Below are 72089 nucleotides of genomic sequence, written 5' to 3' on the forward strand. Positions count from 1 at the left end.
ATCAAACCACTTTGGAAAGAGGGAAAAACAGTCATTGACAGCTTGATACTTTCAATAGCCTCTCAGAAAATGATTTCCTCAATGTTATCATTGCAAAAAAAACATTAGGATCACATTCAGATTTGGAACTTCCAAAAATCTTTTGCATGATCTGTGAAGGAGTGGTAGATAGAGGCTTACTCAACAAGCCTTCAGAACTAGACGTACTAACATTTAGAATGGTGAGTTCCTAATTGTGATTTTCATGCAAATCGTAATTTGGAAATCGCTTTTCCAAATGTATGGAAGCTTTAACTTAAAGTTAGCGATTCCTAGTGGTTTACATTCCGCATGACTATTAATGAGGTAGGTCATAGCTTGTAAACCATTGGGAATTATAGCCATCATGGGGATGGTGGCCTGCTGGGTTCGAGATGTGAATCAAAAGAAAAAAGTTAAACATTTAAAATTAAATTTGTAAGCGTAGGCAGTGGTCAATGCACCACTGCCTGCTTTAAAAAGTATTTGTTTATACATTCTCAAAGGGGAATGGGTCCCATGGGGACTGCTTCCCATTTGCAAATGATTACTACTACCTTTTGGAAGTGAATAAAAAATGAATGTTTTGTGACCGTAATTCAGTCGGAATTTGAAAGAAACGGCCAAAGCACGCCCCTTCCATATACTGGTTTGCAAGCCCAAACTGTGATTCTATAGATTTCTGAGGTTGCAAATGGGCTGATTCTGACAAGTTGCGAACTGGGCTGTTCGCATCCTCAAAATTTCTTCTTACATCTTGCCCTGTGTTCATTACTACGTGAGTTGAAAACCTTCTACATTAGACCAATACAGTAAAAGAAAAAGCTAAACCCATCTGACCCAGCAAACTACAGATCAATATGTAATGGCCCATTCCTATGAAAAATATTTGAATGAGCAGTGTTTACTCTACTTTGAAAGCTTATTGAGGAAAAATACAACCATGGAGTTTCAGACCAGGCAGAGGCACAGAGTCAGCCATCATATTAATTTGAGGTGACCTAAAACTCACTTTGGATAATAGAGTGGCCACCCTGTTGATTCTTGATCTACCAGTGATTTTCACACTATCTGCCACCACATGCTACTACAAAGATTTGGTCATCTTGAAATACATGAAAATTCTCAAAAATAGATTGCCTCTTACCTTAAACAAAGCAGAGTATACCTACCACCTTTAACATCAGCTCCTACCACTGAGGCTGGTATGTTATTGGGATTTCTCCCTGAAGCACAGTCCAAAAAAGGCTTCTTTAGACCCTCTGTTACCAAAGACTTAGGGCCTGATTTAGATTTCAGTGGATGGGTTACTCTTTCACATAAGTGACGGATATCCGTTCGCCGGCATATAAACCCATTTTATCCTATGGGATTTATATTTCAGTGGGCGGAATATCCGTCACCATTGTGATGGAGTAACCCATCTGCTGAAACCTAAATCAGGCCCTTAGTCAGTGTACCAACATGGTGTGGAGAACCCAGTAGACAGCAACTCATGTGTCTTTCCCCCCGCAGTCCACTATGAAACATAGGAGTAAAGAATGTGCATATTGGGTAACAATCAGTCCCGTGAGACTTACAGGATTAGTTAATGTGGCCTCCAAAACCTCTTTCAGACACACTCAGGAATTCACACTAGTAATGTATTTTTATGTTTTACTAAAACCAAAAACCTACCTTGGTGAAACACTATGAACAGTAGTTAAAAATGAAAATGCTATTGGCAATATTAAAAATATATATGTTGTAACATTATAATGGTATTTAAGGCTTTTCTGCATTGGTTTCCCCAACCTCTAGCTTCCCTTAGACTAAAAAAAAATAATCTTAGCACCATAAAGGGACCTTTTGGCCATTTTTCAGATGACCTTTCAGAACAACTAAAGCAGTGTTCCATAAGGAAACTGTTTTTGTTTCTGTCTCTGTGCCACAGCCGCAGTATTGTCCTCCGACAGGCAGAAAAACCTTTTGAAGTACTTGATGTGCCTTTTTCACAACCTTCAGAAAAAAAAGTTGTTTCCAGCCACAGCTCTCATCTTGTGCAAACCTCAAACTGCACTCCAGGGATCGAAGTTCTCCTCTAGCCAACAATGCAGGTTATATTCTATGTCTGAGCATTGTTGAATGTTTTAAAATAAAATTCATCATCAAAGCTCCTTCCACCTTTCACCTATGTAAATTCTGTGGCACATTGTTTATTTTTTTAAAAGAATAACTGAAAAAAGGAAGATATCAAATTCTATTTAACCTTATTTTCTATTTTTAAAACATTAACTAGAAAAACAATATGTCTAGAAAATCAAGAACAAAGTGAAACAATATATTTGAGCAAGCCAAATGATTACACTCCACTGAAAGAAATGCTTTAATGGCATTTGTATTTGAAAACGTAAACTTGAAAATATGAATATGCATAATACCAAAGGGGAATTCATAAATGAAAAATATGTGAAAATTATATCATCCTTCAGGCGCCTTAAGGATACATCATGTCTCCTCTAATATTCAGCATCTACCTAACCCCCTTACAAGACTAATTACATCAACCTCACCTGTTGCAGCTATGGAGATGACACACAAATCCTTCTAAAAATGTCGGCCCAAAAGACCTCCACGATTCAAACTTGACAACTGCCTTCATATCATAATGGCCTAGATGATGAGTAATTATCTATAGCTCAACACTGCAGACAGAGATCATGACCTGTGGTGATGTCAGAACCAAAGGCATAACTATGGATTCAGCCATATCTTTGATACCACATGTCTGCAAGGTGACAAAGAGCACCTTCTAACACAATTAAAACAGTCTTGCATCTTTCTTTATCTTGGATACCAATAAAAGCTTGATTACGCAAATAGCATATACCTTGGCTCCCCCAGTTTCATCATAAGCAAACTAAAACTCATCCTAAGTGCTGCTGCAAGACTACTTCACACAAGGAAAAGCTTGACTCCAGTCCTACAATCATGCCACTGGCTACTTATAGCTAGAAGAGCAATATTCCAAGCACAACACATTGTCCAAAGAGCATGTCAAGGAAAATGGCTTCTTCATCTGCAAGTAAAATTCAAGCAATACAAACAAAATGGAACAATACACTCCAAGCTTGTAATAAAGATTATCATACCACCTTTCTATAAGGAATTCCTTGGAGGCACCACATTCTTGGTACAAGCCACGAAACTCTGGAGCTCACAACCAGTGAACATTTGATGCATTCAATAACATATACACTTCAGAAGAGACTTGGAATCATGTCTATTGCCAAAGAAAATGATATAATCCCACAGTCCTGGAATAGAGCTCAGAATAATAATTTCACATTCAGGTACAGTCTACTTTCTACAGATATGGAACAGCATAACATGCCCTCTAATTTCTATGTTCAGATATCTTGAGAAGGCTGAGCTATGTCTAGCCTCGGTAATGCATGGTAATGTCAACTCCAATAGTAATATCATAAAACTCAGTCATCAAGAAGGCGATTACTGCTCTCACAGGCTGATATTAATTCCCTAATGCTGCTCAACACACTCACACTCACTTAAGATAAAACTGCTGTGGGCCATGTCCGTCTCCCAGTACTCAGCCAGTCCACAGAAATAAGCCACCCATCACTGAAACAACAGGCATCCAATAACTCAAGAGGTCTGCTAGAAGCTGCTGGCCAATGGAGGACTTTAATTTAGTCCACCACAGTAGGTACCAACAGATATATATACTATGAGTGCTTCTTGACATCTCACAATGATAATCAGATATGCGGTGAGAACAATAAAATCCACCCGGCAGACATTTTTTAACTCCAACCTATGCTAGCTCAGGACAATAAACTTTAAACAGAATTTCGCAGAATAAACAGCCCAGTGCAGTAACTAGCTAAGTGGACTCTGATCATAAAACCTCCATAGAGGAACCTTCACAGCTGCTCAGAACTGGCAGCTTACTGAAAACCATAAACTGCACCTCTATCTTTCACACTTTTTCATTATTCACAATGCTAAGTTCCAGGTGCTGTAACATGAGCACTACACCTCAGTGGTCCTCACTGATGGTATGAAAACACTTCCTACATAGGACCAAAACAAAGACAAACATCCTTCAAACCACACTCTCTAAATGGTGTCACTTCATTGCCCCACATAAGGGTAGTAAGCACTTATTCAAATGTTACATTGTAATTAAGGCTACCTGTTTTCCGTTTTGACTGATTTTTACAGATAAATACAGACAGAAAACAAAGTGTTTCCTGTCAAAATGGAAAAATACAGAAAATGTTGTCTTCTTTTCAGTGACTTTCCATACTGTTTTCATCAGTTCCAAGCCAACGACTGGGCAGATAGATGGCATGGAGAGTTAAAAACAGGAATGGATTTCCTTACATAGCAACATATGTCAACATGTATTTGTAGTATAACGCTAATATTTACCTGCGGGTGTATTGTTATGTTAAATTTGGCTGCATAATTTGCTAAAACACAACATGCATCAAAGTATTAGCTCACGTTTATTAGATAAACACGTGGAAATATACAATTTTAAACCTGAATTTATTCACAGAAGACAAAATAAATATGGATAAATACTGATAAGATGGCCAAAAAATAAATATGGATAAATACAGACAGAAATATGAAAAAAAATAATTCCCTTAAAACCAGGAGCCCTAATTATAATAGAATGAAAAATTCAGAAGACAATGTCCTGGAATTGAAAACTCGTTTTCTTGGTATTGAGTTCTAGATGGCACATAGGCCCTCATTATGAACCTGGCACTCCGAAGGCTGCCAGAGCTGCTGCGTCGCTCTCACCGCCAATGGGTCGGCGGTGAACCACACCAAATTACGAGTTTGGCACCAAAACGCTGATACTCCACCCATCTGCTTTTCCGTGGTCCGCCTGGGTGGAAGTCAGCACCGTCAGCACAGCAGCTAGCTGCATTACGACGCAGGAGATTGCCAGCACCGCCAGACAAAGCTAACAGTCTTGCATCCTGGTGACAGGAATAAGCATTCCTGTCACCAGGATATACTTGGACACACGTCTACATACCTGCACGCATGCATTCACACACTTCTACAAACACCCCCCCACTCACCCAGGCAAACGCAACATACACACCCATTCACACTGACATACATACAGAAATGTAGCTGACAAGCGCACATTCACTTCCCCCTTTCACACCTTCCAGTGCATACATACATTCACTGCCCCCTCCCCCAGTGCATACATACATTCACTCCCTCCTCTCTTCAGCGCATACATACATTTGCTCCTCCCTCCCCGTCTCCCCAGCGCATACAAATATTCACCACCCCTCCCCCTGCACAGCATACATCCACTCTCCCCATCCACTGACACACATGCACCCACTTTCCCCATTCACTCACACTAACATGCACCCCCGTCCACTCACCCAAACACTCACCCCCCTCTGCCATCCACTTACATACACATGCACACGCATACACACACTCACCCCTTCCATCTGCCAGATTGCGCTCACTCACTCAATCGCTCACAGCTGCACACACGCACTCACACACTTACCCCCTTGCCATCCACAAACAATCGCACACTCACCAGTCCAATCCACTTACACACACGCACCTCCTACCCCAATCCACAGACACTCACATAACCCCTCACCCCGTCCACAATCACTCACACATGCAGACACGCACCCACAAACGCTCCCCTCCTCCCTCATTCACGACATTCACACATGCACTCACACAATCACATACACACACACTCCTCCCCTGTCAGATGATCCACTTACCTCATCCGACGAGGAGGTTGTCCGGGATGGGACAGGTCTCTGCGCTTCTGCCGCCAGCAGCGCCCCACCATCAGGACACAGCCACACCGTATTACAGGTTGTAATACGGTGTGCGGTCTCTTTTTGGTGTAGCGGTGCCGGCGGTGGAAGCGCCTCTTCACCGCCAACCGCCAGCACGATTGGTGTCTGAATTCCACCCAATTTCGGGTGGAATTCCGAAATCAGTCGTAATAGGGTGGCCGAAGTCATAATGAGGACCTTACTCTGAGCATCATGCGCAGCAGAGAGATCCTCTGTCAGTGGTTATCACCTCTTTTCAGGGCCAGAGTGAGTAAAAGGTACTGGACAACAGGAAACAGTGACTTGCGGAAATCGTGAGGAGCGAGAAACAAGAGCCCCAGCTCCACTGTGCCTAAAAAAGACCTTGTAGACTTTTGATTTCTGAAATAAAAGCATTCCTAATACTCCTCTTCCACCTGTGCAATCCCTTCTACAATTATCCTGCACCCAGAATGAAAGACCAAGTCAACAACTATGAAGGCCTTCTAGCATCAACCGTCACATAGACAACAGTCTATAGCACCTAATCCTAAATTCGTTTTTTCTGCCTCTTTTCTTTGCAGCCTAGCTGAGAAGTCTTAAGCATGTACGGCTTGCATATGTTTTCTAGAATTCTATCTAGATGTCACCCAAGCCACTTCTGTCAGAACTCTTTAAATGAACATGGATTTACTTCAGCTGTACTCTTCCACACTAACAGGGCCAGTTTCACAAAGATAAACTTAGACCTGAAATCCAAGGGCCTGATTCAGAAAGGTCAACTTAGACCAAAATTCTAAGTTAAATTTATACGTTTGGTCTAAGTTTAGACAAAAATTGAAAGTTTATGATTTCCAGGTATCAACAAATATTAGACCTGACAGCCTTAGGGTGGTCACCCCCAACTTTCTGCCTGCCTCCCTCCACTTTTTTACACTGTTTTTGCTGGTTTTAGGACTTTCTAACCAGTGCTAAAGTGCACATGCTCTCTCCCTTAAAACATGGTGACCTTGGCTCAAACCCATTTGGCATATTTAATTTACTTATAAGTCCCTAGTAAAGTGCACTATATGTGCCCAGGGCATGTTAATTAAATGCTACTAGTGGGCATGCAGCATTGGTTGTGCATTCCACATAAGTAGCCCCCTAACCATGTCTCAGGCCTGCCGTTGCAAGGCCTGTGTGTGCAGCTTCGTTGCCATTTCAACTTGGCATTTGAAAGTACTTGTCAAGCCTTAATCTTCCCTTTTTCTACTTATAAGTCACCCCTAAGGTAGGCCCTAGGTAACCCAGAAGGCAAGGTGCTATCTAAATAAAAGGCAGGACATATATCTGTGTGTTTTATATGTCTTAGTAGTGGAAAACTCCTAAATTTGTTTTCCACTGCTGTGAGGCCTGTGTAATAAATAAGCTCAATTTCAGACTCCAAGGAATATGAAGTACGTCCTTTTATTTGAACATCTCATCCACCATCCAGCAAGTCCAACAGCTCCCTTTACTCTGATCTTCATCTCCATGGCAGCATTCCACATTCTACTGTTATGTCATGGATGACCTCAGCCCAAAGAAAGCTAGTGAGCATTCCAATCAGGCTGAACTCATCCAAAGCCTATACCACAGCCTGCTCCTTTCATAGGCTAACCTTAAGGCTACCCTCATAAACTGTTTAAGTAGTAGATTCTTATTTGAAAGGGGTAAACAGGTCATATTTAGTATGGCCAGAATGGTAATACAAAATCCTACTTATTGGTGAGGTTGGATTTTATATTACTGTTTTAGAAAGGCTACTTGTAGAAAGTGAGGATTTCTTTGCACTTCAATCCTTCTGTGCCTTACAGCCTGTCTTCAATCCACATCTGGTTGGGCTGGTTGACAGCTCCCTTGTGCATTTCACTGAGACAACCACATACACAGGATGCTCAGTCACACCTGCACACATCTGCATAATGAATGGGTCTTCCTGGGCTGGAAGGGTGGAGGGCCTGACACTTACATTCTAAATGACAGTGGCCTGCCCACACACAAAGGACTGCCAATCTCCCTACTGGGACCCTGGCTGACAGGGTTGTACTGAAAGGGGACCTTGTGCACTTCAAAACCACTCTTTGAAGTCTCCCCTACTTCAAAGGCACTTGTGGGTATATAAACTTGGTCCCTGACCCTACCAATTCAGACACTTATTGAGACAGACACTCTGCACCAGAACCTGCAACCTGCCAAGTGAAGCTGCCTGGCTGCCCAAAGGACTCACCTGGACTGCTTTGCTGTAAAGGACTACTGCCTTGCTGTTGCCCTGCTGTCTTGCTGGCCTCTGGCTCTGCTAAGAAGTGCTCTCCAATGGCTTGGATTGAGCTTGCCTCCTGTTCCTTAAGTCTAAGGGCCAAAAAGACTTCATCTCTGAGAAGAAACTCCTTGTGCGGCAAACATCGACGCACAACCTGTCCAGTGGGTAGAAAATCACTGCATCGCCAAATCGGAACAACGCAGCCCAGCTCCCTGAGTGGAGATCGACGCAGAAACAACGTGATGACTGGAACTTTGACGTACAGCCCCCAGATCGACGCATTGCTGAGCCGGAGCAATGCAGCATGACTTCCTGTGAGAGGGTTCGATGCGGCGCCAGCTGTGCAGCAGAAACTCGTCCGCATTGCCCACCAGGTCGACACAACAAGTGTGACTTCGCCTCGCACACCCAGGATTTCCATGGATCGTCCCTGGGCATCAAAACACCCCGCATCGCAAAGAGGGTTCAAGCCTGCACGCAGGAATTCGATGCAAAGCCTTTGCCACATGAAAAGAACCGATGCATCGTCTGTGTGCGCCCGAAAATCCGACGTACACCTACCTTTTTCCACGAATCTCCTCCTCTGCGGTCTTCATTCGTTTAATTGTGATGCAAACCAGGTACTTTGTGCTTGCAAGAGACAATTGCTGATTTTAAAAACTAAAGACTCTTCTTATCATTACTAAAGTGATATTTCAACTTGTTATTATCAAACCTTGATCGTTTTTTACCCTAATTTAATCAGATAAATATCTTATATTTTTCTAAACCTGTGTGGTGTCTTTTTGTGGTGTTCTTACTGTGTTATTGCATGATTTATTGCACAAATACTTTAGACATTGCCTTCTAAGTTAAGCCAGACTGCTCAGTGCCAAGCTACCAGAGGGTGGGCACAGGATAATTTGAATTGTGTGTGACTTACCCTGACTAGGATTGTGGTCCCTACTTAGACAAGGGTGTATACCTCTGCCAACTAGAGACCACATTTCTAACAACAAAGGTAAGTTATGAGTAGTATCTTTACATCCGTACTCGGGGTGGTTCATCTGAACTCTGGGCGGATTATCCACACTCGGGGTGGATCTTCCACACTCAGGCCAGATCATCTGCACTCAGGCCGGTTCATCCGCACTCGGTGCAGATGAGGGAAAAATGAAAAATGATATGCTTCTGTAAGTGACTACCATGCCTACCCCACTCCAGCTGAAACTCATCAGCCCACACCCAATCCCAGCCTTGCTGCACACATAAAAGCAAAGCTGACACAAACACTTTCAGACCTTTCAACATGTTGTTGAATGTGTTTGTTGGTTTGCGACTTGCTATGTGACAGGATTATTTGAGGGGAAGGAGGAGGAGGAGAGTACAGAGGATCTTCAGACAAAAGATAAACCTCTTTGGGATGTCCAGCCAAGATGTCATGTCCAGATACAGTTTTCCGTCTGGTATCATCTTAGAGATGTTTTGTGAGTGGGAGCAGGAGCTTGACTGTGTGACCTGCCACACCCACGACATCCCAGCCTACTTCAAGATCCTGGCAGCTCTCTATTTCTTTGCTACGGGGTCAAACCATAAGGTCACCAGTGACCAAGTGGGCATCTCCCAGGCAAATCAGTCCAGATGCCTGCATCAGGTACTGAGCTGCATCAATAGGGGAGCCCTTTACCACATACGAATGCCCCATACACTGTTCAGAAGGCAAAGGGTAGCAAGGAATTTTCACCTAATTTCCTGCTTCTCACGAGTGCTGGATGCAATTGATTGCACTCTTGTGGCTCTACAGCCACCTCGCCACAATGCACACATCTTCTGCAACAGATACCGCTGGCACTCCATCAACATGCAGGGTGTCTGTAATGCCAGTGGTAGCTTCATTGATGTGCATGTAGTATTCCCAGGCAGTACCCATGACAGCTATGTTTTCCCCAGGTCACCTCTTGCCCGGCAGATGGCAGTGGGAGATTTTGGCAACATGTGGCTACTGGGTAAGTACCAAGGACCACACAAGTATGATATGTATCATTGTGTTTGTACATGTGCAGAACCATTAGGCAACACTGATCCTCATGCCACGTTCTTGCCCCCAACAGACACAGTATGTACCCTTTCAAATAGCATGTACTGTACAGATGCATGAGGGGCATTTACAAATATCACTCCATTTCCTTCCTCCGGTGATGCTGCATATGCACTCCCCCCTCATCTCCTCACACCATACAGATGTGCAACAACTGTACCTCAGCAGAGGTATAATAGGGCACACAAACTACACAGGCTATCATTGAGCACAGTTTTGGGCTCCTGAATTCAAGATTCAGATGTCTTGACCAAACGGGGGTTGCTGTTGTACTTCCCTCAAGTTGTGTGCAAGATTATAGTAGCCTGCTGTGTTTTGCACAACTTGGCTTTAAATCATGGCATACACCTGCTCCCTCAGCTAGGTCTGAATCCGGGCTACTGGGCCATTGTACAAAACAGAGGGCTCGGTATGCAGGTATGTGATCTGCTGGTTGACACATTTTTTACCTGAGCAACATGTTGTGTCATTGCCTTCACGTGATTTGCAGTTTGTTGTCAATAATGATTGGTGGACTTTTAACACTATGCCAACCTCAGACTACTTTGTGAGACATACATGGTGTCTGCATACAACAGCTACTCCCAAGAGTCAAATGATTGGCGGTGTAGTACGTTATGTGCACATGTCATGGACTAGTGTGGACAATGGCCTTCAATGGCTCTGGGAATCAAATGCCGGCATGTGAAAGACCTCCCTGGACAGTATCACAGAAGGATCTGCTTCACAAAGGGTCTCGCCCTTTGGGGTGTAGGTGCCACATCAGAGGGTGAGTACCTGTAACCAAGGTGGAATTCCTGCTAGGAGATTTCACAATGAAGTGATTGTATCCCACATGCAGCGATTGAGGGGGCACTGCCACCAGTGCATAGGTCGTGGACATGTCCAGACTGGCCAGGGGGGTATTGGACTTTTGTCACAGAGGCTGGAGGGGAGGGGGCAGGTCTCACTACTGTGTGTGGGTTCAGAACTAGCATGCCAATATGTGCCACCAGTTTCAAATCAGCAATCCTGCATGATCCACACACTTGCATTTACTGTTTCTCTGTTGAGGCTTGTGTGACAACCTTGGCAGTGTTGCTATGGCTTCCCAGTCTTACCCTGTACCTTGGGGTACTTGGCAATATGGCCCTCATTATGACATTGGCGGTAAATCCCCCTTACCGCCGCGGTGACGGCCGCCAACATACCGCTGTAGTGCCGAATATCCGTTTGCCATATTATGACACGCACACACCAGTCCTACAGACTACAGCCACATACACAAATCTGCCAGCCCAAAGGTCAGTGCTAAAGTGGCGGTCCCAACACCCATACTGTTACGCCAACAGAACAATGCCCATCACATTATGACCTATGAATCACCACTGTGGACATCCAATGGCAGTAAACCATTGGTGGTACATACCGCCGTGCTCAGAATGGACACCCACATACAAAACAACACCACATTAGGCAATACTAAAAACACATACCTGACACTCATACACACACCACACCCACCCACAGTACTATAAAACACACACCCATAACCCTTCATAAACAACAATTACTGCCAGGACATTGACACGAACAGCGCAGAGACAACTAGACACACACCCACCACATACACCCATACATCCCTCACGCACCCCACATCACACACCCCACCACACTACTCAATACACTCTCACAAACACACACAACATAACACCAATGTCCCCACAAAGGAACCCCCGTTTCACGATGAGGAGTTAAGGGTCATGGTGGAAGAAATTGTCAGGGTAGAACCACTGCTGTTTGGAGCAGCAGATATTCATTGCCAGGAAGATGGAGCTATAGCGGAGAATCATGGACAGGGTGAGTGCCGTTGAGCAGCATCCAAGAACAAGGGACGACATCAGGAAGAGGTGGAAAGACCTACAGTGGATGTAGGTACATTCTGTGGCAGCAAGGCACTCACTCGCCATACAGAGAACTGGCGGTGGACCTCCACCTCCTCCCTCACAGCTCACAGCATGGGAGGAGCAAGTCTTGGCACTACTGCATCCTGAGGGACTCGCTGGAGTAGCCGGAAGACTGGACACTGGTAAGCCAACATTTACAACTTATCACCCCCCATACCTGCATGCCATCACACCCCCTCATCTTCACTCCCATCACTCCACCCCACACATTGCACCAACACAGATGACGAACCCCAATGCCAAGCCCTGCATGCCATACCAATGCATGGACATCCCTCCCAGCCCTGCATGGACAACCATCACCAAAGCATGCACAGCACAGTGGAACTAATAATCACACAATACACCACAATATACAAACCAAGGTGGCAGGGCAACTGCAACGATAGAGGGGAAGCCAGAGATGTAGAATATGCCACAGGCATGAAGCATAATACATCACTTACATCCCCACAGGTGCCCCAGCCAATTTCAGCAGAGAGGAGGTGCCACAACTATCCAGTGCCCCAACAGAAGATGCCCCCAGTGATGACAGTAATTCTGGACTTCTGGATCTGGGCCAACAACCTGACCCATCAGGGACCACTGGACAGTCGGTCACCCAAGCCCACTCACAGTCCACCACAGAGTCTCCCCAATCAGTATCCAACACCACAGCACCCCCCAAGCGTACCCACACCTCTGTCCCCTGGACACGTCAATCAGCAGTGTGCCCACCTATACCGGGACCCCAGTCCACACCTCATACCGAAGACAGAGTCCTGGGATCAGTGGCAGTGGGCACACCGTTCAGGGGACAGAGGCACAGGCCAACAGTGACACAGGGAGGATCGCTGTGCACCAGGGGGAGGACAGGCCCAGGGAACCGACTCTACAGGATGCACTCACTGAGATCCTGAGAGCCTACCAACATTCCCAGGACACGATGGGCCAGATCCTTGACAACATGCAGGAGAACAGGCGGCTGCAGGAGGAACAGTATGAGGGGATCAGGGAGGACTTGCAGGCCATTAACACCACCTTGATCTCCATAGCAGGGGTGCTGGCAGACATGGCCAACATCATGAGGGAAGCAATAGCACACCAGCGGGCCCCTACCACTAGCCAGTCCATTGACCAGCCCTCCACTTCCACTGCACCTAGTGGGCAGGAGTCCCCACAGGCCGCCAGCACCCCTACCCCTGCAGAAGGTGAGCCACCCCACAACCCTCTGTTACCAGACTGAAGCCGGAGACACTTGCCAAGACCACTGCCACGAAATGAGACTCTCCTGATTGCCCCCCCTTGTGTCCCACCCTGTCACCTTGTCCACTTTGAACTGCCTTTGCTCCCCATCCTATGGCCCCTTGGACACTGGACCAGTGCTACAAACAGACTGTTACAATACCCTGGACTTTTCTCCATCATCACCCCATTCCATTGCACTTTTCCCTCAATTTCCTAGCACTACAATAAACACCCTTGAAAACAACTTCACTACTACTGTAGTATTTTCTGTGTTGAAAATGTGCATTTATGGAAACAGTAACATCTAGTGCAAATGATCTGAACACCGTGAGGGCATACAAATAATGACCTGTAGCTGTCTGTAGTCATCACATCAGGACACAGTTCTCTTCTCACCAACATCTGTAAAATTACAAGCCAGAGGTGACAGTAAGTTGAGATGCAATGGAAGTTAATGCCATCATGCTACAGTCACACAGAAAACAGCAATAGTCAGAGGAATGGTCAGTTGCACTGTCTCACCTGTGTGTCATTGGAAGTATTGACGGGTAACTGATGTTCAGTTGCCTTCATCCTCATCCTCTTCCTCCTCATCCTCACTGTCCTCAGGGTCCAATGCTGCCACGGGGGCCTCTCCAGTCTCCTCCTCCTGAAGAAAGGGTACATGTCGTCTGAGGGCCGGGTTGTGCAACATGCAGTATGCCACTACTATCTGGCAGACCTTCCCAGGTGAGTAGCACAGGGATCCACCTGTCAGATGGAGGCATATGAACCTGGCCTTCAGGAGCCCGGAGGTTCTCTCGATAATCCTGCTGGTTCGCCCATGTGCTTCATTACAACGTTCCTCAGCCCATTGTCCTGGCATTCCTCACAGGGGCCAGCAGCCACAATAGGTTTGGGTAGCCAGAGTCACCTGCAGTATTAAGGGACAACATTTACCCTCACACAATGATTTGGGGATGACACCTGAAGGCATACACTAACATACAGTGGGTGGGGACCACGGCTCACCTATTAGCCACACCCTGTGTCTCTGTAGATGGGCCATCCCATTTGGGATGCTGCTATTCCTCAGAACAAAGTCATCATGCACCAACCCAGAATACTTAGCATTGAATTTGCACATTCAGTGAGTGGTAACTCTTCCGATTCCTGAAAACATGTTCATTCTGGCGGGGGGGAACTGATGCAATATGTGTCCCGTCAATGGCCCCAACAATATAGGGCATACATTCCATTGCATAGACTCCAGCCTTCACAGTGGCCAGATCTTCCACCTGGGGGAAAGCTATGTAGCTGCACATGTGTTTCACCAGGGCAGACAAAACTCTTGCCAACACAATTGAGAACATTGGCTGTGTCATTCCTGCTGACAAGCCCACTGTCACTTGGAAAGAACAAGTTGCCAGGAAATGGAGTACTGATAGCACTTGCACAAGAGGGGGGATCCCAGTCGGATGACAGATAGCAGATATCAGATCAGGCTCCAATTGGGCACACAGCTCTGTGATTGTGGCCCTGTCCAGTCTATAGGTGAGTATAATGTGCCTGTCCTCCAGTGTCGCTAAGTCCACAAAGGGTCTGTACACGGAGGTATGTCTTCTCCCACTATTTATCCACAGTGGTAGGTATCTAAGGGACACAAGAGTGAGTAGGCTGTCACAATTTGAACAATGGAACCCCAACCTCAGTGTACATAGTGCATTTATGTGATGGGACAGTGGGAACGGTGAGGTATGTACTAATCTAGGCTGTGACGTAGTTAAAGTTGATATGACCGCTATCCGCCACCATGAAATGGTGACCACCTGTCCTGTATGTACGGACAGGTAGAAGTGAGATAACTCTGCCGACGTTGGGCATCGTGGCGGAAGGCAGTCTTGCACCGCTGTGCAATTCCTCATTGGATAATATGGGACTCTTTGGAGTACAGTGGCCAATGGGGATCTGTGCCAGTGGTGACGGTGTACACCACTGCGGACGTGACCGCCAATTTCTATCTGATTCTTCACTTGTTTCCTGACTTTCAACAGAACACCTACACCTACCATGGCCCGTGTGACCGGGGAAAGGGCCCCTGCCTTCCCTTCGGAGGAGTTGGAGCGTTTGGTGGATGGGGTCCTCCTACCCCAGTATGGACTACTGTATGGGCCTCCAGACCAACAGGTGAGCACACCTTGGGCACGATGCATGTGTGAAGGATGCATGGAGAGATGTGTGGAAGCCTTGTGTCATTGGGGGGAATGTCTTGTTGTGGTGTACATGTTGTGCACCAGCAGATGTGTGTGCCAATGGTGACGGAAACTGGTATGGTGGGCCGTATGTATGACAGGCTGGATTGTATGTGTGATGGTGTCTTCCTGTCTGTATTACCTCTACAGGTAAGCGCCCATCAAAAGAAGGCATTATGGCGTGCCATCGTCAAGGACGTGCGGACCCTGGGGGTCTGTGGCAGGTGGAACACCAACTGTTGGAAACGGTGGGAGGACCTGAGACTCTGGGCATGGAAGACCGCGGACGCCCATCTGGGGATGGCCTCCCAACGAGGAAGGGGTGCCCGTCAGAATCTGACCCCCCTGATGGCATGCACACTGGCGGTGGCCTACCCAGAGCTAGATATGCGCTTGAGGGAATCACAGCAGCCACAAGGGTGTAAGTACTGTATAGTGGGCATTACTACAATAATTGGCAGGTGACATGGGATCTGGGTGGTGGATGTGACTTAGTGGATGCCCCTAAGGCCAGGCCAAAGATTGCAGTGTGATTCAGCTCAAGTGTAATGGGTGTCTGGCAAATGCAGGTAACCTAGCTTGTTAGCATTCCATGTCAGTCAGGGCTGTGTGGGTACCAGGAAGGGTGCAGGTGGCGGTGTGTGGCTCTCATTTTGCCGTGGCATCTAGTCAGATCACTGGCAGTGCAATGCATGGTGCTCAAGCCTGATCCGTGTGTGTGACGATGCTGTGTATGCCAACTGTGGTGTTGGTGCAGTAATTGACCCAGTGTTTCCTTTTTCTCTCTCCCATCTTTTTTCTTCTGTCATCCTGTCCATTAGCATCATCTGGCAGAGGAGCAGTGGAACCGGCGACAGAGGGAGCTGCATCCCATATAACCCAGGAGGCAGAGTCCACTGACACTGAGGGAGCTAGTGAGACGGAGGACGAGGGGAGCACCACGGCGGAGACAGGAGGTGACAACACAGACTCAGATACCTCCTCTGATGGAAGCTCCCTGGTGGTGGTGGACACCTCTGTGACCACCCCGGCTGCAGGTACAGCCACCACCCCCGTACCAGCACCGCCCTCCCAGTAGCCCCTCAGCGAGTTGCTCGTGCCCGCTCACCTAGGAGGGTGGGCATCTCCTTCGCCCCAGGCACCTCAGGCTCTGCCCCAGTGAGCTCTGCTGCCCTGAATGAGGAGACTATTGACCTTCTGAGATCCATCCCTGTAGGGCAATAAACCATTGTGAATGCCATCCAGGGGCTGGCATCCCAGATGCAGCAATGCAATGCATTCCTGGAGGGCATTCACAGTGGATTGGCGACCCAACAGAGATCGATTCAGGCTCTGGCCTCCTCTCTGATGGCAGCCATTGTCCCTGTTCCTACCGTCCCCCCCCAACTACCACTTCCCAGTCCCAGTCTCCTGACCCCCAACCCATCCCATGCACACATACAGACGAGCATGCACACAAGACAACACACAAGAGTGGCACACTTAAACACAGGCACCACCCTTTATCCCACAAGGACTCACACAAACACCAGACAGTTGCAGACACAACCACATCCACTGCCTCCCCCCCTCCTCCTTCTCCACCTTCCTCACAATCTCGTCCACACTCACACCTGCATGCACAGCATCAACATCCACCACCAGCATCATCACACCAAGCAGCACACACACCTCACTAGCAGACACCTCCACAACTTCCATGCACATGTTCCATGTGTCCTCTCCCAACCTGTCTGTCCCCCCTCTTAAAGGACACAAACACAAGCACTCACACACCCAACAGTCATCCACCTCACATCAGCACACTGCCCATGCACCTGCATCCAAGTTCAGCAGACATACACCTCCTACAACCACTCCCTCAACCTACACTTCCATCCCTCCTCCCTCATCCTCACCTCCAGCAGAGGCTGCCCAGGAGGCATCTCCACCTGCAACCATAGTTCAGCCCTCACCTCCCGCAGAGGCTGCCCAGGAGGCCCCTCCACCTGCCACCACAGTGCAGCCCTCACCTCCAGCGGAGGCTGTCAGGGTGACACCACCACCACCAGTGGTCACGGACCCCTCACCGCCAGCTGAGGAAATGCATCCCTCACCTCCAGCAGAGGCTGTCCAGGAGGCACCTCCACCTGCCAAGACAGTGCAGCCCTCACCTCCAGCAGAGGCTGCCCAGGAGGCACCTTCACCTGCTGACACTGTGCAGCCCTCTCCTCCAGATGACACAGTGCAACCATCACCACCAGCGGAAGCCATGTAGGCCAACCTCAAGGAACTGTTGTACAAGGGGCCCCCTCCAGGAGCACACCTGAGAGATTGTGACTTTGCACTCCCCAGCACAGAGTAATGGGCATGGAGCCCCCTCCAGAAGCATTGGGGAAGTTACCCACTCCAGAGACTGTGGCCTTGCACTCCCTAGCACAGAGTAATGGGCAGGGAGCCCCCTCCAGAACCAGTGGGAAAGCAACCCACTTCAGAGACTGTGGCCTTGCACTCCCCAGCACAGAGTAATGGGCATGGAGCCCCCTCCAGAGCCAGTGGGCATGTTCCCATATTCAGCTGAGGTTCTCCCCACCCCCACCCTCCTGAGGTGCCTACCCACGTGCAAATTGATGCCTCTGAAGAGTTCTATCCGGATGAAGTTAGGATTTGAGTTGGGCCTTGGACTGTGGCCATGTGGGCCCTTAGTACATTGGACTGGGCATTGGCCCTTCGTGTACATTTGTACATATCTGTTTCTCATACAATTGGTTTATTTGGTAGCTGTTTATATCAATACAGTCTGCATTCTTGTTGTCCTTCCATTGTTCTGCCATGTATCGTGCCATTGTTTTTCATCTGCGGTTGGTTGTGTGTATGGTGTGTGTCTGGTGTGTGTTGTGCGTGTGTGTGTCACTCTTATTTTCCTCCCTCCCTCCCTTGTGTGCTAGGTGGCCCACCGTAGTCGTCTTCGTTGGCATTGGTGTTCCTGGTGGAGCATGACGTAGATGAGCACTGTGAAGACTTTCAGTTCCGGTTCCATGGCGGTGTTGTTCTTCCATGTGCCTGCAATGGTGAGTATTTGCTCTTCTGTGCAATGTGTCTGCCAGGCTTTTGATGACGTTGGTACCACCCCGGAAATTGTGGTGGATTGAAGGGTCAAAATATGGTGGGTGGTACTTTGTCTTCCACCTGGCTGTAGTTGGGTACCGCTGTGGTGAGTGTTGTTAACGCCCTGGCGGTTGGTGTGGTACATTCGCTGTCAATGGGAGTTTTCTCCACCATGGTAATAATTTGACGGTAATTACCGCCAGTCTGTTGGCAGTATTACTGCAACTTTATCACTCACCGCCTTGGTCATAATGAGGGCTTATGTGTCCAGGGATTTACATCACTGACTGTGCCTGGTTTGGTGATACAGTACAGTTTTCTTAGATGTAAGCAGATATGTTGACCATATGTAAATCAAAAAGAGGCAAACTGTGCTGGGAAGTGCTGTAGTGTAGAATGTATCTACAAAACCTTCTCTTTCTCCCTTAGTATTCCTGCCCATCCTACTCATTCTCATATGTCACACTTGTCTTTTTTTTAAAATTCCGTTCTGATTTCAGATTCTATGGCCGAGAAGCCGATCCTATGCTCCGCTCTCAGAGCATGCATTCCGGGTGTGAATAATCCACCCTCAGGGCGTAGAATCCAGAGCCAGGCCGGAACCAAATGATATTCAACAGGAAATGACACAGAGAAAATACAAGGCAGGCAGTCCATGACAGGAAGTTGCAGGCAGCCATTTTCTTGTCATTCTGAGTCATCCTCTGCTACCGACAGGGTCCTCTGCCATCCTGCTGCTCTGATCACACTAACTGCCCCCAGCATGGCTGAGGGAGTTGAGGAGAGGGCACCACCCTTCAGTGAAAGGGAATTGGTCATTTTAGCTGGGGGTTCTGGACAATTACCCTCATCTCTATGGGGCCCAGAGGAGCAGCTGAGCAATGCAGCATGTGCCAAAATCTAGGAGGAGACTGCGCAGCTCTACAGTGCAGTGGGCGTCTACCACCGGTGTGCAAGGACATGCCGCAATCGCTGGGAGGACCTGAAATGTTGTGCCCAATGGAGTGCCCAAGAATTATTTGGACAATCCTCTTAGCCCCATGTGCACAGGCCCCACCTCATGCCGCTGTACAGGAGGGTCCTGAGGACAGCCTGGCCGACCCTCCATGCTCAGCTGGATGATTTGGACCAGCAAAGATCTGATAAGTGCATTGCCTGCATACTGTGTCTGGTAGCATGGTGTGAGTGGTGACAGAGCTGGGCAAACATGTATCAAATGACACCATGTACACACTCTGTGCAAATGCTGCAGCAGTCATAAGGCCAATGCCCAATGGGATCACATTGGAAGCACTGACCAAAGTGTATCCTGGGACTTGTAGTGTCCTGAACACTACAGGGGAAATAGCAATCACTCTTGCATTTGCGTGAAGAAATTAAATGCCAACACCATGACTGGTGAAGCAAGGACCTTATCACTGCTTGGTGCCATGGCAAAGGGATGGTCCAGACACTGTTGAGTGTGAGGTCAAGAAGTTTCATTTCTTGTGTTGGATGCTGTGACATGCATGCCTTTGTTGTGTGTATCATCATTGTAAGGTATTATTTCATGTATCTTTGAGTACTGGCTGACATTGCCTGCCTCAGTCCCACGAGGAACTCACATGTCCCTGACACCCCATATTCCTCTTGTTCTACCTAAACCCCTTCCTATGTTGTGACCCCTTTGGCTGCATCCCAGGAAGGGATGGTGGCATCTGAGGGGGAGCTGGTTACAGCAGTTGATTGATGACCAGTGTAGGACCCGAGAGAAGTTGACCCGTTCCTTGGATTCACTCAATGACATCCTCACTTCCTTGGATGCAGCCATAATATCAGCTCTGTCTCAGTATCCTTTCCATATCACTGTCCATGTATCTCCCTGTAGATCCTCCCACTGTGTGTCCCCCCATACATCTCTTACCCCCTGTGTGTCTCAGTCCCGTATAGTGTTAAGTGCTCCAACGACCAGCCAGGAGGAGGCCACCACATCAGAGGATTTTATTGTCATCGATGACCAGAATTACATTTGACTGAGCATTACCCTTTGACTGGACTTTTTCTTTGTCCCCGGTGCACAGACTGATTTCCCTGATGCTTCCTGATATATTTTTTTATGTCCGCCCCCCCCCCCCATGTTTCCTGCCCATACTCCATGAAGAGTAATTGATTTGTTTCTCCTTTCCAAATGGATGTTTTTTGTTTCCTTTACAAAGATTCTGATATAAAAGAAAATCAAGAAGAGCTGCGTCGTGTAGTTCATTGCCTGTGCTGGAACCAAAGTATGAAAGTATACATCTAGAGCTGGTTATCTATGCCTTCCATATGACACCACTGTAAAGAGATGGTTCTACTGATCGACATGTCTTACACACATTGTTGACACATACATGGCCTACAGCCACATTTAGCATTTGAACATCATCCACTAATATGTAGTTTATTTACTTAGTGCTGTGCAAGTACAGGAGGTGACATGATTGCAACTCCAGGAGGCACTGTTTCTGTAATTTATGTTACAGTGCTCATGGGGGATCTCGCTTGTGTCTTCTCAGTTTTGGTGATGAGGATCTTTGTGATATGGTGCCTTTCCTGGGATCCTTATTAGCAGGTGGGTGTGGGTGGGTGTAGTTCCTGTCCAGTGTGGGGGTCTGCCTGGGCAGGGAGTATTGGAGACTGTACAGTGTGGGTGTCTGCCTGGACATGGGGTGTCTGGACCTGTACAGTGTGGTGGTCTGTCCAGACAAGGGGTATCTGAGCCTGTACAGTGTGGGGGTCTGCCTGGACAGGGGGTGTCGGAGTTTGTCTAGTTTCAGGGTCTGCCTGTACAGTGTGTGGGTCTGCCTGGGCAGGGGGTGTCACATCCTGTACAGGGAGAGGATGTGACTGTGCAGTGGAGGGGATGCAAGTGGAGTGTTTCCGTCATGGGTTGTTGCAGGTCCTGTGCAGGTTGCCTAACCAGGGGTTTGGTACAGGTAGAAATGTTGGCTCCCCTCCATGCATTGACTATGAAGGATTTTGTATCATCTTGAGTATCCCCATCATCATCTTCATAGCCAATGCATGGTATCTTGCAATCTCTTCCCTCTACATGGCCATGATGTCATTGAGCCTCTCCCCTTATGTCTTGTCAAGATCTATCCATCGTCTCCAACACCTGCGTCCTGCAGTGAGGCAGACATGTCAGACAGTGTAGCCCATATGTAATAATGATCTGCCTCACATCTGACTGCTGCTGGAAAAAATCCTCTGCTCACTCTCCAACATGTATACCTGCCAGCCCTCTCTGCATGAGGGGGCCTTGGATACGGCCAGCAGTTCCACCAGCAGAGGGGGTGGTTGCAAATGGAAGGTTGTGAGGAGTAGATTTGTGCCTAGGAGCTACCTGCTCCTCACCAGAGCTGGCATCTCCTTCAGATGTTAAAGAGAAGGCCTGGGAGACGCTGTAAGAGTAGGAATGTGTAGGGGAACCAACATGTCCGACCAGGGTGTAAGGGCTGTGAAGATGTGAGCTTTGGGGTTGGGGTTTGTTAGGAATGGGCAATCCTTTGGGGTGTATGAAAACGCACCATGCAAACCACAGCAGATGTGGACTTTGTTGATGAGCTGCATGGGCCAAAAGAGTGGTCAGGGGATTGGCCTTCATACCACTTGAGCTCTTCCTCCTCCTTTACTTTCTCCTCTCCCTCCTCCTATGCTGTTCTAGCAGCTGACAAAGCAGCTTGGAAGAGGAGTGGGTTCTCCCTTTGGATTCCTTGGCCCCCATCACTGGTAGATGGCCCTTCCTCCGGACTCAAATCTTCAACCTCACCACCTGTGAGACAGAGATTGCAACAGGCTAAATACTTGGCTTATAACATGACGCGGTGAAACACAGGGATTGTGTAAAATTATCTTCACATCAAAGGATGTTCTACATGTGATCTGGTTTATGTACCCCTACACGTGATAGCTCACACTGTGGCATTGAGGTGCTCAATGCAGATGTGAAATTCAAAAGCAAACTCACCAGTTCCAACCATAGGTCTGTGTGGTACTGAGATCCCACTAGATGTCAGCTGCTGGACCAGGCTCCATGAGTGTGTAGCAGAAGAATTGGTCTGTGATCAAGCAGCTTTGGAAAAAATTTACACCATAGTTAATGTTCTTCATGTATTATATGTGATTACGCACACCTGAAATCAACATCATTGATCTTTTAGGGTACATTTTACACACCAACTACAGGAGTGATGCTAAAATGTCAATATCTGCTACTCCACTTCCACAAGGATTTGGTTCTTGTTCAAGGGTAGGGTATCAATGGGTTATAACACTGTATGGCACACTTACCTGACTGACGGATGGCAGTGGGTTTGACTGCTGCAGCCAGGATGTCTCCTAAACCTTGGATGGTGTCATCCATATCACTGACGTAGTTCTGGCAGAAGTTGTAACGTAACATGCATATCCATTACTGATTGCAAAGGATGATGGTTATGATTCCACATATACATGTCAGAGGTATGGACCAAAGATCTACAAGTTACAGATGGCCCCAGATTAACAGGTATCACACTTGCAGGTAAACATGTATTTGGAGGCTACTGAGACCTATAGGATGGAAATAACTAGGGTGTCCTGAACTGGCTACCTCTGGGCACACCTACATCTTAATTGGCATCATGCATCCTACGTATGACATGGTATCTGCTAATTTGTGAAGGAGTCTTCCAGAACATGCAGAGCAGGGTAATCTTTGCACATCAGATTTTGTCAGCAAATTGACAAGTACATGTTTGATATATTTAATTGTCAACCAAGGTATGGGTAACATTTAATCAACCCCCGACCCAACAGGACAACATTGCTAATTTTGGACCTTGAGGTCACCCATTTCTGCAGTGCACTTTTCCTTTGGCCTGTGTTTCCAATGTACACGTACAACTTCATGGTCTATTTTACCTGACACTGAATATTGTCATGTATAGCACACATTCTGTAGTCCTCTAATCAGAGGTTCACTCATTTGTGATCATGTTTGCAAAGCAAAATGAACATTATTACAGGATCCCACATTTTGGTCAAGTGGAAAAGCTGGGCTGAGTCCCACCTTTATTGTTTTCACGTTGTGCAGTTCATCACTAGATGTCTAGGCTTCCCCCCCTCTACACCCATCTTGCCAGCCACTACAACACTCCCAAAATGCAAGCCTGCTGGTATCAGTACATCCCTCACTAATTACTTTAGCTGTTCTTTCCTGGCATTTTGTCGGCAAGTACCCATGTCATGAACTTGGAAATAGGTTGTAATTCCACCTCTCCATGATGGACCTGGGGACAAATATATGAGCCCCTGAAGACACCGGAGGATCACTCTTTGTTCAACTTCAGCTGCACAAACCAGTAAATCATGTCTATGAGGCCACAGCAAGCCACTTTGCATGTTTTGAAATGGCCTTCTGGAGTGTGTCAAGGCTGAACAAATCACAACATTGCTGCACTCTCCACTTAAATGACATTCCATGAAAAATGGGAACACTTGTGACAGTTCCCCAGAGTGACAGAGTCATGTATACCTGAGAAGGCACAAACACCTTACACCTCATGAGATGAGACATACTGACTTGTAACATATAGACTTGCAGCACTGATCCACGCAAAATCAACCATTATGAACTCTTAGGTAGGTACTGTAAACATATATTTTTGGTTGTCCTTTCATTGGCCAATATGTGAAGGTGATGTGTGGGATACTGGCTCTCATTATGACATTGGCAGTCAGCTGACTGCCACGCCGGCAATGGCGGTAGTACCGACACCAGGCTGGCGGTGAAGACTGCTAAATAATGACCACAGTAGTGATCCCTCCCATATATAGCCAATGAAACACCTAATCCGCCAGTGCGGTCCGGCCACCGACCACGGTGGTTGACATCTTCAGGCTGGCATAACACCATTCACCGCCCACCATATTATGACCTAGCAGCCCGCCAGGATTTCAGGGGCGGGACCACTGCCACCAGAAGCCTGGTAGAAATTACTCATATAAAAGGAGACACTCACCTCCAGGGACACAGAGGAGTCTGAGGCCACCATGGAACCCGAACTGGAAGCCCTGCTGATTCTGCACCATGCGATGGCAGTCTAGGAGCAGCAACGTCAACAAAGACGACGATGGTGAGTACAGCTGCCTAGCACACAAGGGAGGAAGGAGAGAGTGACACACCCACACGCACAACAGACACCATACACCCATACCACACACAGAGTAGAATCCGCTGATAAATCCAATAGCAACATAAGCCAGAAGTAAAGAAAGCCAGGACAAATACCTTTGGTCCAACCACTGTATTCTAGTGGGAATAGCGACCACACCTAACTATATACATAAACGGCCATTGGCCGGTCCAATTGTCTGTGGCATTCCACAGGGCCCAACTTGACTCCTCACAGCCCAAGTCACTCCACTGGGCAGGGACATAATTGTGCAAGGCAGGCATCTCAGGGGGCAGGTAGGGGGTTTATTGGGAGGGGGTTCCTTGGATTTTAGTGTGGGAGGGGGCGGGCCTTTGCTTTACTGTTTAGGGGGCGGAAGAGTGGGCTTGGAGTGGGGGGGTCAGAGTGGCTGTCTTGTGCCCCTTAGTGGGAGCTTTTTCAATGGGGGGAGGGAGATGTGCCATGAGAGGACTGGGAGCTGGAGATACTGGGCTGGGGGAGCGGAACCTTCCTTTTACAGACAACACGGGGTGGGGTAGGAGGAGGGAAGAGGTCAAGGCGGGCAAGGATTTTTTTTTTGGTACAGTGGGGCGGAGTGTGGGAGGAGGTTTAGGAGTGGAGGAGTGATTGTAGGGGGAGTAGGTGTGCTGGACTGGCTTGCAGGTGCGTGTGCGAGGTGGATGGGTGTTGAGTGTCTGAGTGGGAGCATTTATGTTTTGAAAAGTTTCAACACTCTGTCCATCATTTTATTTTGTGATATTGCCTTGTGCGCCCTAAATGGCTAGGGTATGCCCAGACGTGGGTCCCTTGCTCACTGTGCCACTGGATTCAAGCTAGCCTTGCTGATGAGGGGTGAAACCCTGAAGCCAGTCCCAGGATGCTTGTTTCTGGTCCAGTGAGGACCTGGCTTGGCAGTTCGGGCTGGACTGTTCCCATGAGGAACAGGGTCAAGACTGATTTGCATATGGCTGGGTCTAAACTGGGGTGGCATGGTGAGCAAAACAATGATGGATTAAACCCAGATCTGTGACTGCGGGTGAGTGTTTGCATTGTTCAGCACTCCGTCCATCATCCTTTTGTGTTGCTCTAGGGGCTGAGGTGCCTGGGGTGAAGGAGACACCGACCCTCTAGGGTGAACGGGCACAGGCAATTCGGTGAGGGGCTTCTGGGAGGGCGGTGCTGGTAGGGGGTGGTGAAAGATGATGTAGCTGGGGTGATTGCAGAGGGGTCTGCCACAAACAGGGAGCTTCCATCGGAGGAGGACTCAGCGTCTGTTGTTGTATCTCCTGTCTCCCCCGTGGTGCTTCCCTCACTGTCCAACCCACTTGTCCCCTCAGCGTCGGTGGACACTGCCTCCTGGGTCCCGTGGGCTGCTGCTCCCCCACTTGCCGGTGCCCCTGCTCCTTCGCCAGATGATGCTAATGCACACAAGGACAGGATGAGAAAAGGAGAGAGGGTGACGGAAAAAGAAAGGGAGTACAGGGTGAATTACAGCAATCACAGCACATATGGCACACACATCACAATTACTCACTGGTACTAACACTGTGCAGTATGAACCACCATACCAAACCACTGCCTGGGAACAATAGCAGAAATGAACCCAGACACTACCATCTGCACACCTACTGGGACTCACTAAGCCATGTCTGCTATGGTATGCCAGCTACTTGCCAAGACCAAATGTACATACCACTCACCATTGCTAAGCAGGACTCCAGAAGATTAGGTATAGTGGCATATTGGGCCATACACTGACTAGAACCTTGTACCCAAACACCATGGCAGGCTTCAGGAAAGAATACCACACAGTGTGTGCTCACCCCCTTCTGGCTGCTGTAATGCCCTCAGGCTCCCATCCAGCTCAGGGTAGGCCACCACCAGTATGTGGGCCATCAGGGGGGTCAGGGTTCGTCTGGCACCCCTTCCTCGTTGGGAGGCCATCCCCAGCTGGGACTCTGCCATCTTCCGTGCCCAGTGTCTCAGGTCCTCCCACCGTTTGTGACAGTGGGTGCTTCGCCTGCCATAGACCGCCAGGGTCCACACATCCTTGGCGATGGCACACCATATACCCTTTTTTTGATGGGTGATGACCTGCAGCGGAATAGACACAGGAAAATAGTATTAGTCTGACAGTCCTGCCTGTTACACTTATGGCCCACCATACCCCTTTACATCACCATTTACACACACGTGGCCTAGCACACAACCTGTAGGCCGCCCAGGGGACATCCACCCACCCCCTTACATGATGCCTTCACACAACACTCCATGCATTCATGCTACATGCATCGTGCCAACAGTGTACTTACCTGTTGGTCTGGAGGCCCATACAGCAGTCCGTACTGGGGTAGGACCCCAGCCACCAGTCTCTCCAACTCTGCTAAAGTGAAGGCAGGGGCCTTTTCCCCAGTCACACGGGCCATGGTAGGTTCCAGACACAGGTCACAGCAGCACATGCAGTGTATGTCCTCTCCTGTTGAAGGTCAGGTAGCAAGTGAGGAATATGATAGAAAATGGCAGACACGTCCACGGTGGTGCATACCTTCACCGCCGGCATATATCACCATTGGCCGCTGTAACCCATAGGGCCCAATGTTAGCCAATGAGGAGTTGCACAGCGGTTCCCGACCGCCTCCCGCAAAGGCGCACAACATCAGCGGAATTACCTCACTTCCACCTGTCCCTCCACACAGGACAGGCGGATGGCATTTCAGGGGGTGGGGCAGGCCCTGGATAATTACTGTGTTACTGTTTATATTTGGACATACAGGACAATTCTCACTGACCCATTACAATTTGACAGCATGCATCGTACTGTTGTTGCCCCATTGTTCAGTTTGTGACTGGCTCCTCATTCTTTTGTCCCTTAGATTGCTATCGCTGCGAATGAATAGCAGATGGAGACATACCCCTGTGTACAGACACCTGGTGGACTTGGCAACAATGGAGGACAGGCACATCATCCTCACCTATAGACTTGACAGGGCCACAATCACAGAGCTGTGTGCCCAATTGAAGCCTGACCTGATATCTGCTATCCTTCACCCCACTGGGATCCCCCCTCTTGTACAAGTTCTATCAGGGCTCCATTTCCTGGCAACTGGTTCTTTCCAAGTGACAGTGGGCTTGGCAGCAGGAATGTCACAGCCAATGTTCTCAATTGTGCTGACCAGTGTTGCCGACCCTGATTAAACACATGTGCAGCTACATTGTATTTCCCCAGGTGGAAGATTTGGCCACAGTGAAGGCTGACGTCTATGCAATGGGACATATCACCAACATAATTGATTTGATTGATGGAACACATATTGCATTTGTCCCCCCCATCAAAATGAACAGGTGCACAGAAATTGTAAGAGTTTCCACTCAGTGAATGTACAGATGGTGTGCTTGGCGGAACAGTACATCTCCCATGTCAATGCTAAGTATCCTGGGTCAGTGCATGATGCCTTTGTCCTGAGGAATAGCAGCATCCCCAATGTGATGGCCCAACTAAAGAGGCACGGGTGTGGCTAATAGGTGAGCCCTAGTCCCCACCCAGTATATGTTGGGGTATGGGTATGGTGTGGGCCATATGGATAGTGTGTGGCTAAATATTGTCCCTCAATATTTGCAGGTGACTTTGGTTACCCCAACCTATCATGGCTACTGACCCCTGTGAGGAATGCCAGGACAAGGGCAGAAGAACGTTATAATGAGGGACGTGGGCGAACCAGAAGGATCATAGAAAGAACCTTTGGCCTCCTGAAGGCTAGGTTTCGGTGCCTCCAGCTAACAGGTGGATCCCTGTGTTACTCACCTAAGAAGGTCTGCCAGATAATAGTGGAATGCTGCATGTTGCATAACCTTGCCCTGAGACGCCAGGTACCTTTTCTGCAGGAGAAGGAGGCTGGAGATGCCCTTGTGGCTGCAGTGGACCCTGTAGACAGTGAGGATGAGAAAGCAGAGGATGAGGATGAGGACAACAGAACGGCAGTGATCAGACAATATTTCCATTGACACACAGGTAAGACAGTGTTACTTCACATTTCATTGTCATTATTTTGATGTTCTTTGGCACTGGCATGCTGTTATTTCCCACTTCTATGCCCACTTACTGTACCCTTTGGCAATTCATTTTACACATGTTGGTGCCTCACAATAGCTCCTGGTTTGATCATTGCAGCCAACTACAGGTCGTTCATGTGTGCTCATTTACTGTACAGTTGAATTGCAATGTTTTTACATGGTTAAACGTATACATACTTAAAAAATGTGACATACTCCATATTTCTATTTTTTTCAAGGGTGTTTATTGAACTGCTAAGATATCGAGGGGCAAGTGCAATGGGGTGCTGATGGAGGAAATTCCAGGGTATAGTTCCAGTCTGTTGCACAGATGCATTGTCCATGGGGACATAGGAAGGGGACCAATGGCAGTTCAAGGTGGACAGGTTGGCTGAGTGGGACACAAGGGTGACAATCAGGAGAGTGTCATTTCCTGGTGGGAGTCTTGGCAATAGTCTCTGGCTTCTGCCTGGATCACAGGGAACGTTTGTGGGGCTGGTTCTCCTTCTGCAGGGGGAGGGGTGCTGGTGGCCTGTGAGTCCTGTGGTGGGGCCTCCTGTCCACTAGCGGCAGCGAAGGTGGAAGGCAATACAGATATCTGGCTAGTGGCAGGGTCCCGCTGTTGTGATACTGCCTCCCTCATAATATTGGCCATGTCTGCCAGCACCTCTGCTATGGAGATCAGGGTGGTATTAATGGCCTGCAAGTCCTCTCTGATTCCCTGGTACTGTCCCTCCATGTTTCTGTGTGTGACATATTGTGCATCAGTGGCTTGCCCTCTTTGATTGTATTTGCCCTGGCAGCTTTCACTTGTGTAAGTCGGTATGTGGTGGGCTAGCTGATTCTCTCTAGTGTGCATGCTTTAGTGATAGGTGTCCATGCAGGGCTGTGTGTGATGTCCATGCATTGGTAGGGCATGCAGGGCTTGGCATTGTGATGAGTGAGATGTGATGGTGGGGTGTGTGGGAGGTGGTAGAGTGATGGAAGTGAGGGTGAGGGTATGTGATGGCATGCAGGTACGGGGTAGTAGAGTTGACTTACCAGAGTCCAGTCCTCCTCCTACTCTGGCCAGGCCCTCAGGATGCATGATTTCCAAGACGTGCTCCTCCCATGCTGTGAGTTGTGGGGGAGGAGGTGATGGTCCACCGCCAGTCCTCTGTACAGCGAGTTGGTGTCTTGGTGCAATGCAACATACCTTTCTCCGTAGGTCGTTCCACCTCTGCCTGATGTCATCCCCAGTTCTTGGGTGCTGTCCCACGGCGCTGACCCTGTCCACGATTCTCTGCCATAGATACATCTTTCTAGCTATGGATATCTGCTGCACCAGTGCTCCAAATAGCTGTGGCTCTACCCGGATGATTTCCTCCACCATGACCATTAGCTCCTCCTCTGAGAATCTGGGGTGTCTTTGTGGTGCCATGGGTGTTGTGTGAGTTGTGTAGGTGAGGGTGTGTAGGTTGATGTGTTAGGGTGTGTGATGTGGGGTGCATGGGTGGTGTATAGGTGTAGCTAGTGTGTGGCTCTGGTTTTGTCTGTGGTCGTGGTGTCTGTCTCATGCCAATGGATTGTATTCGTAAAGATTTGTGGGTAATGTGTGTGTGTTTTATAGTGGTGTGGGTGTGGTGTGTGTATGGGTGTCAGGTGTGTGTTGTTTGAATTGTCCAATCGGGTGTTGTTTTGTTTGAGTGTGTGTATTTTGAGTGTGGAGGTACGTACCGCAAATGGTTTACCGCCACTGAATGTCCGCCATAGTGATTCATGGGTCATAATGTGATGGGCGTTGTTCTGTTGGCATAACGGTGTGCGTTTGGACACTGCCAGTTTATCACTGACCTTTGGGCTGGCGGGTTTGTGTCTGTGGCTGAATACTAACGGATTGGTGTGTGTGTGTCATAATATGGTGAACAGATATCTGCCACTGCGGCGGTATGTTGGCGATAGTCAGCGTGGCGGTAAGTGGGAATTAGCGCCAAATTGTATAATGAGGGCCTTGGTGTCATTGTTAATATCATTGCATATTACCTGGCACCACATTGCGGTCATCACTCACAGGCAGCCCATGGAGCAGGGGGGGGGGTCTATGGTGGAGAGGAGATCTCTCTCAAGTGAGGTGAGTTGGAAGCGGGCTCCAGTCTGTATACTTGGGAGAGCTCTGGACATCTCTATCCTGATGTACTTCTCTTTCACCCTCCTCTTCTCATCCTGCCACATGTTCTTGATGCCATTGAGGGTTCAGATATCCTCCCCCAATGCTGTGACTGCTGGGGCAAACTGCTGCCATAAGGCTGCCTTCTATGAGGAACTGCTATTGCAGAGTTGGAGAACATGCAGTCACTTGTAGTTCCTCACAATAACTTTCAGGATCACAGTGGTCTCCTCCTCTGCATGGTTTCTTTCCCTCCTAGTAGGCAGCATGGCTTCAGGATATGCAGTGCAGGCAGGCACAGTGTTGTTGAGGAGAAACCAGAGCCTTGCTTGCTTGCTGCTATTATCTGGTTTTGGATCTGGGTTGCAGGTGGAATTGATAATGTGCAGGTGCATGTAATTACACTGATTCCTGCTGAGGGTCAGATGATCCAGCCCGAGTATGGCTGATCTGCCCAAGTGCGGATGATCCCCCTGAGTGCGGATTATCTGCTCCAAGTGCAGACGTAAAGCTACTACTTGTAACTTACCTTTGTGAATACCTGAAAATCATAAACTTACACTTTTGGTCTAAACTGAGACCAAAAGTGTAGGTTTACCTTTGTGAATCGGGCCATAAGTATAGACCTAAATTTTAACTTTACTTTTAGTAAAGTTAGACTTTTGGTCTATGTTTAGACTTTTGGTCTAAGTTTAGACCAAAAGTCTAAACATAGACCAAAACTCTAACTTTACTGATAGTAAAGTTAGAGTTTTGGTCTAAGTTTAGACTTTTGGTCTAAGTTTACTTTGTGAATCGTGCCCTAAGTTTACACCTAATGTTTCAGTTTAGATCTAAAGTCTAGCTTTAGACCTGAAGTCTACATTTAGACTTCAGGTCTAAATGTAGACTTCCCATCTAAAGTTAGATTTTAAGTCTAAGTTTAGACCTCAATTCTAACTTTAGACTTGAAGTCTAACTTTAGATCTGAATTCTAAGTTTAGACATGAAGTCTAAGTTTAGACGTCAATTCTAAAGTTAGACTTCAATTCTAATCTTAGGCTTAAGGTCTAAGTTTATCTTTGTGAATTGGTCCCACAGTGTCTCAGCCTTCCCTGTTTTCTATGCCTGTTTGAATACTTTGGTCCATGCTTTGCCTGGCTCTTGCCATTAACATGATGTGTAAAGCGTGTAACATGATGATTTAGTCATATGTTCCCAAGGCCTTACATTATATGTTATTTGCTTGAAATTTTTGGTCCTTGGCTTTTACTTACTTTTTTACTTGCATTTTCTTATATTTTCTGTTTCTTTACTTTGTGTTTCCATGGTCTGCATTTTCCATGCCTTGTATTATTTTGTATTTTATGGCCTTGCTTTTCATTGTGTTTTTTCCTTTTTTGCATGTGGTGTATTTGCCTCTATTATTGTCATACTTATGATCAGTCTGGTTGTATTTCAGGACTTTATATTCTTGTTTTCTCTTGGGCCTCTAGCCCAATGTTTATCTTTTCATCTCTTGTGCATTGTGTTTCCTTTTCTTAATCTGCATTTGTAAGTGGTCTAATTTTGCTTCACCTTCTGGTTTGTATTCTTACTTTTCATTGTTGTTTGTGTCTTCTTTCGACTCATCCTATCTTTTTTCATGCATTGTGTTTTTTTTAGTTTTCTTTTTTTACTTTCCTTACCATGTGCGTAGCATGTCTCGTTATTCTCTTATTTTTTGAGTAGAAGCGAGAAAGAGGTGGAAACTCGCAGGACGAAGGAAAACAGGAAGAGGGTCTTGTGCTCATAACTATTCACTCCTGGTCCAGTGCCTGATGATTGACCCTGCCCAGTTACCCGTGATTCATAGCCCTATTTATAAAAGGACTCAGGTGAAATTATTAGCCAGTGCTTATTGTCTGTTGTCCTACAACCAGGTTTTCAACTAATCACTATAGTCATTCAAAACAATAGGTGTCATTGCGTTCTCATACTCATAAGAAAACAAACGGAATGTCTCTAATGCTATTAAACCTCATTGTTGACTGTTAAGTAACACCATTCATTTTTACTGCCTCCCTTGGTAGTGTTTATATCCTCAATATTGAGAGGCTTCAATACTGTCTCTTTAATAATGTGATGTCAGTACAATTTCTTAAGGACAAGGATTGAAGGTACCATGTCTGACAGAATGATGGGCGCTTACCGGCTCTTTAATGAAATAACAAGTAATGGATACGTTCCGTCAATCTCAAGAAATTAGATTCTTGTCTCTTTAATTAATGGAGGTGATGGTACTGTCTCTTTAAACACAAGAGGTAATGGTTCTGCTCTTTTTTTTTTTTTAAAGTGTCAGTGCTGCAATTTTAGAGCCAGAATCATTGACACTGTCTTTTTAATACACATCTGTATTAATAGTGCATTATTAATAACACAGTGCCTCTCTTGTCAAACTAATCCATGTAATGCAATGTGTCAAATGACGTTTCCGTGGATAAGAATCATCTAGGGGGCAAGAAAAGGTCAGCTACCTGTTACGTTTTGAAACTACATAGTGTATCTGTTATAGAGGGAGCAGAATTAATCAGTTGTTACAGTTCAATGCATTTATCCTTACACGGGCGTGAGACACTTTATACAGACATATGGGGACTCACTTTTCATAGATAGCCAAACCACTAAGCATCCTAAATCACCGTCCTTGTTAACATTAAGTCCACACCAGACATGGAATAACTTCAGATACGTGGGATTGTCATGAGATAGCTACTCTTTATCCGACACTACGTGGCAGAGTCACAGACGTCAGTTAGCATAAAATGTATTTTAGGAGCTATTGCTCACTACAACGGGTGTCTTGATGCCACAAAACAGATGGTTATTGTTACCAAACTCAGTGGTATTCATTTAGGATGGAGTGGCCCTCCCGGACTTATGACTAAGAGGTCAAACACCGCTTCCCTCGTTAGTCTACTGAGCCGTCCGACCCAGCTTTTAAGCTAGTTTTTTATAAACTAGCAGTGATTGGATTTACGAGACAATTTCACCTAAGTCCAGTTCTATTGCACATGTAGGAAGACTACAAAACACAGAGGATTAGTCCCACAACATATACATTCTATGTACCTCACTGAATGCGAGAACATGCCCTAAATTATTTTTTATACAGGATAAATAAAAATAGAAGGGATCAGATACAAAAATCCCCTTGATCCAGAACAACATCTAGGTAAAATTCATGTGATCTGCTTGAACACCCCTGGACCTAAAATTAATGCTATAACAAGCGTTGGGAATACGAATAGGACTGGCTTATATGTGCAAGTGGCTCTTCAGTTACTGATGAATTTCGGAAACCGGGTAGTCTCACAGGTATCGATTCCCAGGCTCAGAAAGAACATACAACGTGGTAGCGTTGCCCCTGGAATCAAGTCTATATGACAATCGTATGACCTATGTGCCAGCAGCTGGGTGGCCTTCTGTTCACTAAAGACATAATGGAAGTCTTTATATGGTGCAGGAATGGCCAGTGTGTCGTCCGGCTTGATGGCCGTACTATGTGTGGACCCACTCTATGTTTAGATTCTAATGTCACTGTCCTTGCTGCCCAGTCAGTTTTGGGATTGTGTAACTGAAGCCAGGGTCTCCTCAAAATGGCTCCAAATACTGAGGTATCTATGAGGTAAAACTGAATTTGTTCTATATGGTTGTTTGCACAAAGCATGGACAAGGGTGTTGTTTGATAAACGATAAGCCCGGAGGACAATTCTGAGCCATCCATGGCTCTGACTGGTTCAGGGACGTCTTTTCTGACAGCCGTAATATTTAGGGTTTTAGCCAAACCCAAGTCTAAAAAGTTTCCGGTAGCCCCAGAGTCAATCAATATGGAAATTACCTTATGAACCTGAGGGGACAACACTAACGTCACAATAAGAGTTACATATCGAGGTACTGGACTGGTGGTATTAGCCAGAAGATGTGAGACCATATTGAATGAAGTGCTCGATAAAATGGTCTCAGAAGTTATCGAGCCAGTTAGTTTTCTGCCTGGTCAGGAAGAGAGAATTCAGGCCCTGTTACCCCTCCAATGGCTTTCTTTTGAGCAGTAGGCTTGTTAGGACATTCCCGAGCAAAATGCCCTTCCTTACTGCAGTATAAACACAGTTTCAATTTTTTCCTACGTTCTTTCTCTTCCTTAGATAGTGGGCCCCGCACACTGCCAATTTGCATGGGCTCAGGTGTATCATGAGTGGGAATCGTGGACTCCTTTTTCTCAGTTTTGAGCATCACTAAGCGTGTGTCACCCTGGATTTTTTCTCCCTTACGTTCACTCAAGCGGTGATCTAATCGTACCACCAGGTCAATGAACTCGGAACACTCCATAGGAGGTTCTACAATTTGGGCTAGGGCATCCTTTTGATCGTCCAGAGGGCCACGATAGGAGAGGGAGGTCCTCTTCTCCTCAGGCCACTCAGTCTCTGCCACCAACCGATTGAAAGAGGTGATATAGGACAGTAGATCCTTGTTTCCCTTGCGCAAATTCAGCATCTCATTGTCAATGGCTTACACGAAGAGATGTTTGGCAAACAGTTTCTGCAAGGCTTTCTTGAACAGGTTGAAATCATACAGTATAGGGTCATTGCGCTCCACCAGCGGAATAGACCAGTTAGCTGCATTGCCTCCCAAATAACAGATAATAAAAGCTACCTTTACAGCATCGTTGGGGAATGCAGCTGCCCGACACAAAAACTGTAGCTGGCACTGGTTAAGAAAAATGTTGAACTTCTATCTCCAAAATCCTTTCTGGAGAAGCTAAGGGCACAGGGTTTGGTGTTGTGACTATTACCTGCATGGGCTGTGTGGTGGAAGTCGTTGGGCATGAATCGGGTCTAGGAACATGATTAGACGGGTCAAACAGAGGGGCCTGTAGTACTGGAGAGCTTTGTTTTAGTTTGACTCCTCCCCAGGTGTCTTGTGGTTTATACCGCTGTAGTTCAGTGTGCAACTCTAGGTTCCCTTGCTTTAAGGAAATAACTTCCTTCTGTAATCCCGCTAGGGCCCTATTTAAATCAAATAAAGATGGAGCATCCTGATCAGCTGGTAAAGCCTGTGCTAAACCTTTGAAAGTACCCATTGAGGAATCCATCACCCAGGCAGCCCTGTATGTTGTGGCTTGGCTTTATGTTGTGACGGGGCCGCTCACCTGAAAAGCAAGAAGTCTGCAGGGGTGATGGTATGCCCCCGACCTCCTGGAACACCTCTCGCCACTTCCTGGTGGACACAGAAACCCCAGCAGGTGTCCCAAAAGGAAAGGGGGAGTGGAAGAGAAAGAGACAAAACACTGCCACGTCTTGCCGGTCCAGCCAGGCACCCTGTATCTTCGGGGGGGGCAGGTCGTTGTTGACAGAGTGATAGTAGAGTTAGTGCACTCAACTTCCTTGAAACTGAATCTCTCTTTCTGATATGGGCACGGGAGAGGTAGAAGAACACTGGGATGCTCCAGCACTTTTCTTGGATAGTAATAACTGTTGGCACAATTACTAACACTGCATTACCAAAAACCCAAACTGAGTACCATAACAATAAGTACTGCAACACTAAGGCTGGCTTCACAGAGATTCACTGTTGCACACTACAATTAGAACTGTGGTTGCACTCATCATGCACAAGAAAGACAAACAAGGGCATTTATTATATCATGTATAACTTTCCTGCATGCATAGGGTTAAACTAAAAGGAACAAAAACAGTACAAGAAATACAAATACCCACTCTGGGTTTAAACAGTTAGGGTGGCACAGTTTGGTTTGGTTTCACTGTGTGTGTGGAAAACCCTTCAAAAGCAAATTCCTCAAACCTGAAACACAGGCATGAATGACACAATTTAAATCCAAGAGTTATGCTATTAGAGAAAGAAAAGTCACGTAAATGCTCTTTTAAAATTGCACTTTTTGTAGTACTTTAGCTCAAGCAGATTTCCTGAAGCACATTTAGGCAAGTAACTAATAATGTAAAATGTTCAGAAATGCATTTGTCTCTTCAAGATAAGCACTCTGCCAAAAAATGAGGTCTGGAATACACCAGCTGTTCTAGGAAAGCGCAGTGCTCAAAGAACAAACTCCCTGGAGAATACTAGTCACTTAGTTGCAGTCTTTTCCGGAGTGCAGGAGGAATGCCTGGTGTCAGCTGGTACAGGAACAAAGAAAAGAATTGCCTCTAAAGTCCTGAATACGAGGATGACAGCAGGGGCTGGACTGCCAAATCAGATGCTGAGATCAGGAAGCAAAACAAAGCCAAGCAGGGAGGCATGCTTCACTCTGTTATTTATAGCCAATCAAGAAAGCAGTTGAGTTTCAACATGTGGATGAGTAACCATACCCAATTAGAAGCACATGTCTACATCACACCCAATTAGAAGCACATGTGTACACCTGCTCACATTAGCAAACAAGCATTGGTAAAACAAGCATTGATAAAACCAATTGCGTAACACAGCACATGATGTTTACTTAGAAACCAAGAACAGTGATATGATTTAACCCTAATCTCTGGGGATGCTGACAGATAATGCAGGAGGCACCTTGGGGATTCCTGACATCTGTGATGTTGGTGCTGCAATTAACCCAGTGCTCCCTTTCTCTCTCTTCCGCCTTTTTTCTTCTGTCATCCTGTCCATGTGTGCATTAGCATCATCTGCGGGAGGAGCAAGGGCACCAGTGACAAAGGACGCTGCATCCCACAGGACCCAGGAGGCAGAGTCCACTGATGAGGAGGGGACCAGTGGGACGGAAGACGAGGGGAGCACCACCGCAGAGACAAGTGGTGACAACACTGACTCGGATAACTCCTCCAAAAGAAGGTCCTTGGTGGTGGCAGACACCTCTGGGACCAACCCAGCAACAGGTACAGCTGACACACCCTTACCAGTACCGCCCTCCCAGTAGCCCCTTACCGAGTTGCCCCTGCATGCTCACCCAGGAGGGTGGGCATCCCCTTCACCCCAGGCACCTCAGGCCCTGACCCAGTGAGCCCTGCTGCAAAGAGTGAGGAGGATATTGACCTCCTGAGATCCATCTCTGTAGGACAGTCAACCATTGTGAATACCATCCAGGGGCTGGCATCCCAGATACAGCAATGCAATGTATTCCTCGAGGGCAATCACGGTGGATTGGCGGCCCAACAGAGATCGTTTCAGGCTTTGTCCTCCTCTCTGATGGCAGCCATTGTCCCTGCTCCTACTGTCCTTCATCCAACTATCACTTCCCAGTCCCAATCTCCTCAACCCCAACACATCCCATGCACACATACAGACAAGCATGCACACATAACATCAAACAAGAGTGGCACAGACAAACACAGGCAGCACATTTCAGGCCACAAGCACTCACACAAACAACAGATAGTTGCACACACAACAACATCCACTGCGTCCACTGTCTCCCCCTCCTCCTCCTCCTTCTCCCTCACTGTCACATTTGCACTCACACCTGCATGCACTGCATTAACAGCCACCATCACCATCACCATACCAAGCAGCACACATGCCTCATTTTCATACACCGCCACAACATCAATGCACGCATCACCTGTGTCTTCTCCCACCCTGTCTGCCCCCCTCCTAAGAGACACAAACGCACGCACTCAGACAACCAACAGCCATCCACCTCACAACAGCACACCGCCCATGTACCTGCTCCCAAGTCTAGCAGATATACACCCCCAACAAGCACTCCCTCTACCTCCACTCCCATCCCTACTCCCTCATCCCGCCACACCGTCCCTACAAAGCTTTTCCTTGCCCAACTTAACCTTTTCCCTCCCCTTCCCCCCTTTCCTGCCTGTAAGAGCAGGGTCACAACGACCCAGCCCAGCACCTCAGCCAAACAGTCCACGGGAACAGTGGAGGCACTTCCTAGTCGTGGAGGCAAGAAAGGAAAGGATCCTAAGCCATGCAGAACCCACCCACTCTGGTCAGGGCAAGGGAGTTACACGTCCAAGATAACCCCTGCTCACCCCCTTGGTAGCTTGGCAGGAGAAGTCAGGCCTAACCCGGAGGCAATGTGTAAAGCATTTGCACAACGCACACAACACATGTGACACAATATGTACACCACAAAGTAAACACAACACTGAGCTATGTAAAAATAAACTGTATTGCACAAAACATAATTAGACCAAACATTACATGTCAGTAATACCCTGCTGCCTTAGCAGTTGTCATAACATTACACAACCTACTAATACTCTGCAAGAATAAGCAGTTGTCACATTAGAACACATAAGTACTCAGGATTCTGCAACAGAAGCAGTAGTCAGGAATCACAGTAAATAAATATATGTACTTGTCATAAACACCTCATAAATATCCATAAAAGGAACATTAGAGAACATATCACAAGTCATAAAGTTAATATCAGCATGTCATGCCCATAGAAGGAACACCAGCACATATATGCGACATCACAAAAATAGGTAGGGAACATATAACCCCCAAAGTTCATGTCAGAATGAATATGTCCCCAAAAGTACATGTTGTATGATGCAAAGGGGCACTCCTAGTGCCTGGAAGATGAAGGTGGTTCCCCTGGCGCTCCTGTGCACTAAACCAGGGCCATGCTTTGCTCCTGGAGGAGAGAGGCGGTCGGCACAGACGTGGATTGGAGTCAAACTGCAAAACATCAGTCATAAGCACAGCGAAATGCTCACTTTCTAGAAGTGGCATTTCTGTAATAGTAATAGAAAATACACCTACACCAGTAAGCAGCATTTCTTACCACCATTATAACCATACTAAACATGCCTACGCTACCTCTCACAAGTTATACAATACCCATTACACATGAGGCACGGCATTTCCAGTGCAATCCTATGAGAAGGCAGCACCCACAGCAGTGAGTAACCAAATAGGCTGTTTGTCACTACCAGGACAGGCCACATTACTAGGCACATGTCCTGCCTTCTACATACATGGCACCCTGCCAATAGGGCTAGCTAGGGCGTACCTTAGGGGTGACTTACATGTAGTAAAAGGGGAGTTCTGGGCCTGGCAGGTAAATTTAGATGCCATCTCCCTGTGGCAGAAACTGTGCACACAGGCCCTGCGCTTGCAGGGCTTAGATAGATTTGAAAGGCTACTTCAGTGGGTGGCGCAAGCAGCGCTGCAGGCCCACTAGTAGCATTTAATTTACAGGCCCTGGGTATAGGAATACCACTTTAAAAGGGACTTATAGGTAAATTAAATATGCCAATTAGGTATAACCAAATCATACCAAGTTTACAAGGGAGAACACGTGCACTTTAGCAGTGATCAGCAGTGAAAAAGTGCTCAGAATCATAAAGTTGGTCAACAAGGGTTAGAAAAATTAGGAGGAAAAAGGCAATAAGTCTGGGGAATGACTCTGTAAAAGTGCCAGGTCCAACAGTCCCACTCCACCACCCAAGAGGGGGAAGGATCTCACTCCACCACCCAAGAGACAGAGGGATCCCACACCACCACCCGAGAGGGAAGGACCCCACTCCACCACCTAAGAGCGTGAAGGAGCCCACTCCACCACCCAAGGGACAGAGGGATCCTACTCCACCACCCAAGAGGGGAAATTATCCCACTCCACCACCCAAGAGAGGGAAGGACTCCACTTCACCACCCAAGAGAGTGAAGGGTCCCACTCCACCACCCAAGAGAGGGAAGGATCCCACTACACCACCCAATAGAGGAAAGGATCCCACTCCACCACCCAGGAAAGGGAAGGTTCCCACTCCACCAACTAAGAGAGTCAAGAGCCCCCCTCCAACTGAAGTGGGCATGTAGCCCTCACCTCCAGCAGAGGCTGGTAGGGTTTCCCCTCCAACAGCAGTGGCAATGAGCCCTCACCTTTAGCAGAGGCTGGCAGAGTTTCCCCTCCAACAGCAGTGGGCAAGGAGCCCTCACCTCCAGTTGGGACACAGCAGCCCTCACCTCCAGCTGGGACATAGGAGCCCTCACCTCCAGCTGGGGCACAGCAGCCCTCACCTCAAGTTGGAACACAACAGCCATCACCTCCAGTTGGGACACAGAAGCCCTCACCTCCAGCTGGGACAAAGCCGCCCTCACCTCCAGCTGGGACACAGCAGCACACACCTCAAGTTGGGACACAGCAGCACTCACCTCAAGTTGGGACACAACAGCCCTCACCTCCAGTTGGGAAACAGCAGCCCTCACCTCCAGTTGGGACAGAGCATCCCTCACCTCCAGTTGGGACACAGCAGTCCTCACCTCTAGCTGGGGCACAGCATTCCTCACCTCCAGCAGGGACACAGCAGCCCTCACCTGCAGCAGAGGGCATGTAGGCCACCCTCCAGGGACTGTTGTACAAGGAGACCCCTCTAGAACAAGTGGGCAAGTTCCCCAACTCAGGGACTGTGACCTTGCACGCCCCAGCAAATTGAAATGGGCATGGAGCCCCCTCTAGAACCATTGGGCACGTTCCTCACTTCAGCTGAAGTGCCCCCCGCCCCCCTTCTCCCTAAGGTGCCTGGCCATTCCCAACATGATGCCCCTGCTCAGTGTAGTGCAGATTACGTCAGGGAACGATTGGGCCTTGGACTGTGCCCTGTGGCCATGTGGGCCTTTTGCACTTTGGACTGGCCATTTTCCCTTTCGGAACAGTGACTCATATATTTCTTGCCATATTGACAATATGGTGGCTGTTTGCATCTAATTACACAATAAGTTCTAGAAAAATGTAGTTCTTGCTTTATTCGGACGTGGGTCCTGTGACATTGGTTTTACTCTGCAGCTGGTTGTGTGTATGGTGTGTGTGAATGGTGTGTGTTGTGCATGTGTCATTCTCCTTTTCCTACCTCCCTCCCTGTGTGCTAGGCGGCTGTAGTCACTGTTGTCATCCTCGTCGGCGTTGGTGTTCCAGGTGGAGCATGGCATAGAAGAGCTTAGGGAAGACTTGAAGTTCCGGTTCCATGGCAGTGTTGATCTTCTCTGTGTCTTTGTTGGTGAGTCTTTTGTCTTCCATGTTCTGTTTCTGCCAGATTTTGATGGTGTTGGTACCGCCTCGGAAATTGTGGCGGTTTGCTATGTCTAAATATGGTGGGCGGTAGTTTGTCTTTCGCCTGGCTGTTGATGGTTACCGCTGTGGTCAGTGGTGTTAACGCCCTGGCGGTTGGTGTGGTACATTGGCTGTCTGTGGGAGTTATCACCGCCATGGTCATAATTTGGCGGTAATTACCGCCAGCCTGTTGGCGCCAGTGTCATAATGACCACCTAAGTATAGAGTGACCATCCGCTACCAGCTTGCCTCATCTTTGACGTGGAGAAGGCATTTGATACCCTGTCTTGGGATTATCTATTCCCGGTGCTTGCCTCAGAGGGTATTGGAAAGCGCCTGCTCATCTACACTCACCTGTTGTATAAAAACTCATAGTCTTGGTACTTTTAGGTTCCCTGCTATCAGCCCCTTTTCCAGTGAGGCGAGGTACTAGGCAGGGGTTCCCACACTCCCTCTTGCTTTTCATATTAGCAATGGAACCAATAGCGAACCGTCTTTGAGAGGAGGGTCGAGAGTTGGGCATTCCCCTACAAGACACAGTCCCTTGCCCCAATATACATCACCCTTACAGAATTTGCTGAGGTCTCAGGTCTTCGGCTGAACTGGACCAAGTCAGAAGTCTACCCCCTGAGCCCTGGACAATACGCTACCTGGGGGTTGGCCTCTATCATTCAATGTCTGATCCATATGAGGGAAATCTCTGCAGGGCTCTTGCTGGTATCCGCATGCAGATGACCTTTTGGCAATCCCTCCTACTTGCCCCATGGGAAAATTGCTCTCATAAAAAGGATTGTACTACCCAGATTATTATACTGCTTCGTGGATACTTTACTGTGCTTGTTAATATGGAGTGTGAGATGGCATTGGGTAGCTCTTAAGACACTGCAGGGGGGTCGGAAGCTCCCTCCTTAGAGGTACACTTTTTAGCTGTATAATTATAGTGGTTATTGCACTGGATGGCATGACACTACATGGGGGAGGCAAGCAACTCCTCCCGCAACCTCACACCAGCAACACTAAATAACCTACTTTTTCCTAAAGTACTGCCTTTCTCTTCTGGCCCTTACAGTTGACTGTTGAAGAGTAAAACTAAATTATGAACCACAAACATTGATCATGGGAATGATATTCCTCAAAAGCCGTATCGCAAAAAATATCAATATCCATAATTTTGTATGTCATATACTACAGCAATTTTTAGATGTACAGTTTGGGCTACAAACAGAATAGGCTAACAAGATAGAAGCTCTATCAACAATATATAATTTTATTCAGTTCATTTACAGCATATTAAAGATGTAAAACCAAATGCAAAAAGAGGACGTAAACATTCACCCAATTCAGTCATTCCACATTCATACCGGGCTAAAATCTCAAAAAGTGCAGAATGCAAAAGTTACAAAAATGACAATATAGTGATCCTAATATCATACACTTTGTGCAATAACAAAATAGAACCCAAAGGTTACATATTGTTACCCAACATAACAGACTTACAGATTGATACAGATCCAACAATATTGATATAACGATCTTATACTCAGATCTAGAAGAAATGAATATCCATGAGATATGATGATGATATTATAATCTCAAATGAGTTTCAAAAGGAACCTATGGCCTACGCGCGTTTCGGTATTACTCTATTATGGAGGTCACCTTCATCAGGGCAGTTCCAAATGTTGTAAACCATTGCTGATGCAGTACCAATAGCTGGACATTCTAGTACTGTCTTGTGCCAAATTCTGGGTATATGCCACAAATTCACATGATATCTAATAAAAAGAATTATATAAATAGGATATGTAAACCGGTAAATTCTAGTCATAGCTTTTTTATTACAGCTGACTGTATCACAGGCCTGCATACTTCACATACATTGGCTATCACACAGTAAACCATGGTATGCTCCCAATATCCCTTTGGTAGGTCTTCCCTGCTTCCCTGATCCTATACAGCAAAGATGCTGGCACAATGGACGTCAGGCTCACTGCACACCATAGATGATTTATATATTAAGGGCCTCCTCCTCTCCTTCATCCAACTGGTTACAGACTGCACACTGCACACAGTGAGCCTGACCAGCAAATATGCAATACAGCTCAAACATTATGGGGTGCCACTGACACTGAACCACTCCCACATCCTATCATATGTACAATACTGACAATGGGCACAAGTCACCACCTCATCACCTGGCTATACTGAGCCATACATGAAATAATTTACACCCCTCTTGTAGCCCTTTGACATCGATCGGAGATGGATATAAGGAGGAGAGTTGAGGGCAAAGAATGGGAGCTAGCACTATCACAACTGAAACGAGTATTCTGGAACTCCAGCTTCAAGAATATTCATTTTACACAGAGCATATATTACCCCGGTCTGCTTGAATCATTATTACCCTACAGTACATATTATTTGCCCACACTGTTCCTTCTGAGGTGCAGACTTCTGTCATGCATTGTGGTCCTGCCAATCCATGCACCATTATTGGTCTTCAGTACATGCTACACTTCAAGAGGTAGCAAACCTGACAGACTTAAAAACTCAGGAGGTCAGTGCCTTGGGTACTTTCAAACGCAGGAAGAATAACAAGGTCCGCACCGGCTTTGTGGCCTTGGTGGTCTTGCTGGCCATTCGTGCTCTCACACTGCATTGGTGTTCGATGTCTCCACCGCCAGTGGAGGATTGGTGGGGAGCCATGTATAAGTGGGTGCAGCCAAGGAGGAGGCACTCTGTAACGAGGGGGTGTGTTGCCTTCGGAAATGCCCCATCTCAAATTATTGGGCCCCAATACTCACCCATTTCCATCAACACACACGCGCTGAAACCATGCAACCCTGATCGGCTGTACACCGTGCAGCATGTGCCCCCCCCTTTTAACTCAAAATGCAATATCTCGTTACAGTACTGATGAACATCAACACACCCTGACCATTGAGAGATGCCTCCCATGCCCATTCTGTGTCCCTGGGGCCCACTACTCGCATAGCTGTACCAAACAAGCTATTCATTACATCCCATGACACCATCACTTTACGTCCATCATTGCTTATTTTTCTCTTTACATGCGCACCCTGAGACAGCATCTCCTTCAATGCAAGGTACTCCCCTTGTCCCGATCAGTACTTTTCCAGTTCTCCTCAGTTTATGTTTCTCGTCACCAGACTGTATGTCCACACAACAACATTATAATCCAGATGTTTCCCTTTGCAAACTTGAAGACTACATGATTTACTGAAGTAATGGACAAATACCGTTATCTGTAATGACTTTAGTTGCATGTCTAATGATATCCACTTCAAAGTGTAAAGAACTTTGACTTTGTCTGTGCTGTACATTGTGCTTTTCTCAAAAAAAGAAGAAAAACACGTTAAACAAAAGAGTTTCACCTGCCCCACTAACACCTCTATTTTGGCCAGGACATGCTTTGAAGGCACTGTAGGAAGTATGACTGAATTATTTAAAGAAGCATTTGTCACAAAAGAATACCCTAGAATGCTAGTGACTAACAATGGAGTGTAACTGTTATCATGGGAGTTCTGTTATCATGGACGTTATGAAGGATTATGTGAGCAAGCCTGCAAAAAAGTCTTTCATCATCCCTCTATATGATCCCCAAAGTAATGGGCAAATGTACAGGCTTAACAGAGTTCTAAAAAATTATGTTGTGGGAGTATGTACCTTTGAATCTGATTGGAAAGATTTAGTGGGGGAAATATTTGGTTATGATTTGGTTGTACTGAATAACAGAAGTGAGTCCATTAACGTTTGCTAAAGGTTGACAACCCACTTGGCAGTTGTGTCCATAGTGGTTTAAAGATACATTTGTGCAGAGGGTAACACATGAGGTGTAAGGAATTTACTTTGAGGGTAGCCAAGAAGCCAAAGAGAATAAAAGTGAGTTATGCCAAAGAAAGGAAGTTGCATGTGTTTGACATCAGACCCAACAATTAGATCCGAAATTTAATACCTGGGGCTGTCACAAATATAGTAACCCAATAAAAGTGGTGACAGCGATATAGTAACTTAAGACGGTAAGATTTGGAATGTCAAACCTGTGGTGAATGGTGGAGAATGAGGTTGTCTGTATTAGAGTGAATCTTGTGTTGCATCTAATAAATTTTTGGTGAGGGTGGAAAAATCATAACCTTCTCTGAGAGTAGCATAGATTCAGGCCACAACAAGGCAAAGGTATTCAGAGTTTTAAGTCATGACATGCCACATTCAAGCCACACGTAGTTCAGAGGGATGCGAAGAGCCTCATGATTCCTTGAATTTGAGAACTAGGGTATACTGGATAACGGAGTCCTAGAAAACATGGTAGCAAACAAATTAGATTTAAGAATGACTTCCTCAGATGGCCTGCCCTCCAGCTGTCACCCTGGTGCAGAATACATGTAGTGAACACGGTGACAGCCCTCAGATTCAATTATGTTTTCGGCATGCTATAATGCTGATATTGTGAGAGGAGTCCTTTTTTTGCATGGTTAACCCCCACTTTGTGCTTGATGTTGATGTGTTCTAGAAGTTGGTAGTGCCCAGGGCCCCTGCTAACCAGGTTCCCTGGGCCAGAGATCTTTCCCTAAATCTGGTGTGCTGCTAGGCATGGTTGGATACACTCTTACATATGACTATAAGACCAGATAGTATAAATAGGCCCCTGAGGGCAGCAATACTGATTGTGCACCCTCTAGTGCCTTGCACCCAGATGCACCCAGCACTGCCAATGCAGGCTGAGTGTAATAGGGCAAACCTAAAAAGGCAAACTCAACATAGCACACTTCCTGTGTGCCCTGTCCACCCTACACTGCATATGATATGGGTAAGTCACCCCTCTGGGAAGTCTTACAGCCCTAAGGCAGGGTGCACCATACTTTATTTGAGGGCACAATTGCATGAGCAATATGTCTCCACTGTGTCCTTGCTAAACCTGGGACATAGTGAGTGAACAGAGCAGCCATTTTAGTACATGTACTGGACACTGGTCAAACACGATTTCCCCAGCTACATGATGTCAGCTCTGTACCTTGGGTTGTTTGGTATCAAACAACTCAGAATATTATTAAATCCAAACTAGTGCCAGTGTTGGATTAACCCTAAATGCACCCAGGGGCCACCTTAGAGGTGCCCTCTGCAAAAACTAGCCTAACTGCCATACTTGATGACTGGTTCCATCCTGCCTGCCACTTCCAGACTGCCGATACACAAACCTGGGGGAGAGCCATGGTTCTCTGGTTTGTAAAACAATGCCCTTCCTGGGTGGAGGAGCTAACACCCTCTCCCTCAGGAATGTGCAACACCCTGGTGGTGAGCTTCAAAGGGCTACTGCTCCTGAAACTTGAGCCCCCAGGCCTGCTGCTAGCAGCAGATGGCTTCCCCCTTTGCGAACCTCCACCTTTGGAGGGAGTAAAGGCAGACAAGGGGTGGAAGTAGTGGCCTTACTGTGCATGTACCACCCCTAGTGGCTTGCAGGTGAAGTGGACCCTCCATCAAATTTTCCTCCATGTTGACTGGTATGAAAATATTCAATAGGGTTGAGGGAAGGGACCCTTCCCACAGGAAGTGGTCACTGTAGTGGGTGTAGCCACCCAAGGGTAAGTGTCCCATTGTACACTACCAGGTTTCCCCTGAAACGCCCACTACATTCAGTATTTAGTGGGCTCCCCTAGACCAAGAATTTAAATTCATCTAGAAGAAAAGAAGACAGCACCAAAGAACACGCCAAGACGAGAACAGAGGACCTGCTGCACCAGAAGAGGCTCCATGACACCTGCTTGCTGCACTAGAGTCCCGATAATCGCCACTGCAGAGGAACTGACCACTGGACCAATCTCAAAAGGATTTGCAGTGGTTGCTGCTGGTGGAGGGGTGACGCTCCTCCTCCCATGCGGAGGAGCCACGCCTGGTTGCAACTAAATGTACCTTTGTAGGTGCCTATTATCCTTTTTCTGTGGGTAGTCTGTTTACTAACTTGACATGCATTGCTGTTGTCATGTGGCCCCTTGGGATGTTAGTTTATTTAGCAGCTCAGTTGGTCTGTAGAATCCCTTCCTTTGTACTCCTATATGCTGTCTTCAATAGATTTCTACTATGAAAATGTAGCCTTACAGTACATCGCAAGTAATGATCCAAAAATTGAATTTCCTGCATAGTAAATAAGAGGGAGTTTATTACAACCTTAAATAAAAAGTATACTGCTACAGATATTTATCAAAGAAAGGGCTACAAAGACAACCTGTGAAAGCTCTGCCTTAGCACAAGTGCCAATATGTTTTGAGAAATATATGTGTATTGTATGAAAATGCATATCGTGCAGTAAATTATTACTCTCTGACAGTAGAAAGAACATCAGAAAAATGTTGCATAATTTTCTTATTAAATTGCATTTTTGTGTATCTCCTTATTGTAGAGTCACCTGTTATACAGTCATGGTCATTAATGATGAGTTCTGCTGGGGAGCACTGGAGCTCATGTCTGGGGACAGCTCGGGTTACCAGAGGCAGGGACAGTGCTTAATTTGATCTGAACATTGCCTGTGGTGGTCACCAGCACTAATTTTTGGGGACTGACACTAATTTTTCCTCATCAGACATTCAGACATTTACTGAGAGCAGGAGAGAGAAAAACAAAGTAAGCAGAAAGACGGAGGAAGAGCAAGACCAAAATCCCGCCATAAAGGGAGAAAGCAGGAACCTGCAAGTGAAATAAAATGGCAGGGATTATCTGGCAGTGGATTACAGAGGCATGAGATGTACCAAAGACCGATGACTACACAGTCTTGTTATTGGGCATGCCGACATTTAGTAGCACAGGTCACAGGCTTCTGAGCAGAGCTTCAGGACTGGCACTCATTCTTTTACAAGTTAAGCACTGAGACTGGAACAGCTCATGGGCCCTTTCAATGAACAAGACAGGCGTGCCACCTGTATTAGGGGGCAGCTCACGGGTGGGGCACAACAAGGACTGTGCCCTGGTGTTGGCACATGACAGGGAACAACTTGGTGAGACCATGGCAGTGGGTAGCTTGGGAATTTGTGGTAAAGGACAACTTGGGATGGAGTCCCTAGTATGGGACAGCTTGGAGGCCAGACATGTGGCAAGAGAAAGCTCAGTGGTCTGTGGCACAGTACCGTTTGGGAGGGGCCTGAGGCAGGGAATAGCCTGGGCATTGGCCTGTGTCATGGGACAGCTCAGGAATCCTTGGTCAAGAAAAGCTGTGGGGGCTGTGGCAGAAGAGAGCTCTGTCATAGGGCTACCCATGCAGAGAACAGCTCTGTCAGTTGAAGTTTGGGTGTTCTGTGGAAGAGGACTGCTCAGGCCACCTGTACTAGGGGGCCATTCAGGGGTGGGGAAGAGGATTGTGGCAGAGGAGAACTCAGGATTGTCAGGGCTGTGGTAGAGGGCAGCTCAGATAACTCAAGGGTGGAGCGTGCAACAGGAAAGGTGCAGAGCCTGTAGCAGGGAAAATCTCGAGAACCCATGACAGGAAACATCTGAGGAGCCCACAACAGGTGACATTTTTGGAACCTGTTGCCTGGTAGAGCTCATGCAGGGCTTAAGGTAGAAAACTGCTCTGAGGCAGAAAGGCCCAATGTAGGGGCCGGCTCTGGTGACAGGGCATGAAGGAGCAGATATATCAAGGTGGGGGCTAGCACTCAGAACTTTGCCTGGTGGTTGGAAGCTTGGAGCAGTTGAAGAGGGCTGACCAGACTACCATCATTTATCGTGTTACACTGAGTAGCCATTCTGCACACCCAAAGGATTTTCCCCACAGCTTCAGATGACCACTAGAGAAATCCCTTTTGCTTTTAAACCTTTCAATCTGCAAACTTTGCAAAGCTCGCACAGTTTTAAAAAGGAAGTTCCAAAGTTGAGAGCTCCCTGACTTCACTGACCATGATGTAAGTCCTGCCTAGCAGCACTAACCACTTATTTTATAAATTAGAAGAAACTATTGAGATGTCCAGTACTAAATAATCAATCAGTCATCACTGAATAAATAAAAAAGTTCAAGGTCTGTGGACCACACAGTGTAATCTGCACACATTTTCACATATTAGATTGTAGAGTGAAACTGTAGTAAAAAATCTCCATAAGCCTACATAGTGGAAGAGTGACTAATTCAGCAGATTCATTTCAACCTTGGTTTAGTAAGAGGGCCCTCATGGGGTTGTGTAAATTTGCGAAGTCCTAAGACTCACAAGTTTGCATTTTTTGGAGGGAAAGATAAAAAAATCTTTGGGAGCTTGGGAAGGTCAAAGCTCTGTAGACTGACAGTTTCAAGACTCTATGCAACACCAGGAAACTGTGATAGTAGGCTGCTTGGGAAGCAAGTAGACAAGCACCACTGCGCAGCTGGTCCAATTGTTGTGCATTGAGACCCCACCCCTTTGGAAAGTTAATGGTTCTGCCTTTACCCACCGGCCTCACCCCTTCGAGGATTGCTCAGCCTCCCAGTTTGGACCACTGGTGTGGCCACTATGTGCATCCATGTTTGGATAGGGTTGTCACTTGTCTGTATTTTACCAGCGTGGCCTATATTTTTTAATCCAGACTGGTAATCATATTGGGAAAAACAGTGAATATAGGTATTTTTTAATTTCTGAAAACCTTAACCTAAAAAAATAAACACATAAAGATTTCAGTTAAAAAGTATTTGAAAGCTCTAAATGGTTTCAGACTGATTACTAGAGCAAGTAGAGGGATAATTAGCCGCTACAAAAGAATACTGAGAATGATACACAAATACTTTCTCACCTACCATCTCTTGGCTTTTCTACACTGACAAAACAAAAACAAATTGGCACTGTTTTTTCCTAAGAAAGATGGCAAGTCTAGTACGTCCCCAATTGCTCCCCCCATTACCTCCACCCTGCACAATGCCTCCTGCAGCCCTCATCCTCACCTTTAATCTTGGACCATGAACCCGTCCGAGGATGGCGGTCTGGTACTTCCGTCAAGCTTGTACTTAATGATAGGCCTGTGCCTTGCAACACTGAAAATAATCAAAAATTTATATTTTGCGCTAACACATTTCCTTTGATGTACAGACAAATGAAACTGAAATGCCTAAAAAGCCAAACTCCTTGAGGAGGAGAGGTGGCCTAAGTAATCTAAATCACAACAGGGTGTGTTGGCTTTGAGGAAAACCACTATTCTGCCTTCAACTCCAGAGTGTGTTTCAAAACCCTATTTTGGTAGGGAGAAGGTCTCTCCAGTCATGAAAGGGAGAATCCTTTTTTTTAGAACCCTAACACACAAATCGTGTCATGCTTCTTCATTGGCAACCTCTCTCCACCCAGGTAGGACAATGCAGTCAGGCAGACTAGACCTCCCCTAACGTGCCAAATTGGAGGGAGTTCTTAGAAACATTTTCTTCCAGAAAAAGGATTCTCCCTTACTTGACTGGACAGACCTTCTCCCTACCCAAATAGGGTTTTGGAACATACTCTGGAGTTAAGGCCACAATAGTAGTTTTCTGCAAGCTACCACACCCTATTGTGATCTGGTATAGTGCTTTTTCTACCTCCCTGTAAGCAGAACTCCTGAATAGTACGCTTCATTCCTGGTGCATTGTCCATTCCATCTTCTGAAATTCCACTGCCCCATGTAAGTAAACAACATGCCAGATGCAGGTGGTGAAATGTCCGGGGCTAGAGGTGATATGGAACCAGGGGATGGGTGGGCATGCATGGGAAATAAAAAAGTGGAGAAATGGGAATGCACCCCTTTAAAATAAAAAAAAACTGAAAAAAAGAGTTGCATCCTGGAAGCACAAATTCATAGCTGGTTCGTTGTCCATCAAACAACAAAAAAAGGAAAGCTGCTCTTCCAAATAAACACAGTACTTCATCATACAAGAAAGTAAATGTATGTGAGGATATGGGGAAGGACGGTAAAAGAACGAAACCATACAGAGATAATACTGTGGGACACATCCACGTATAGAGTGCTTCAGTGTGTGGTGGTGTCCATAAATCCTCCTGAAGAACTGGCTGCCATTTAGGGATAATAAATCGGTTAGATGAGAATGTCTTGAGCTCAAGAAAAACACTGAATTTCACTGGTTATACTTCACTGAAGTAACTATAACTCGTGCCCCTGCCATGCACTGTGTTGTCATAAATTTTATAATTTCAAATGTTGTAATGTTGTTATCAATGATATCATAGACCATGTTTTAAGTGATCTCAATTATGACATAATAAGCAGTGCATGGTGAGGGTGCACGCTATAGTTACTTCAGTTAACTATAACTGGCGAATTTCAGTGATTGAGTTTAAAATGTAATAGTTTAACTGACATTTTCACTTTACTATAACATCACTTTAATCTTTGGATTTTTTAGTGAATCTGATTACAAATATGTATATTGTGAAAGAGTTTAAATGTCTTGTATTTTCTTATATCAGATACATAGGGGGTTATTTAGAAGCCCCTTCCACCACAGTTTTGCATCATTTGTTTTTACACAGTGGTGGCGCTAAGCAGCACTTCACACTGCTCCATATTTACAAATTGGCGCATTGGGCCCAATGCATCAGTTTGTGAAGTCTTGTATCGTATTATACCTGCTCCAGGTATAATTTCTGCAACGTAGGTGTTCCCGGGCAAAAAGCCACGCAGAACTGAAGCAGTAAAATTCACAACATTTCACAGAGTCGTTTTGCGACCTCACTGCATCAAAAATTGATCAGAGCAGGCATTAGACTGGCGCAGGGCTTTTATATATGGGAGGCCTCCATGCATTGCTGGAGTAGCGTCATTTTTTGACACTAGTTCCGCAATGCGTAAGTTTAGCACCACAGATGTGTCAGAATTTTTGACGCATCTGTGAAAAAGTGTGCCATGGAGCTCTGTATTGTAAATACAGTGCATCCATGGCGTCATGAGGATATCGTTAGGCAACACAAGAAATCTGATGCATCGGAGGTGATGCGTCAGTTTCTTGTAACTGAGGCTCATTGTACCTCTGTACAAAAACTCAAATCTGGATTCTGCTAACCATCCAAACAATCTGTCATGTTTTGTGTCAACCTGGTCTTTTTGCATGATTTCTTTTTGAAGTGGTCATTATGTATATGTATGTGTATGCACGTATTGGCATTTATGTAGCACAAACCTAGCTGCATAGCAACGGAGTGGGGATTTACATAGTTGCATTTCTAAATAACAACACATTTCACATACATAAAGTGCATTACACTTCTTACATATTTAGAGTTTTAGACACAGGAAGAATAAGTGATTTGCCAATATTTTCAGTCAGGTTCTAGAGATAGGATTACCAGTGGCAAAGCAACAGCTTTGTAACTATGGCACATTTAAAAGTGGACACTGTAAAACACAGATGGTGCAATGACTGTACTCTCCACTCAGTAGAAGGATCTAGTGTTATGACCTTAACATTCTATCTTTGAGGCTGCCTATTAGGGAGGTTTGCTTGGGCTTTGTAAGTGCTTAAGTAGGATTTAGTCAAGGCAGATCATGCAGTTCCTGTTTTCTGGGAGGTGGACTTCATATGCCCTCAAATGGTATAAGACAAGTAGAGGGCAGGTGTCTGCTATTTCCTTGCACTGAAGCTACAGTATATTTTAGCCTTTATTTATCTTTCTCTGTCACTCACCTTTCTTATGCCAGTTGCTAATACAATTTACAGAAAAGGCAAGGACCCACCTCCATGCCCATCCCCAGTACCCCACAGATCATTTAGCCTTCAGCAGAGACTGAGAAGAGTAGCTAAGTTGTCCCAATAAATCAGAAACTGTAATGAGTTAATTTCAGCCGATGACCATGTCTTGGTTGACCCATGTACATGTACTTCTTATTGAAACGTAAACCTCAAAACTCTTGTAGTATTATTGCTTATTATTGTTTTTTCAGAAATGGGTATCTGTGAAGTAAGTATCTTTTGTACTAACAGCTTGGACATGCCAGATAGAGTTATCGCACAGTCAGGCCACGTCACATGTATCACATAGAGAAGATCCCACCAGATAGAGCATTCACACCATAAGCCCAGTGCCAGTCCCTGCTAGAGAACTTCAAATAACTAAAGCATGTAAGCCATGTACACTTAGGCCCTCATTATGAATGTGGCCGTCTTACAACCGCCACACTGCAGTGGTGGGAAGGACTGCCGCCAATGCGACAGTCTGACGCCCACATTAAAACCTTTGAGGTCGGACCGCCAGCTCTGCTAGGATCTTAGGTTGTGGTGGCGGACATCCTAATCTGCCAGAGCAGCGCTGCCCTGGGGATTATGACCTCGTTCCCTGCCAGCCTTTTTATGGCGGTAACACTGATGCACTTGACATGGACAGTGCAGCCCCCCCCTACCCAGCACCCTTGCAATGTTCACTGTCTGCTTTGCTGGGGCACCCTGCAAGCTACAGCATGCCGTTGGCTCAATTACGAGCCGGTGACAATTTTGTAGCCTGTTTCCCATTAGGGGAAACAGGTTTTCACCCACCAGCCTAGTGGGAAACTCTTAATGGGGCGTTGAGGTAACCTGTGTAGTGGCAACATCCCCATCGGAAGTTCAACAGACAGTGAAAACCATCCACCGAACTCGTAGTGACCCCCATAGTCATTGGTGGAGACCATGACACAATGCAGGGTACAACGTCTGGCACCCAGCCACCAAACAGCTTAAGAGAATGCCTGGAGGTACCTTGACAGCCAACCAGTGATTTTATGAGCTAAGATGATACTGGTTTTCTCGCAACATCTTATTCCTTCATGTGTGTTGTCTTCAAATCTTCTAATTTCCTATTAGAATCTCTCTCTAACTTCCTCTTTTTGGTCTATCCATTGACCATTGTCTTTTTTATTTCTTTCCTCACTTTGAGTCTTCTCCTATACTTCACTCTTCCATTCCGTTACCCTGTATGCTTAAAACTTGCACGTATTCCTGTTTGTAAAAAATCTGCCTTTTCTCCATGGCCACCCCAGCTTTTTCACATTTTCCTAGACCCTATTTATGCTGGACTTAGAACTCTGTGCTTTGTTACCTCTACCAAACAGTAGTAAAGTGCCTGTGCATGGTTAAATTGGATAACCCCCCAGTTGACTTATTTAATTGCCTGTAAGGCCACATTATATAGTGCTGAAATACACTCTTGGCATGGAAAGGTAAATGTCATCTATGGACTGACATGTTTATTGTACCATCCACTACAGTGAATAAGTGATTAAGAGTGGAACATATGTGACATTAGAAATGACAAGTTCCCCCATTGTCTCAGTCCAAAATTATTTTGTCACTGGTCAACCTATAATTGGTACATAGGTAAAGTCAAAGTATAGATTATACACTTTCATCTATAATTTTTTACATGTAGCAGCTTCAGACTCCATTTAAAGACTCAGGTCCAAATTTACGAGGCCCTAATGCTACTGGAGCTTTACCTTTTGTGACGCTCAGGTGGCGCTGTGCAGTGCACCACATTTATAAGGTCGCACTAATGCTGTTTTTGTGGCTTAACCCCACCTTGTAAATATGGGCCCCTCCGACACAGTTTTGTGTGTCAGAGGGGCCTTCAATTGGTGTTGCTACTGGTGTTCCACAGCAACACTCATTGCCTTTGACACTGCATCAGAATTACAAGAAGGCATAAATCTGTGGAGGCACCAAAAACTAGCACCACCCCAGGGGTGGCATTAGCATGGCACAACGAGGAGAAATACTATTATTCCTTCTAGTTTTTGCTTTTTACATGTGAGCTACTTTCTGCAGCACACATAAAAAGAGCAAAAGGCCATGAATTAATGTTTATGTGCAGGAAGGTGTCCTTTCCTGCACACAAACAATCATAAAAAAATGACGATTTGCTACTTCTATGAGTGCTGCATTATGAGAGACAAAAGAATGATGGACGGAGTCCTGAAACTTTTCAAACACTCACCCACTGTTATATATCTGGGTTTAATCCATCGTTCTTTTGCTCACCATGCCACCCCAGTTTGAACCCAGCCATATGCAAATCAGTCTTGACCTTGTTCCCCATGGAACAGTCCAGCCCAAACTGCCAGGCCAGGTCCTCCCTGGACCAGAAACAAGCATTCTGGGACCGGTTTGAGAGTATCACCCTTCATCAGCCAGGCTAGCTGGAATCCAGTGGCACAGTGAGCACGGGACCCACATCTGGGCATGTCCTTCCCACTTAGGGTGACTTTAGCAACAAAAAAGGATGATGGACGGAGTGCTTAAACTTTTCAAACACTCACCCCCAGTCACAGATCTGGATTTAATTCATCATTGTTTAGCTCACCATGCCACCCCAGTTAGGACCCAGCCATATGCAAATCAGTCTTGACCCTGTTTCCCATCGGAACAGTCTAGCCCAAACTGCCAGGCCAGGTCCTCTCTGGACCGGAAACAAGCATCCTTGGACCAGCTTCAGGGTATCACCCTTCATCAGCATGGCTCGCTTAAATCCAGTGGCACAGTGAGTATGGGATCCACGGTCAGACCGCCACAACTGCAGTGGTCCAACAGCCACCACAAGTGTGGCGGTCCGAGGACTGCCACACTAGTATTCAGGCACTTAGGGGGTCAGGTCAACGACCGCGGGAGCACCACCAACAGGCTGGCGGTGCTCCCAAGGGCATTCTGACCGCGGCGGTATGGCCGCGGTCAGAAACGGAAAACCGGCGGTCTCCCGCCGGTTTTCCGCTGCCCTGAGGAATCCTCCATGGCGGCGCAGCTTGCTGCGCCGCCATGGGGATTCCGACCCCCTCACCGCCATCCTGTTCCTGGCGGTTTTGACCGCCAGGAACAGGATGGCGGTGAGGGGTGTCGTGGGGCCCCTGGGGGCCCCTGCAGTGCCCATGCCCATGCCATACCCGTAAGAGGGCCCCTAAAAGATTTTCAGTGTCTGCCATGCAGACACTGAAAATCGCGACGGGTGCTACTGCACCCGTCGCACCCTTCCCACTCTGCCGGCTCCATTCGGAGCCGGCTTCCTCGTGGGTAGGGGTTTCCCGCTGGGCTGGCGGGCGGCCTTCTGGCGGTCGCCCGCCAGCCCAGCGGGAAACACAGAATAACCGCGGCGGTCTTCTGACCGCGCAGCGGTATTCTGGCGGCTCCCGCCAGCACCGCGGTTACCGCGGCCGGCGGGAGTCAGAATGACCCCCTTAATCTCTTTAGAAGTTTTGGTCAGCCTATGGTTTTCATGTATGCTTATAACATAGTTTTGCGCACCATTTATGTTACTTTGACTTTGTGGTTGTAGTAGTTTTAAAACTTTATTTAGTCTGAGTCTTGTTTGCGTGACCAAATTAGTCATGGTGTTTACAATTGTTCATAATTTCCATGTTATGTGCTCAAAAATTGCCCATGTGGTTGTTGTTTACGGGTCCTGGCTGGCCCAAGACTCAAGTACTGCACAAGTGTATGGAGACACTTGGTTCATTTATGGTCTGCAGTGAAGTGTTGGTCGAATGAGTGCTGTCAACAATACCAGTAGATTCTTTAAGAGTGTGAGTTGTTGTCATTAGGTGAATTTTGAGTACACATGGAGAATCCATATCAATCGGAGTGATATTTACAGATCAATTCTTACTTGCGCATGTGTGAGAGCTACAGTCGGAAGTGTAGCGGTACAGCTTTCAATGTGTTTGAGTCCTATACAGAGTGAGCAGACAGGTTTGATTTTGTGCTCGCAATATTTGCATTTAGGGTGTATAAAAGAGAGGTGTATGAGATGGCTCTGAAGTGAGTCGCAGCTGCAGAGTAAAGTGAGTGTGACATCCTTTGGTCCGCGCTGGGATTGGTAGGTTAGTGAGAAGAGCCACACACAGATTGCTGGACAAGACTGAGCTGCCATAGGCGGAGGACAGCTTGCAAAAAGGATTGCGGAATTGAAAGTACTTCCTGGATTCATAGAATTTCCGTTTGTGAATTAAATTTGTGTAGAAAATTAAGCTTTTCAAATCTTTAAGGAACGCGTCAAGAGGTGATGGTTTTATTCCAGTCAGATAGGGTGAACCTACTCTACCTGTGGGTACACCAGCATTTGAGGTAACAGAGGAAAGAGGAGTTTCTTTCAGTGCAAGGATATAAGAGAATCTGAGGATGGTGTTGTATGACTCTAAACTCCTTCCAAGACCTAAACAGTTGGAAGTACTTGCCATTTTGGAATTAGTTGGGAGGCAAAAAGAGGCTTAGAAATTTGAGAGAAGAATGAGGAAAGCAGAATAGAAGTTGTCAGAAGCTAGATGGGATGAGGAATATAAAATGTGGAGAGCAAATACAGTACATGCAGTGAAATTATTCCAGCAATAACATAGGAAGGTGACGGAAGTGTCGGATCAAAAATCAGCAAGAAACCTGTAGTAGATCTACAGCAGAAGTGAACATAAAAGAGTAACTGCCACTGAAAGTGATTCAGATGATGATTTTATAACTCAGCTTTTGCAGAACTGTCCCCCACTGTGTAATGCAGTTAAATCAATAAATCAGAACGTAGCCCGAGTATAGCCACAGCTCCAGTTACGCAAAGCCCATTTCAAATAGCTCCAAATATGCCTACTGCTACCTGTAACTACCAGCAGTTTATCTGACAGTTCCATTTGTTAGCACAGCCCGGAATATCACAATTTCAGTTATGCCACAGCCAAATCAGAATTCAGGAGTGACTCAACTAGAGTCTACGCCTAATGTAATGACACCTGCACAAATTGTAAATCAGGGACAGACAATTCCTATGTATTCCCCAACAATGACACTGCAGAATGTTGCCCCAAATAAGATAAACCAGACTTTTGGTACAGTACTACCTGATCAAGGTAGAGGACTAATGTTCCCACCAAGTCAAAATAATTTGTCAGGGCCAGATGCATTGACAGGTCCTGTGAAAATAGGCCCAGTCATCCCGTTGTATGGCCAGAGCAATAATGGGAGTAGTTTGCAGACTTCAAATACAGTATCAGCAGTACATTCTCCTTTTGGAACTAATGCAAAAATGGAAAGACTGAGCACTACTGTGCCAGCCATGACCCCAATAAATTTTTCTGGTTCTAACCAACTATGAGATAAAGTGGGTTCACTGATCAATATGACATGTCCCTCATGCTGTACAGGTCTATGCTGGCCCTGGAGCAGACTACAAGACTACCATGTAATATTTCACAGCCCGTGCCTCAAGATAGCAATAATATTAGTTTACAAGTATTAACAGCTCAACAACTAATGTCCTTCCATAAAGGAGCATATTAGGGACTTCTGCAGACCTGACAGTGTCTTGTTAGACACTTTCAATGGAGTATCAGTTTTAGGAAAAACACCAGAGGGAGGGAAGACACTGAGGCCCATATTTATGAAAAATGAGACACAACTGCACTAGCGCAGCTGAGAATCATATTTTTTTAACGTGAGCGAACGTAGCGCCATCCATGTGCCATATTTAAAAAGTGATGCACAATGGTGCTAAGGAATGATTAGCATCATAAGAAATTACGCTAACCATTGCAACATGTCTTAAAGGAAAATGTAGATAATTCAGCAAAAGTGGCCCTAGCTCATTTTGCTGTACGTATTTATCATGCAAAACGGTTTAGAGCTATTTTTTACCACATCAGAAAACAACGCACAACTGGGAAAACATACAAAATCAAACACAAGATGGTGATTGCAGGGCAGGGGATACCCCAGCGAGACCCAAACCACCCAAGTACCAGCCAGGAGGGTCCAGCAAAGTCCCAGGAGAAGGAGAAGAGGAAACGCAAGTGTACGTTGTAGTAAGATCCTCTCCCTCCTTCTGCCCTGCCTAGGTGGCTGCTGCAGTGGTGTTCGGCTTGCTGCGGTGGTAGTGGAGGGACCTCTTGTTGTCACTGACGTCTGCGGCATGTGCCAAGCTGGAGCAGTGGCACTTCCATTTTGTCCTGGAGGATGATAATGCTCCTTATGTGTGTTTTCCTTACGCGGTGGTGTGTGGCCTCTCATTAACCCCTGGTCTGACCAGGCGAAAAATGTGGACACTAATCAGCCATAGCGTCATTTTTTAGGTCCGCCTCCTTAGTGTGCGTTGTTTAAGCGTGGGGAGGTAAATATGGCACTGGGAGGCTGGCATAATTTTTTCGAAGGGAACGCTTACCTTGCATATCATTGTCGTAATTCAACTCGAGGTGGGTTGGCACATCCTAAAAATGACACTAATCTGATATTTTGATGCCAGACGGGTCTAGGTTCAAAATATAAATATAGAGTTAAGTTAGCGCCACTTTAGCATTAAAAAAAATACGTTTAGGCAGAGCTAAATTATGGGCCTGAATATAGCTGGACTAAAATTGGAATTGAATGAAATGATTGAGGGAACACTTGAGTTGAACAGATTACATTCTTACAATGAAAACGAGTTGCACTTTATGTGCAAGGATGTCACACATCGTGCATGACAGATCTATGGGAAATTAGGTGATTTAGCAGAGAAATATGAAAATGAGGTGAAAAAAATCCTAACAATTGAAAAGAATATACAAGTTAGAATTAGATTCTAGAGACATTGCAAATATAAGATGACCCTGTATGAATATTCACATTCAAGAATTGATTCAGAGCATCCAAACATGGGGAGCATTGGATAAATAGGAAGGCAGATGGGCAAAGAAAAGAGATCAGAAGAAAAAGCAGACTCCACCCTCAAATGGTGTGCAGCAGGCTGAGGGAGCAGTAAAAATAATGCCAATGAGAGAAATTCAGGGAGGCAATTTTGTTCATGTCATTTACTAATGATTACCCAAAGTTGAGGGAGAAGCCAGAGGAATGGTACCAAACAAATGGGGGGATGGGGGTGTTGTTAAGATTGCTAAGAGTTCATTGAGCCTGAGAGATATGATTCATTTTGTGTTCAGATTTGGTCAAGGATTGACTGAAATTAGCAATATGATTTGGAATCATTTTATTTGCTGGCAGGGTAAACGGACTGATGAAGTACTGCAGCTTGCAAAAAAGTGTAGTGATGAAATTGAATTGAAGCAGAAGAGATTAAAGGAGAAGGCAATTTTGATGCAAATTAAGTCTGCCTAAGCAGCAGGTATGCAGGGATCGCAAGAAATGGTGAATGCAGGAGGAATGCAGGGAATACAACAACAGGGCAATTTGGTGCCTCAATTTAGAGGTTGTGGAATTTGGGTAGATCCGAATATGAAAGTGGCTGATGTTCCAAACATGAAGAGAGTGAAGGGATGTTGGACACTGGAAATGGGAGTGTCCATATAATAGTGTAAATAATTTGCTGCAAGGTGGTGGTGTTGCGCAGATGGTTGACAACAGTTAATTTCAAAATCAAAAAGTTCAAAGGTCCCAAAATCAAATTATGAATCTTTCTACAGAAGCAGTACAAATGCAAGTTCCCCAAGAACAAGTACAATAACTCCAACAGCAAATTTAGGCCCCACAGCAAATGCAGATTCCAAAAGCTCTGATGAAACAGCAGCAGGTAATGATTCCACGACAGACCCAAACCAAGGAACAAATGCAAATCTAAATCAGTTAATCACACAACAGCCATTGATGGATTTCAGTGATGATGAAGTGTGTGGAGAATATCTGAGTGAAAGAATTTTATTGGCTCCCTCATTGGAGGTAGATCAGCGTGGTCCTTATGTGAGTGCAAATGTTATGTGTCATGATGTTTCGTTTCTGGTTGACCCGTTTCACTGTCAGGTCTGCAGAAGTCCCTAATACGCTCCTTTCTGGAAGGACAGTTCAGGTAACAGGACTAGCATACCAGCATTTGGTAAACCCCATTACAGAGTGCATTTCGGTCAAGATAGGAACCTTTGAGGATTTACTCCAATTTGTAGTCTGTGATTCAAGTCCTGTGAGTTTTTTTAGGAAGAGATCTGCTATGCAAATTAAAATGCTCCATCGCTTGTACTCATGAAGGAATAGCAATTCAAACAAATAGTGATGATGACACTTCCAGTCAAATTGATGAGATGCATCCTTTCATTTAAATGTTTCCTGTTATGACAGTCAGAGACGTGCCTGATGAACTCCAAGACACAGTAATGATGAGTGTTTGGAGTCTCTCCGGAAAAGATATCAGACTCATACGAGGTGTTGACTCAGTTAAAGTGACTATAAAGCCAAATGCAGTCTATCCCAGAATGCCACAGCATAATATGACTCCAGACATAATTGAGGATATTACTCCAATAATTACAGACTTTTTTGAGCAGGGAGTCCTAAAGGAAGTAATGGGTAGACCATGTAATTCTCCTATTATGGGATTGCAAATGCCAACTGGGAAATACTACATAGTCCACGATTTGAGAAAGGTGAACAAAATTGTGGTATCCTGCTGTTCCGTGGTGCCAAATCCAGCAGTGATTTTATTTCAGAGTCCATGTGAAGCAGAGTGGTTTTCTGCAATTGACTTGCCCCAATCTTTTTTTCTCAGTGCTCCTTACATGAAGATAGTTAGACAATATACTTATTTATATTTGGCAACTGTGTGAGAGAGAGATTGTTCAGAACTCCGGCTTTGGGAATGCCTGATTATATGAAAAGATTTTCACTGTTTTGTCATGATCATGATGGTTGTGCTCTTTCTGTTTTGACACAGTTGCATGAAGGAACGAACAGACCTGTGGCATATTTTTCTGCCACATTGGGTCCTGTTGTTGCAGCTTTGCCCGGCTGTTTAAAGAATGTGATTGCCACTGGTGTAAGTCTTATTCAATGCGAAGGCATTGTGGTGGGACACCCTTTAACTGTTTACGTCCCATATTCAGTTGAACTCCTTTTGACCCGAACCAAAACCCAATATTTGACTAGTGCCCGTCTTACCCGTTACGAGTTATTAATTCTTGGCTCTTGTTAGACCTGGCCCTTTTCAGGCAGTCATCCCTACGTTTTTTGCCTTCCTCCTCCTTTTTTTCTGACCCTTTTAGTTCACATTAGGATTCTGGGCACTTTAACACTGCTGATCAGTTTTAAAGTGCATAAGCTCTTCCTTATAAACTTGGTATGATTGGCTTACACGTGATTGGCATATTTAATTTACCTATAAGTTCCTTGTACGGTGGTATCTATATACCCAGGGCCTGTAAATGTAATGTTACCAGTGGCCCTGCAGTGCAGCTTGTGCCACCCACAGAAGTAGCCTTTCAAACCTGTCTCAGGCCTGCCACCGCAGGGCCTGCATGCACAGTTTACTGCCCCAGGGACCTGGCATCTAAATTCACTTCCCAGGCCTGAAACTCCCCTTTTACTACATATGCGTAACCCCTAAGGTAGGCCCTAGCTAGCCCTATGGTCAAGGTGCTATGTGGATAAAAGGAAGGACATGTGCCTGGTTGTGTGGTCTGTCCTGGTAGTGACAAACAGCCTATTTGGTTCTTCACTACCGTGGGTGCTGCCCTGCTCAGAGGATTGCATTGGAAATGCCCTAACATATGTCTAAGTAGTATTGTCTAATCTATGAGGGGTAGTGTTGGCATGTTTGGTATGGTTGTAATGGTAGTGAGAAATGCTGCTTACTGGTGTAGGTGGATTTTTTATTACCATTATAGAAATTAAACTTTCAGAAAGTGAGCATTTCTCTGTGCTTATGACTCTGGTGTTTTGCTGCTTCACCCCAATCCAAGTCTGGGGCAGCTGGGCTTTGTGCATACCTTTCAGACAGCCTGTACACAGAGAGGGTGGAAGTGTCACAGAGATGCATCTGCATATTGAATAGTCTTCTGGGTTGGGAGTGGGAGAGGCGGGGCACACCTGCATTTGTAAAGGCTGGACCCTGGCCACACACAAAGGGCTTGTTGCCCCCCCCCAACACCACCACTGATGTCTGAAGCCTGTGCTGGAGGAGAAAGGGGACACTCCTGGAACCAGTCAGTACTGGTTGGAGCCCCTTCTCGTCCTTTTGAGGAGACTGTGAAAAAAGAGTATAAGTACAGGGGGTATTCCCCCACATTGAGAGAGCACTTTCGGAGCTGGGACAGAATCTCTGTCAGAAGGACTACTGTACTGCACAAAGGACTTATTTGGACTGCTCTTATTTTGTAGCCCTGCTGCCTGGTATCTGGAAATTAACACAAAATGTAAAAATGTGCATGATTGAATCATGGCAGACAATGTGACCAACATTCGTATTTGACATTGTGTTTGCCATAAGAAAACATTGTGCATTTGTATTCAAGTGAACAACTGACATGAATTAATATTGAAAGTATTATTTTTAGAGAAACAGTAGAGCTGAAGTATATCATGAGTATTAACCAAATATTAATTAATCATACTTATATTAATTTGAATGAGTATATTAAAGTGAGTTACTTTGTGCAGAAAAATAAATGCACGTTTTAACTGTTTCTAATGTAGTAAACAATTATTGCAACTAAATAATTTACTTTGCATATCTGACTCAAATTGTAAGGTGTGCAATAGATTTTACATGTAATGAGTGCATTAAATTGTAGTTAGGCTTTCTTAGCTAGACTAGCCTGAAGGTTCATTTTTGCAGCAGTAGAGAAAAAGTACTGATTCATTCTGTTCCCTCTGATCTGAATTATTTTCTCGGTTGCTGATGGTTTGTTTAATGTCCTATTGTATTGAAGACAAAGAACATGTTGTAGTTATTAACAAATGTAACAGTATTTGTTCTAGAGGTTGGACTCTTTATTACTTTTGCATGAGAACTGTTCAAATCCTTCTGTGTACTCTGGGAAAGAATCCCAAAGTTTCAATAGATAAATAAATGCAATATTTTGGTGGAACTGTATGAATTCATCCAGATGACTTTGCATCTTCCTTGAGAAAATTTGGAATAGTTGCAAACCTGATGGGCGTCTGAAATTCTAATTGGATATTGATCCTTGTGCACAAGATGAGCCCATCTGGAGGACCAATCAGAAAGTGTGGACATTTCCAGTTGGGGAGCGACTTTTGAAATTTTAAGTTAGTTCTTCCTAGGTGTTCATGCTGTCACCTCCTGTTCCTTTCCAAGTTTTCTGTCACTTTTGCCTTTATGTTATGAGTTTTCCTTTAGTCCTATATGCCCCTTTTTCTTTATGTTGTTCATTACTAATATCCTTAATAAATTATGAACTGCTGACCTGCCCTTTGTACAGCCCGTGTTCTGCACTACTCTGATGCTGCTGCCTACTGATCTGCGAATCTGTGAACGCTCTGTCAGACGAAAGTCTCCTGTTTGCTGTCCCATGAGGAGAGGTATAATCTATAATGTGTTTTTTGGTTCCTTTTCAGCTTAGATGATTACACTAGTGTATTGTTTTAGTGAGACACCATATTTAGATGATTTTTCAAATTATTTTTGTCTCTTTTTTATTTTGCTCGCATATGATAGTCCGTTCCCACACATGCAAGTCCAAATTCGTATTAGAGATAAAGATGGCCCAGCTCTGAAAACTGACTGTTACTAACTGAATGGTGATGATTTACTGATGTCACCATCATCTGCATTGAAATCTGATTTTAATGTGCATATTATAGTTTTATTAATTTGTGTTATTCATTTGGAGTGTTTAATCGTATTGATGTTCACTAGACTTAGGCCCTCATTACAACCCTGGCGGTAAATGCCGCCTATTGCCGTACTGACGGCTGCCAACATACCGTGACCGGGGCGGTAATCCGCCACGGGTATTATGACCCACTCATAGAATACGCCACAATACAGACACCCACACAAGTCAGCCAAAGGTCAGTGATAAAATGGTGATAGCCAAACCCACACCGTTATGCCAACAGGAATACGCCCACAGTATCACAACCCACAAATCAACGCGGTGGTCTTTCAACCACGGTAAACCATTGGCGGTCCACACTGCTGCGCTCAAAATACACACACACATACAAAACTACACCACATTGGACAATTCAAAATACACACACCTGACATAGATAAACACACCACACCCACACCACTATAAAACACACCCATAAAACCCACAACCCCTTTCAATGAAAAAAAAGTTAGCTAACTGAGAGAGACAAGCCAGGAGCACCCACTCAATCAGAGGCACAGAACACCATCACCCATACACCATTCATGCACATCACAGCATACACAACAACACATCACCCCACACATCACCCCACACATTCTCACACATGTCACTCACACCACATCCATGGCACCCCAAAGACACCCCAGGTTTTCGGAGGAGGAACTAAGGGTAATACTAGAGGAAATCATCTGGGTAGAGCCACAGCTATTCGGATCAGAGGTGCAGCAGACGTCCATTGCAAGGAAGATGGAGCTATGGCGGAGAATAGTGGACATGGTCAACGCCGTGGGACAGCACCCAAGAATTAGGGATGACATCAGGAAGAGGTGGAACAACCTACGGGGGAAGGTACGTTCAAGACACCAGATTGCTGTACAGAGGACTGGCGGTGGACCACCATCTCCTCCCCCATAACTAACAACATGGGAGGAGCAAGTCTTGGCGATCATGCATCCTGAGGGCCTCGCAGGAGGACTGGATTCCGGTAGTCAAATCTTAACTACTTCATCCCCCCACCCTATCTGCATGCCATCAGTAACTCCTACCCCTACCCTCACCCCCATCACTCCACCAGCTCACATATACCCCACTAGCACAACGCACCCATCCCAAAACCAAGCCCTGAATGCACCACCAATGCATTGACATCACTCACAGACCTGCATGGACAGCCATCACCCCTGCATGCCCAATGGAGAGACTCACCCAGCCCACAAAATCACCACTCACACAAGGCCAAGCCAACAGGGAAATCACAATCATAGAGGGAAACACACCCATGCACAAGATGGCAAACACAGATACCTGAACAATCCATTTGCATCCCAACAAGACCCCTACCCAATGGCACCGGAGAGGATGTGCCAGCTACATCCAGTCGTCCCCCCAGAAGAGGCCCACAGTGATGACAGCAGCTCTGCACACCTGAATCAGGATGACCAACCTGGCCCATCAGGGACCTCTGGACAGTCGGTTCCCCTGCCACAGTCCCAACCCACCACAGAGCCTCCCCCATCAGGAAACACTAGCACAGCACCCACCCAGAGGGCCCATGCCACTGTCCCCAGGACACATCAATCAGCAGTGTGTCCACCACTACAGGGACCTCAGGCAACCCCACAAACACAGGACGATCAGGGACCTGGGGTCAGTGGCAGTGGGCACATGGTTCAGGGGACAGAGGCTCAGGACAACAGGGAAGCTGGGAGGACTGCTGTGCGACAAGGGGAGGACAGGCCCAGGGAACCCACTTTCCACAAGGCACTCTCCAACATCCTGGGAGCATACCACCATTCCCAGGAGACCATGGGCCAGGTACTGGCCGAGTTGCAGGAGACCCAGCGGCTGCAGGAGGGACAGTACTTGGGGATCAGGGATGACCTAAAAAAAATCTACAACATCCCGGTCACCATTGCAGGGGTGCTGGCTGACATGGGCAAGACCATGAGGGAGGCAGTGGCACAACAAAGGGCGCCTGACACTAGCCAAACCGAAGAACAGCCTTCCACCTCTGCCAGCGCTAGTGGACAGGAGGTCCAGCCACAGGACCAACAGGGCCCCAGCACCCCACCCCCTGCAGAAGGAGAACCAGCCCGCAAAAGGTCCCTGCGATCCAGGCAGAAGACAGAGAACATTTCCAAGACCCTCACCAGGAAATAGGACTCTCCTGATAGTCACCCTTCTGTCCCACTCTGTTACCCAGTCCACCTTGAACTGCCATTGCTCCCCTTTCTATGCCCCATTGGACAATGCACCTGTGATACCAAGAGACTGGACTCTAACTGGACATTCCTCCACCATAACCCCAGCCCCTTGCACATACCCCTATACTTATTGGCACAAAAATAAACACCCTTGAAACAAATACCATACTGGAGTCAGTGTAATGAATCTGAAATGTATTAGTACAACATTATCAAAGCATTGCAACATATATGTACAGTGAAATATACTACAGGATGACCTTTGGTGGGCAGCAATACATATAGCAGGAGCCAGAATGGGGCACACAGATCTGAAAATAGAGATTCCAAAGGGAACAGTCAGTGGCCATAGACATAGGGTAAGAGGCTGCCATGTTCAATGTCCAACAGATTACTGAAATGTTAAGTGGAGTTACAGTCTCTTACCTGTGTGTCACTAGAAGTACTGCTGTATTATGTTTGTTCTGCTGTCCACATCTTCTTCCTCTGCCTCCTCTTTGTCACTGTCCACAGTCTCCACCGCTGCCACAAGACCATCTCCAGACTCATCTTCCTGCAGAAAAGGCACCTGGCTTCTCAAGGCCAGGTTGTGCAACATACAGCATGCCACGATGATCTGGCACACCTTCTTGGTTGAGTAGTACAGGGATTCTCCTGTCAGATGGAGGCACCTGAACCTGGCCCTCAGCAGGCTGAATGATCTCTCAATTATCCTCCTTGTACGCCCATGTGCCTCATTGTAAAGTTCCTCTGCCCTTGTCCTGGCATTCCTCACTGGGGTCAGTCGCCATGAGAGGTTGGGGTAACCAGAGTCACCTGTAAATATCGAGGGACAACTGTTAGACACACACTAACCCTTAGGGACAACCCCATAACCAGACACCTACTTATACTGTGTGGGGACCTTTGACTCACCTATTAGCCACACCCGGTGCCTCTGGAGTTGGCCCATCACATATGGGTTGCTGATATTCCTCAATATATATGCGTCATGCACAGCACCAGGGTATTTGGCATTCACATGGGAGATGTACTGGACCGCCAAACACACCATCTGCACATTCATCGAGTAATAGCTTTTTCTATTCCTGTAAACCTGTTCATTTCTCCGGGGGGGGGGGAACAAATGCCACATGTGTACTATCAATGGCACCAATGATGTTGGGGATATGTCCCAGGGCATAAAAGTCAGCTTTCACTGTGGCCAATTCATCCAACTGGGGAACATGATGAAGCTGCACATGTGTTTCAGCAGGGCAGACAACACTCTGGTCAACACGGTGGAGAACATTGGCTGAGACATCCCTGATGCCATGGCCACTGTAGTTTGAAAGGAACCACTTACTAGGGAATGGAGCACAACAGGACCTGCACTAGAGGGAGGATTCCTGTGGGCTGGCAGATAGCTGACATCAGGTTTGGCTCCAATTGGGCACATAGTACGAAAGCTTTTTCCCATAGACACAGAATGGGTATAATCCTTTTGTACATCTGGCCCATAGTTCTTGGATTGTGGCAAGATCAAGTCTGTATGTGATGATAATGTGTCTGTCCTCAATTGTCGACAGGTTCACCAGGGGTCTGTACACCGGAGAATGCCGCCATCTCATAATCTGCCTCAGCGGTTGTAGCCTATGGAAGAGAACGTGAGGAGAGGGTCATATTTCCACATACATTGCACTAATGTTGCTGAATTAACATCACAGAAGCAGTATGTGAAGTCGAGAGTCAGTTGATGTGCCAATGTCTGCTGTAACGCAGTTAGGTGCCATGCCATGTGCCCCCCTGAAATGGCAGCTGCCTGACCTGTGTGGAGGGACAAGTGTAAATGAGGTAATTGCACTGGCGTTATGCGCCGTTGCGGTAGGCGGTGGATGACCGCCGCGCAACTTCACATTGGTTATCATTGGGCCCGATGGGTTCCAGGAGCCAATGGCGGTGTACGCCGGCGGTGACGGTACGCACCGCCGCCGACGTCACTGCCATTTTCTAACTATTTACTCACTTGCTACCTGACGGTCAACAGGAGAAGACCTACACTGCAAGTGCTGCTGTGACCTGTATCTGGAAGCGACAATGGCTCATGTGTCTGGGGAAAGGGCCCCTGCCTTCACTACGGAGGAGTTGGAGAAACTGGTGGATGGGGTCCTACCCCAGTACACATTACTCTACGGTCACCCAGACAAACAGGTGAGTACACTGTGAGCATGATGTGTGGGCAATTCATGTTTGGAGTGGTGTGGATGTAAGCCACATGTTGGGGGATGCTGAGGCGTCCTGGCCTGAGTGCTGCATGAGAGGTGGTCATTGTATGTGCGTCAGGGCATGGGTTGGAACTGGTGGGCAATGGGTATGCCAGTCTGGACGGGTGAGTGATTTCCTTTTCTGCTGTCTTTTCCTTCCAGGTCAGCGCCCAACAGAAAAAGGGTATTGGCATTCCATCGCCAAGGACGTGCGGACCCTGGGGGTCTATCACAGGCGCAGCACCCACTGCCACAAGAGATGGGAGGACCTGCTCCGCTGGACCAAGAAAATGGCAGAGGCCCAGCTGAGGCTGGCCTCCCAACGTGGAAGGGGTGCCCGTCGCACCATGACCCCCCTGATGTTCCGCATCCTGGCGGTGGCCTATCCGGAGTTGGATGGGCGCTTGAGGGCATCACAGCAGCCACAAGGGGGTGAGTACAGATTCAGATTCATGACTTTGCGCACTTTAGGAGGTAGCTGGGGGGGATGTGGGCTGTGGGTGCCCCTAGGCCAGGGCGATCATGGCAGGATAGGTCCCTTGTGTGCCGGGTCTGGCACACTCCTACCCCAATGGTGTAAGTGGCCATCTACTACTGGGCAGGGTCCTGTGGGTGTCAGGTGTGCAAATGCTGTAGTTAGGCATTGTACCCCATGGGCTGGTGACTATCTTAGTGACTGGTTGGGCATGGCCTAGTGCATAGGGCAGGTCACTGTGTATTGTGTACGCCAATAGTAGTGTTGTTGCTGGCATTGACCAAGTGTATCCTCTGTCTCCCCCCCCTTTTTGTTTTGTTGCCCTGTCCTTGTGTGCATTCGCACCATCTGGCGGAGGAGCAGAGCCACCGGTGACAGAGGGAGCTGCATCCCAATGGGCCTGGAGGCCGAATACACCAACGGTGAGGGCACCAGTGGGACCGAGGGCAAGGGGAGCACCACGACGGGAACAGGAGGGGACACCACAGACAATGACTCCTCCTCTGATGGAAGATCCCTGGTGGTGGTGGACACCTCTGTGCCCACCCCAACAACAGGTACAGCCGCCACCCCCCCTACCAGCACCGCTCTCCCAGTAGCCCCTCAGCGTGTTTCCAATGCCCGCTCACCCAATGCCCGCTATTGACCTCCTGAGATCCCTCTCTGTTGAGCAGTCAACCATACTGAATGCCATCCAGGGTCTAGCAGGGCATTTGCAACGAGCAAATGCATATCTGGAGGGCATTCACTCTGGCGTGGCGGCCCAACAGAGAGCATTTCAGGCTCTGGCCTCCGCACTGATGGCAGCCATTGTCCCTGTCTCAAGCCTCCCGCCTCCAACTTCCTCTACCCAGTCCCAATTCCCTCAACCTCAACCTATCCCAAGCACACCTTCAGACCAACATTCACCCAAATCAACACACAAAACTGGCTCAGGCAAACATAAGCACCACACTTGCTCCCACAGGCACTCATAAAAGCACCATGCCCATGCACACACACCAACATCCACTGCCTCCACTGTGTCCCCCTCCTCCTCTTCGTCCACCTCCCTCCCAGTAGCGTCTACACTCACACTGCATGCACTACATCTTCATCCACTACCTCCATCACCAGCAAGCACAACGCACCCAGCAAGACTTCCTCCAAACCTCAAGCTGCCAGTGCAAAGGTCCCAGCAGCATCTGCCAAGGTGGGGAAGGGGAAGAAAACCCAAGACAAGGCACTTCAGGCCTCAGAGGCTCCAGTTGAGGTACTGGTGCCCACCATCAGTACCGACAGCACCACAACCTCTACCGCGCAAAGAACCTCCGCAGGCTCTGCCACCTGCACCGCCATCTGCCCCGACAGCTGCACCACCCCCTGCACCGCCACCTGCACCGCCGCTGCCACAACAACTGTCAGCAGCATCATCCCCAGTGGGCAGCTGTCTGAGGCTGCAGGAGATGGCCTGGTGTCTCCCTCCACCACTAGCTGCACCTGCACCACGGGCAGCACCAGCAGCATCCCCGCCGCAGACGCCGCCACAAGCACAGCCACCTGCACCGCCATCAGCACTGGCACATACCCAGCTGGTGCCACTACAACTGTCAGCAGCAGCATCCCCAGTGG

Source organism: Pleurodeles waltl, chromosome 3_1 (assembly GCF_031143425.1).
Source record: "Pleurodeles waltl isolate 20211129_DDA chromosome 3_1, aPleWal1.hap1.20221129, whole genome shotgun sequence".
NCBI classification, from domain to species: domain Eukaryota; kingdom Metazoa; phylum Chordata; class Amphibia; order Caudata; family Salamandridae; genus Pleurodeles; species Pleurodeles waltl.